This window comes from Pseudopipra pipra, chromosome 6 (genome assembly GCF_036250125.1).
Source record: "Pseudopipra pipra isolate bDixPip1 chromosome 6, bDixPip1.hap1, whole genome shotgun sequence".
NCBI lineage: Eukaryota > Metazoa > Chordata > Aves > Passeriformes > Pipridae > Pseudopipra > Pseudopipra pipra.
The window spans coordinates 57026216-57096350 of record NC_087554.1 but is presented as its reverse complement, the minus strand read 5'-3'; the positions used below and the strand labels follow the sequence as shown (position 1 = coordinate 57096350).

The 70135-nt window shown below is 42.4% G+C and overlaps 4 protein-coding genes and 1 pseudogene across 16 annotated transcripts in view; 4 read left to right on the top strand and 1 right to left on the bottom strand.

The window, feature by feature from the left end:
- The window catches only part of GPR132 (G protein-coupled receptor 132), a 2589-nt gene extending 1936 nt beyond the window's left edge, over nucleotides 1–653 (top strand). The window contains exon 1 of the mRNA XM_064659369.1: nucleotides 1–653. This exon is cut by the window's left edge and continues 1936 nt beyond it. The gene's annotated coding sequence lies outside the window, so the exon portion shown is untranslated.
- Nucleotides 654–13215: 12562 nt separating this feature from the next.
- Nucleotides 13216–14778, top strand: LOC135416745 (SHC SH2 domain-binding protein 1-like; annotated as a pseudogene).
- Nucleotides 14779–16610: 1832 nt separating this feature from the next.
- Nucleotides 16611–28541, top strand: CDCA4 (cell division cycle associated 4). Of its 5 annotated transcripts, XM_064659364.1 has the most exons (5): nucleotides 16611–16760; nucleotides 17426–17598; nucleotides 20211–20291; nucleotides 22242–22418; nucleotides 22562–28541. In XM_064659364.1, the coding sequence occupies exons 4-5, from the start codon at nucleotides 22350–22352 to the stop codon at nucleotides 23315–23317; spliced, it is 825 nt and encodes a 274-aa protein (XP_064515434.1). In that variant the 5' UTR covers nucleotides 16611–16760; nucleotides 17426–17598; nucleotides 20211–20291; nucleotides 22242–22349; the 3' UTR covers nucleotides 23318–28541. The 5 variants fall into 5 exon arrangements, with proteins under 5 accessions (XP_064515434.1, XP_064515438.1, XP_064515436.1 ...); XM_064659366.1 differs by lacking the exon at nucleotides 22242–22418 and having other exon boundaries at nucleotides 16614–16760; XM_064659368.1 differs by lacking the exons at nucleotides 17426–17598; nucleotides 22242–22418 and having other exon boundaries at nucleotides 16613–16764.
- A 3358-nt stretch (nucleotides 28542–31899) lies between these two features.
- Nucleotides 31900–46621, top strand: LOC135416315 (SERTA domain-containing protein 2-like). 9 transcript variants are annotated; one of them, XM_064659356.1, is made up of 5 exons: nucleotides 31910–32033; nucleotides 33483–33589; nucleotides 33917–33999; nucleotides 34889–35017; nucleotides 42976–46621. In XM_064659356.1, the coding sequence occupies exons 4-5, from the start codon at nucleotides 34959–34961 to the stop codon at nucleotides 43829–43831; spliced, it is 915 nt and encodes a 304-aa protein (XP_064515426.1). In that variant the 5' UTR covers nucleotides 31910–32033; nucleotides 33483–33589; nucleotides 33917–33999; nucleotides 34889–34958; the 3' UTR covers nucleotides 43832–46621. The 9 variants fall into 9 exon arrangements, with proteins under 9 accessions (XP_064515425.1, XP_064515428.1, XP_064515426.1 ...); XM_064659355.1 differs by lacking the exon at nucleotides 33483–33589 and having other exon boundaries at nucleotides 31900–32033; XM_064659360.1 differs by lacking the exons at nucleotides 33483–33589; nucleotides 33917–33999 and adding an exon at nucleotides 33785–33883.
- Nucleotides 46622–51398: 4777 nt separating this feature from the next.
- On the bottom strand, nucleotides 51399–61303 carry CLBA1 (clathrin binding box of aftiphilin containing 1). Its single transcript, XM_064659353.1, has 6 exons — nucleotides 61243–61303; nucleotides 59663–60343; nucleotides 56053–56201; nucleotides 54465–54594; nucleotides 53086–53199; nucleotides 51399–52200 (listed from the first exon to the last, which is right to left on the bottom strand). The coding sequence occupies exons 2-6, from the start codon at nucleotides 60119–60121 to the stop codon at nucleotides 52033–52035; spliced, it is 1020 nt and encodes a 339-aa protein (XP_064515423.1). The 5' UTR covers nucleotides 60122–60343; nucleotides 61243–61303; the 3' UTR covers nucleotides 51399–52032.
- Nucleotides 61304–70135: the final 8832 nt, after the last annotated feature.

The following is a 70135-nucleotide window of genomic DNA, read 5'->3' as shown; positions in this document are numbered from 1 at the left end:
TTTACAATTAGTAAATTTTACTTGTTTTGCAGCCAAACCTAGAATGCACTGACACATATAGAAAACTTAGACATTTCCAAGTGGAGCCAGGGACTCTTTTATGCCATCTCTGAACATTTGTTGAGCTTGTGTTTCATTTCTGAATAAGCTAACACTGTCTATAAAAGAGGCAAGTGCCTTACTGGCATGGAAGGGCTGGCAGCCTGGAGAGCACAGCCCTTTCTCCCCATAGCTGGGAACTCCCTTGGACATGCTGGAGGTGCACACAGGAGACCACCCTGCAGCAAATTTCTTATTGATGCTATTAATAACTTACTGATAGTAGTTCCCTGTGCCTCCAAACCAGAATTTAAAAATTAAGAATTGTACAAATATGGCAATAAATGCTTCTTCATATTTTTATGTGATCCAACAGACAAAGATCATGAGTCAATCTGAGTACGAGTTTGTAAAGTGTTTCACAGCATCATTTTGTTTCATCTGTAATTTTGTATTTCTGTGATATTTTAAAACTTATTTGTTCATATTTTTTAATTGAACTAGTATTAGCCAATGTTAATATTAATGTAAATACATTTTTTTAATATATTAAAATTGCCATTGATATTTCTATATATTATGTTTTATTCTTATACTCGTTTGGAAAGAAATATTGTGCCAAAATGAAATTTCTTCAATTCATTATATTTATTACATGTTTCTTTTTTTATTACCATTATTTAATTGCTCCTCTGGTATCTACATATTAAATGTTTTTTCCTCAAAATAGCTCATATAATACTAAATTGGAAAAATGTGAAGTTCTGTTGAGATGCTAATCAACAAATTCTGTGTTTCTATTTTCATACACATCTCAGAAATCAAATTCTCTGAGGTATCAAGAAGAGATCAGAATACCAGAATGTCTGTAACTTTGCTGAAAATCAAACTTTCAGCAGCAGCTGAATACAGCCCCAACACTGGTGACACATTTCTGAAGATGCAAATGGAAACTGCCCCAGCCTCAGGATTTTCACAGTCTAAATGTAAACTCTGATGAATAATATCAGCGAATTTAGAAGAAACCAGAGGAACAGGCTTCTGAACTGATTGAAATGGATGCAAATTAGATATTGACCTCAGTGAATTTAAAAATCTCTCTGATGTTTTTCCTTTGATAAATAGTGAGTGTCTAGAAAGGTGATTGTCCCGCTCTACCCAGCACTTGTGCAGCCTCAGCTCAAGCCCTTTGTTGCAGTTTTCAGATCCACGATACAAAAAGATATAAAGCTATCAGAGTGTCCAAAGGAGGGCTACAGAGACAGTGAAGGGGCTAGAGGGGAAGTTGTAGGAGGAGTGACTGAGGTCACTTGATGTGTTCAGCCCACAGAAGAATGAGATCTCACAATGGGAAGCAGAGGGGCAAGTACTAATATCTTGTCTCTGGTGACCAGTGATAGGACCCAAGACGAAAGCATGAAGTTGTGTCAGGGGAGGTTTAGGCTGGATTTAGAAAAAGGTTCTTCACCCAGAGGGTGGTTGGGCACTGCAACAGGCTCCCCAGGGCAGTGGTCATGGCCCCAAGCCTGACAGAACTCAAGGAGCATTTGGGCAATGCTCTCAGGCATGTGGTGTGACTATTGGGGATGGTCCTGCACAGGGCCAGGAGTTGGACTTAATGATCCTTGTGGGTCCTTTCCCACATGGGATATTCTGTAATTCTATGAACCAACATTAGAGCTCAGTGCCATAGATGCAAGGGACAGGGATTATCAGGATCTGATGCAACAGTTGTAATTCTTTTGCCTCACTGAAGTTACATGCTGTTCTAAATTACTATATCATTATGCATCTTCTCTTAAAGAAAATCACTGGAATTTCTTTGTTCAGACACACTCTGAACCAAAAGCCTCAGAAGTGGCAAAGACCCATGCAGTCTGATCTAACTTGGAAATTTACCCAGATAATCTCCAGAAGTGTTTTCCAAATAATTCTGTGACAGATTACTGAAAGTATTGGGGGCCAGGTATCAAGCAATGTATCCACATGGAAGAACCACCAATCCTGACTTCTTTGGATAAACAGAAAAGCAGCTTTACAGCTGAGAGAGGACATATAGAAATGTTATTTTGTGTTGTTAAAATATCCCATCAGACAAACTTTATGTTTCTTATCCAATAAATTAAAGCATGTGATCTGTTTTGTCAGAAAGTATCTGACTGTGCCACACAGGCAAAGAAAAGGTCTCAGCATTGGGACACATGTAAGAGACTCAGCAAAGGGCACTACCCATGTCAGAGCAGATCTAAGGGGTGGACTGACTGTGTGGGTCTTTCCACCCTTTCCTCTTGCAGAGACATCACCCTGCAGTGGGCCTGCAGGGACTGCTTCGTGCTGTGAAGAAAGGTTCACTTGCTACATCAGATCTGAATCTCAACACAGCTATTCGGATCCGTGCACAACCTACTCACTCAACTCAAGCTACAGGATGACTTGGAGAGTGTACAGAACCAAATCTAGGCTCTGCCTCCCAGTTTGGTCTTTACATGGTCAGGTCTTCACACATAAGGCTCAGAGCAGGTGAGCTGCTCATCGGTGTACGGGGTTGAGATTAGAAAATTTCACTCTCTTTTGTATTCAGCATTTACTAAAGTATAACTTCCATCATTTAAAGAAGAGTGGGCTACTGAATAAATAAAACATTATTTTATTTTTACATGTGTCTTAGACATTCATAATGTGCCTGAGAGATAAGTAGATTGCTGATTATTTTAAGTATGACTGTAAAGCGTGAAGTGAATAATTTCTGGCTATGAACTAGAGCTGGCCAAACTAGTTTTTGCAGACAATACATCTGATCTGTTTGCTTATTCATCAATTTCTGCTGTTTCTAAAGACTGCAATTTTTTATGTAAATGTTTGGGGTAAGTCACTTACAAAATTCTATTTCTGACTAAGAAATACTTTCTGTATTAAATTTTCTGTAAATAATGTTCTGTCTTAAATTTTGCTTCAAGAGGACAGTTACACAAAAGAGGCAAAACCCGATATGAATTAACTCAGATTCTGTGTGTGATACAGTTTCATCTGCAGTTGGTGACCTTGTAGCTGGTCTCATTTAGTTCCTGCTCTCATGTACAACCCCATATCGAATCTTTGTTGGGTACTGAGTGATGAAACCTAATCATAGCCAGTCTTTCAAAAATATCCAAAATCTAATGGCTTTTCTTTGTGAGCATATTGTCATTCTACAGCTCACACTGTGGGACATGTCTTTTAGGAAACTTCCTCTATGTAGTGAAATGATGACAAAGTTCCCTGACAGGTTGGAATACCTGTCTTATTTTCAAACCAGCACAAACCAAAGGCAGCAAAATAAGGGTGGAGGGATTGCATCAGAGAGAGGCAACCCTTTTTTTAACCGCCTTGGTATGCAGGGAAGCATACAGCTGTCAGCATCCCCAAAGTTGGATCTCCCAGTATGTCTTCTGCAACTGATGTATAGAGGATGTAATACCTACCACTCCTCTGCCTTCTGAGGTGGTTTTCACTCCTCTGCACTCCCTCTTTCCCTGCAAAATGAACCTTTGCACAGGAGAGGGCGCTTATATTTGCAGCAGGGGGATGTAGCATGGCCTCATGATTCAATCTTCAAGTGACAAGAATATGAAGCATAAAATGAGAACTCTGTTATCCCAAATGGGACTAACACTAATATCGTGGTAATAGATGTTAGTAGCTGCCATCATGAGCTATTGGTAAGAAAGGGTGGGATGCTCAACTCATTATGTATCATCTGTAATTTGCATCATGGATAACTGCCGGGATTTTACTCTCTTACTCCATCCCGTAAGAAATGCTCTGAGGTAAGGAAGCAAAAAGCAGCCTTACAGACAGACAGAAAGTCTGCTGAAGAGAGATGATAAGGTACGTGGTAAGAATTTTATGAAATATCACATGAATATTGTCTACAAGAGCAAGCTCTCAGTACACCACAAAATGATCCATCCTGTTTGGTAATCTCAATCTGTGACAGGGCCTGTGCATTTCAGCCCTTGATCACAGAGCATCCCCTCTATGTTCAAAGGTCTGTCTCGAGATATTTTGTGGAGGGCAATGAAGAATCAAAGAGAAGAGAGATACTGTGGGAAAAAGGTGCTGTGTGATAAACAAAGTCCTGAAAAGCCTTTTAAACCTGAAGTCGCAGATGTTCTGTTCAAATATGCAAATATCCATGTTCAGAAAGCTACTTAGAAATGCAGCAGCGTGTATCACAGTTCCCCATCTGTAAAATGTGACACTTCTTCCCTTGAGCATTGTCTGGCTTCTCAGTTTAAAATACCAGCCCTTGTAGGAGATACTAGAAAGAGTGAGCAGGTGTGTGGTATGCATATTCAGAGCTTATTGCAATGGAGCAGTGAACAGCATGGAGGCAAATATAAGGTATTAAAGCACAAATTCTAATGAGTCAGCACTTTCAGGGTCAGATTCAAAGTACTTTATTTGCCTCTGTTTATGCTGGGACACCAGAAAAAAAATATGCAGACTTTCATTTTAACTTTGTGTCTCCTTCTGGTAACATGGGCAATCGACCCTTGAGGACTTTGCTGGGATTTTCTTCACTGGGATTTTCTTCTTTGGGATGTTTTGGTGTTTGGAGGTGTTTTGCTGTTTCCAAAATATGAGAGTGAAATTGATCTACAGAGTTGACTTCCAAACTGGAAAGTATCAGGGCCAAGTGCTCTTAAGGCTCATAGTACCTCTGGGTACAGGTAATGAAGACATCAGTAACACTAATGGCATTTGCTATTGCACTACTGTACACAATAGGCCCCCAGCAAAAATCTCCAACATCCTTAGTTCTTGGAGACCTATCCAAGTGGACTCTGCCTCTCTAGCTCTTCCCTTCCTGGCACTATTTTCATAGATTGGGAAGCACTTTCTTAGCACCAGATTTCTGGGATGAGTCTCTGACAATGTGAGTCTGATACACTTGAGACAACAGAACTATTCTTATTTATTTGAGCTTATCTATTTGATTAATTTGGGGGAAGTGGTTGCCTTACTTACATATGGTTGAGAAGACTAGGCTCACACTACCCACTACAGCTAGTTTTTATTATTGTATGCTTGACATTTATAGGTGGCTAGACAATATGTTTGATAAAGGATATTTAACGAGGTGTTATTAAAAAATCCTGCAATTCTCCATTTAGTTGCATGTACAGTTTCTGTCTACCTCTAATTCTTTTGTTCAACTCTGCCCTAAAATAAGGCTTAGGAAAATGGACAGTCCTCAGCTCTCAGTGGAATGGTACAGTTCACTGCACCGCTGGCAGTGACTGCTCTGTCCTAAGGGAACGCACAAGCCTCAAACTAAACTCAGGACTGGACACAGCAATATGCAAAAGGGAAGAAAAATGTACATTAAACAACGAGGGAACTCAGGGATATCACTGACTTCTTGTTGTCTTGACCTGTGGGAATGGCCAATCAACAAAAGTCAGGAGATTCCAGGCAGGTCAAGAACAAATCTCAAGTTTCTATCAGAAACAAAGGGGCGAATGGGGAACTTCCTCTGTGCACAAGGGTGTGAAGCAGATACAGGCAGACTGTAATGTCGTAAAGATTTGATGGGAAACTAAAGGTCAGAAGGCCACTTCAGTATCCACAAAATCAGAATTAAAAGTCATTTTGTAACTCAGCACGGGGCTTTCCCTAATGAGAGGCTGAGTGGACCCTGCTTGCTTTTTTAAAGGATGAGTCATTCCCTCTTCTGACCAGAAATATTCCCCTCTCATGAGAAGGGAGAAGCTGGAAATTATAATAAATATTTTTCTTTTTGTTTTCTTAGAATTCAGTTTCAGATATTAGGACCAGTAAAATTCCAAGATGATAAATAACAATGTACAAGGGAAAATCCAAGAAAATAACTTTTTTTTTTTTTTGTAAACTCTGGAGATACTGAAACTCACTACAAGTAAATCAACCTGAAGTTAAACCAAAGCTGTGAAAACAGACCTCCTCCTCCTCCTCCCTGAAGGCTGTGAAAAATTAAATGTGAATCTGAACTTCTTTTGCTGGACCATAGTTTCAGATCATAATGACTTCAAACCCCCAGAATTTGGAGAATTTGGGGGTTTTTTAAGGTAGAAATGTAGCTTGAGTATATTATACAATGTAAAGCAATATTAATATATAACCCTGACCTGTCCATCCTCCAGTATCATATCTAATTGACCAGCATGAAGAAAAGCTTTTTGAAAGCAACATATCACTGAAATATTCAACATAACAGTCATGTATGGGTTGCAAGTCTACTGCCTCTATTGTGAACCACGCAGAAGTTCCATCTCAGAAATTACACTGAGAGGTTAATTTCCCCTTTCTATATTCCGACTTCTGTTTCGGATAAATTTCTTTGTGTTTTCCAGTGTAATTCAAGTCCTGATCTCTTTTTCAAGTCACGGGATGATGTTTTTCCAGGGGTTTGGTGTAGTCACAAGAGGGCACCAGACTCTACCCTATTTCTCCTGCTGGGCATGGTGGACTTCACAGTAGAAGAAAAAACATGAATAACGCTCATATCTCTTAAGTTCACGTCCTGTAATCATAAGTTTGTAAGACTTCGTGCTGCTCGGTAGAACAGTTCGTACAGATGTGTGTGTGTGTGTGTGTGTGTGTGTGTGTGTGTGCTGTTGATTGCTGCTGAGCCAGACACAAAACGGGGTTATAATATTTATCCAAATATGGCAGAAACACTCAACCTTTTCCAAATGATGGCTACAAACAGGCTGAAAAAAGAAGTAAAAAACCCAAAAAAAAAACCAGAATTGAAAACAAGCAGGAAAGTCATGGGGAGAAAAAGAGAGAGAGAATTCCCTTGCACTAAAATAAAAAATGGAGGATGATGGAAGTTGCCAGGATCTGTCCGTGATTCCCTGGAGAGCATGTAAGTGGCAGAAGGCAAAGAGATCATCTAAGACATTCAGCTGAGGAGCCCCATGCAGTATCTAAACACCCAGCAAATTCTGAACAACTCTTTGATGAGCCCCACTTTGCCTCCCTGCCTCAGCAAACCACTCTCCACATCATCCTGCACCACTGCTCATTGCAGCTCTGGTGACTTTATCCCAAGTCTACTGGCATTTGGTGCTATCTGTAAATAATGCCAATCAAAATATTATTCCATTAACATTAGACATGTTGAAATGATTGCTGGGAAACCACTGGCTACTGACAGACCACTAGAAGACATGAATTAACATTCCTTTATTGCTACAAAAGTCAAAGCTGTCATTCCCATCGAGGTGCAGGATCAGATCAGAGAACAAGACGAGCTCACAGACTGCTATCTGTGTTCATACTCATAGTTCTAATTGAGTTAACCCTTTAACCAGACAAGGCGTACACAGGCTTTAGCAATTATTCTCTTAGGAAAAAATAGTGTTAGAAAAAAAAATCACATTTTTAATATGCTTTTTCAAGTCTTCGTTTACCTAATTCTTATGAACATTTTCTGATACCTTCAATAAATTATAATTGCTATGTTGTTACTATATTTTAGGACATATTTTTTCTTATAGACTATGCAATTCTACTAAGCCAACATCAAATCAACATCAGTAATAATTTGTGGATACAGTACATTTTCCATTTAACCTATGGATTCACCAAACCCTCCAGTAAAATTTGGACACAATCCAAACACTCCAACAAGTCATCACAGCCTTCATCTACTCTTCAAGGAGCACAGAGGGTCATTTTAACTTGCAGATAAAGCTTTAATTTCTATAACTAGCATAATTTTCTTACTGACGCTTAATTTTATTCTCCTTACTATTTGTGATGGATCTAAAGAAAATCACATTTCTGGTTTGGAAAATGTAAAACAACTAATGCTGTCAACAGCTTGTTACTGAAGTCTCAACTACCAGAACTGTTACTGCATATTAACCTCAGTGTTCTTATTCTTCTGCTTTTTCCCCCCTAGATTTCATGGTCCAAATGCTTACCAACTTTAAGGCAAGCTTAAAAATAAACAACCGACCTATATAATCTTAAAAGTTTTGTTAGCTTTAACTGTGCTTTTGAATTATAACTCTCCAGTTTGGCATGACTGCAGTAATTAGTTTCCCATTGGTATTGTAATTTTCAAGGATACGGCTTCTAGGAACAGCACGGTGCCTTCCAAAAGGCTGGTTTCAAGAGCAAAACACTGTAATATCAAAAGATGCAGAACAGCAAAGGTGCAAGCTGCAAATCTGGCCTAAAAGATCTGAAAGCCACTCTCTAATGTATGTTCAAGGATATATGAAAAAAGAATTATTCATTAACTTCTTCAGCTTGCAACTGCTTCAGGCTATTTTGTTCTTACAGTATCTGCAGTTTCAAAGGAAGGTAGAGCTGGTGGGGGAGAAAAGATCTTCACACGCCCAGCACAAACACATTCATCAGAAACAGACTAACTCCCAAGGTGAAAATATGGTACTTAGCTGGCTGCAGAGAAAGGAATACCTTGTATCGTGACAGGCTGCACATGGGTTTTGAGCCTGTGGGTGCTATTTAATAGTAGATGCTTAGTTGCTATAGCAACTGTCATAGCCTATGGTATTTATGCTTAGATATGGAACACATATTTTAAGCAGCACCAGATAACATGGCACTCAAGTGTCCAAAATGTATGTTTAAAAGAAAAGCCCTATTAAGAAGTAGGCGTGTTCCTCTAGTTATTAAAAATCCTTTTAGGGCAGCACTTTTGCAACAACAAAACAATCTCGTCCCTCACAAACACAAACCAGAACTACCATGATGATCCAGGAGAGGGCTTAGAAGCCTTAAAATAAAACCCCAAACATCGTTCAGCACTTTAAAATCCATCTTTGTTGATTGCTGGTACATAATCTGGAAATTTTTGCTGTTTGGTTCAGTGCATGGGGCTCTGTCACTGGAGGTTCCCATTGCCCTTAACTTGGTGTCATCCAGGCTTTCTTCCTCCCGCCCTCTACAACACCAGCTCTTGGCCTCTGCCTGCCAGGGCACGTACACAGTATTTGTGGTGTCACAGATGGAATTTCCCAAGTTTACTTCGTAGCCCTTTTGGTTTTGTAGCTTTGTAGCCCCTTTGTAGCTTTGCATCTCACCCACCATGTAGAATCCCTTCTCTGAACTGTCTGGCAACTCTAAATCTTGCTGAAAACACTTTTTTAATTTTTATTTTGTCACATCCTGCTGGTTTAGGAGCATAAAGAAATAGAGTAACAGGAGGGCACTCTTCCTTTCAGGTTCTTTCCACTGTAAGAGGAAACTGATGGTCAGTGATTTCAACACCTACCTGCACATGAGGGATCTTTAACTCCAACACAATACTTCAGCCAGGCAGGCTAAGAAAGTTTGTGGACTAGAACAAGCTTAACAGCTTCCCTGTGTCCTGTTTCCACTCTATTTCCTGCAGTCAAAACATACTAATACCACTTCTTAGCAATTTATTATGGGTTCCATAAAGTTACTTGCTGGCTTGGGTAAACACAACAGTCCTGCTTTTAGCTCACAGAGTATCTTAGTCTGTACAAGTTCTTACAAAGAACTCTTTTCTTGGTTCATGTCATCCCTAATCCCCCTGGCCTCCTAGTAGATAGATCAGATACCCACAGCCATAAAACCTAAGGCCTGAGGCTGGTGGCCTGAGGCAGACAGATTTCTGCCTAAGAAGGGATTTGCTTTGCCATTGTTGTGCTGACAGCCACACACCCCCTCCCATCACCTGCCTGCTACTGCTCTTTAGCTTCTCGCCAGCACAAACACCCAGCTGAGCCAATACTGCCATATTCAGACATGTATTAGCTGGTGTGTGGATTAGCTGGTGTGATGAGTGCTCTGACTATGCTATTCTCATTTTGTAGGCCACTAACATTTGATGCCAGCATCATTATCATCCAACATCAGGCTACAGTTAGCCCGCAAATGTTCACTCGCTTGCTATGAGCTTTGGTTTGTTTTATAGGCCTGCTGTTCTTTGTCCAACCCCTCCTGGAAGAGCAAGAGCCCTTCCAGGCTCAGAGCAGCAAAGGAGAAGCTTACCCTCACTGAAGGCTGAACAGAACTTCCAGCCACCTCTGTCGATCCACACATTAACACACTGTAACAAGACAAACATGCTTTCTCTTAAATTCAGTGCACTGCGGTTGCAGTGAAGTCGTATCCTGTACCTGGCTTATGGGGCCCAGCTGAGCTGCTACTACAGGCTTATTTCTTAGGAAACAGCGACATTTAATTACCCTCCTTAGCCTTTCTTCCATCTGCCTCTGGATTTTTTAGGCTAGCTCTGCTGCAGGAATGTGCTTGCCTGCAGAAGCACTCAGGACTGTTTCATAATGCTGCCTATCTGAGAGGTAATCAGAATTTGCCAGGTTGGGCTTAAAAAAATAGCACATTTAGGAGTGGGCCTCCTGCCCTACACTGGAGCCAAATTAAAAAGACAAACATATCTTAAATGCTTTAATCAAACAATAATTATGAGAGAAACAATACAGACTCAGAGCAAGTCCACATTGTCTTTAGCAGGCAGAGGCAAGCAAGCTCCGTCCCCGTTCTGAACCAGTGGGATCACAGCCAAAAAACTCTTCCAAACCACAAGCAGTTGTGCCGGTAAAGCACAGAGCTTGAGCTAACACACCTTGTCTCCCAGTTAGAGTCGCCAGCCAGAGCACAGCACTGTGCTGACGACAGCTCACAGCTTCCAGCTCAGGGCTGAGTCATGTCTGGTTCCTTTTTTTTTTTTTTTTTTTTTTTTTTTTGTCTTTCAAAAGCGCAGTTTCAGCCCTGCTCCTGGACACTGAGTTTGTGTTACTTTCTGAGGTTTTATAAACACTATCCAACTCAAAATCGGCCTTCTCGTCACAGCCGATGTGCGAAAGTCTGGCCAGCACAGCAGGGGCTGAGCAGTCCTGAGAAAGGAGCAGCAAAGCTCCCGACGCATCAAACACAGCACAGCACAGACTTGTCCAGAAGGGAAGGAAGGGGGCTGGGACGGAGGGAGGGAGCAGTGGCTGCTTTCCAACGAGCATGGCACGCAGGTCACACCACCCTGTACCAGCCACCGCCGGAGGAAGGGGCTGGCCAGGGCTCCCGGCAGCGCAGGCGGGCTGTGGGATGGGGAGAGCCAGAGCCGGCTGCCAGCACAGCTCCCGCAGCCGCTGATGCTCCGCTCCGAGGAGGCGGCGCGGCTGGAGCTTGTGCACACACGCAGCGCTCACAGATCGGAGCCAGGCCCGTCCTTCATCCCTGCGGAGCACCAGCCAACAGCTGCCCAGCCAAGGGAAGGGGCCGAGGGCAGCAGCTCCACTCGACACAGTCCTCCAGCTCAATGAAGCCCCACCACATGCTGAGGATCTGCTTGGAGAGGTCAAGGCGATGCCTGTTCCTGTTAAACCAGCCCTGTACCTTCTGTTTCAGGCAAAGAAGAGCATCCCATTCATATTTTATACAGGTTGCCAGTGCTTTTAAATCCCTTTAGAACTGTCACTCACTCTGAAGGTTTTACTGGGTGTCAGTGGTGACCCGACTTCGCAGGACAGACCTACTGAGCTGGTTTGCATCATTTTCCCTGTCCCCCGTGTTATTCATTTCATCAGCAGGTAGGCTGCTCTGCAGTGTCTCACTAGGTGCAATGCCTCTCAGTTGTCTAGAAGTTTTGGGTCGATACTCTGAATTACCTTCCCATTTAAAAGTTGCCGGACACTTCTAACCAGTAATTCCCTCCTTTCTTTGCTTTTCTTTGTATGCAGTTATTTTCTTCATTTTTCATTTCCCCTGCCAGGTTGTTTTGTAGACATCTCTGTCCAGCACAGCCCTGCGCTTTGTCTCTCAAACTTTAACTTTGGCATCAGTTTTCCTTTTGCTTGCAGATTATCTTAGCTGCAAAAGTTTCCCCAGATGAGATAGCTTTCTCAATATATAAATATCTCTTTGGAAAATTACCAGGTTTTCATCTGTTCTTTTTAACTGTGGTGTTAAAATTTCATTTACTGAAACCAGTAGGAGAGTGAAAACTTTTAGAGTGTAGCTAAAATTTGATTGTTCTCTTTATTATACTGTGGTTATAATTAAATTAAATTGTTTTTAACTCTAGTTCTATCGGAGATTGTTTGCTCTCTAGTAAATACTTCAGGCTATTTTGTTTTGCATAGGTCTGTCCAGATTTTTCCATTTTGAGTTTTCGAGGTTTTTTTCTCCCATATGTGAGATGTGAGAGTTGTTTTCTCCTGAGAATAATCAAATCTCATCATATCTTGATGAGACATCAATAGTTTCTCAGCTTTTCAAAGAAAATGGAGAGCATTTCACAATTTTTCTTTCACTGGTTTAATCAGAAACATAGATGATGTAGTTCTTAAGCCATAAGACATCCTCTTGTTTCATGAGGTTACTGGGGGGGGAACCCACAAACAAAACAGTCAAGATCCTGTCATTGTAGCTAATCAGAAGAAAAAAAAAAAGGGGGGGGATAAGGAGAGGGGACTTAAGTACCTTACTGTATAGATGATGCTATCACTACAAAGAGCCAAGCAAATGAACTCTTCTAGCAGTGATCCTCCAGGGAACAGCCCTCATACTGCCTCGAGAGGGGCCTCCATGGAGGCTCAAAGGTTCTTGCAGGATTTGTTGTGGGAACACCTATTTGAATTCCTGCCGAGCTAGGGCTGCCAGGGGGCTGTGGGGGGATGGTCAGGCCCTGCTGCTGGCTGTGAGAGGTGGTGGCTTGCCGGAGTGCACTGAGAGGGAGCCCTAGGTCTGCTCCAGGAAGATGCTGAGAGTGTCTGGAGCGATGACTCCTGGAGTGACTGCGGCAGTCCTGACAAACCAGGGACTGTTTTTAGGAAGGACCGTGCCAGACAGGAATGTGCTTTTTCCAGATATTTTTCACACCAATCATCTTTTGCTTCACAAGTGATTTAGATCTTGCCAGGATTACATCTTGGCTGACTGCATGTTGGGGATTAAATTAAGTTTACTTATAGAATTTTAGACATTAGTAGTCTAGGGTTAAGTTTAATTGTAACTTGCTTACAGCTTAGCATGAGTGGGCCCTGGTCAAAGCCTGGGAACTTTAAATGCATTGTTTGTTAGCATGGAGAGCTAAGCAGGGGAGTAAACAGAGAAAGACTATCTTCAGATAAGGTTGAAGCCCTGGAGGGCCCCAAGCTGGAAGAAAAGAACAATTAATGGCCTGCCCACATGGACATGGAGAAAGAATCCAATGAGGTGTTGGAAAACTCCACACTATTAGGCAAGTAAGGAGCATGGGAAGAATCAGGTGCAGAGATTCTGAGGGATAAAGGCCAAGGATTTCTTTGTTCTGGGTCCCTCTCCAGAGGCACCAGCTCAACAAACTCTGCCTCTGCCAACTCAGGGTCCAAAGTCTTCCTTAACACTGTACAGCTTCTGAGGTGAAACAATTCACAGCTGAGTACCTGGAAAAAGTCCTTGAACTGTGTGAATGGTAAGAAATCTGGCATGATTGAGGTTCTTATTGGGGTGTTTGGTGTGGACTACTCAGCTCTTAAAGCAGTTGTGCAACTCGGAGAGCCTGTCCTGTGCAAGTCATAGGACAGCAGCTTTGCCTTGGAGCACATGCAGGAACCCTTGAAGCCGAAGGGATGTCAGGTACCAGTGCAGGAGCTGTGGATTGTGTATGAATCAGGAGAGCTTGACCAGACAGCACAAGCTATAGAGCACGTCAGGTTCTTCTACCAGTGCATCTGGAGGACTGGAATGAGGAGGATGACTTTGATTACTTTGTGTGATGCATTGAGCCTTGACTGAGGTTGCATTGTGACATCCTTGAACACCATGTGCCTTCTGGGCTTGTAGCTGATCGTGGTGAAAACCTAGAAATACAGTTTCACCATGACCTGTTGTCAGCTGTAAATGCTTGTTATGAAGGAGACACAGTCATCATCTGTTCAGGTCACTGTGTTGGTTTAGTTGAACTCAAAGGCTAAGGCCTGCCAGAAAATATTGTGATAGAAAAACAAGGAAAAGCAGACCACTATTTCGACTGTCCAGGAGCCATTGTAAGGATCTCTAGTTTGAAGTTAATGCAACACGATGTCACGGAGGGGATTTTCAATTTCCAACATGGGAAAACCACCCTGGAGAGCTGTGTGTTACAATGTGAAACCAGAGGCATAACAGTGTAAACATCAGCCTAGCTACTGATGAAAAACTCAGATCTGTGTGGTGTCAAGGGCGCTGGTATGGAAATATATCCAGGTAGTGCATGCACTCTGTTAAACAACAGCATGCACTGCTGCAAGGAGGGAATACTTACAAAGAGCTTCTTAGATGAACATTATGATATTCCCAAGGAAACCATGGCCAATAATGTGATCCATAATAACGAAGGATATGGTGTGGTCCTGTTACTATAATGTGACAAATATGTGTTAAGAGTATATATATTGCATGTGGAAACTTCACTTCCTTGCTGCAAGTCTGGGTATCATGGTAGAAAACACCTAAATGTTTGTCACTTAGAGACTTCTAAAGAAATACCTGAGTCGAGTGAAAGCCTAATGCTAAGACTGGTTGTAGTTGAGAATCTTAATCGATTCATCAGATTCAAAGCCATGTTTCATGTTTTGATGTTATGCCTTTATTTCCCAAGTGAAATCCTTATTAAAGGACAGGGGCTAAGAAAAAATAAAATATAAAAAAAACCCCAAAACAAATCACACCACCAACATTAAAAATCAACAGCACCAAACCCACCAGGGTTCAAAAAGCATGTGGACAACACTCTCAGACACATGGTGTGATTCTTCGGGTTGTCCTGCGCAGGGCCAGGAGCTGTCACTTCAAAAATCCTTGTGGATCCCTTCCAACTCAGGACATTCAATGACTAGCTGGGCAGAGCACGAGAATCTCTTTGTGGTATTGTTCCTGCACGGTTTTGATCATGTTTTTGCACCAGGATGCCATAAGCGCGGTGCCAGGAACCGTAAATAAACAAGAGGAAATACTGCGCTTTGAAACTTGTCTCGTCCCAAAGGCAGATCTTGCTTTGCCATGGAAATGCTATTTCCTCCTGCTTTATCATACCAAGCTACAGCTCTGCCGCTTCACAGCCTTTTCTACTAGACCTCAGCTCCAAAGCCTCGCTGATGTCCCCGCTCCCGCTGCCTATCCCACCCTTTCTCCATTTCCCTCTCCTCCCCGCCGCGCCCCGGGGGCGGGAGGCGGCAGCTGCCGCCTCTGCGGCAGCCGCAGGCTGGGCCAGCCCCCCCTCCTTCCCTCTGGCAGCTCTGGAGCAGCCGGCACGTAGCTGCTCTGCCGGGAGAGCGACTGGGAGACGCTGGGGCGGCCTAAGTGGTTGCAGATGTGCAGCTGCACCGGGCTGGGGTCAGAGCGGCGCGCAGGGCTCGGGGAGGGGGGGTTTTTGCTCAGCGGGGCAGCGGCAGCTCTGGGGACAGAATCACAGAAGCGATTAGGTTGGAAAAGACCTCACAGATCCTCGAGACCAACCTATGACCAAACACCACCATGTCAAACAGACCTGGCGCTAAGTGCCGTGTCCAGTATTTCCTTAAACACTTTCAGGGACGTGACTCTCCCTGGGCAGCCTGTTCCGGTGTCTAATCACTCTTGCTGTGAAGAGATTATTCCCAATGTCCAACCGAAACCTCCACTAGCACAGTTTAAGGCTATGTCCTCTCATGCTGTCACTGCTTACACGGGAGAAAAGACCGACCCCTACCCAGGTACAATCTCCTGTCAGGGGGTTGTAGAGTGATAAGATCACCCCAGAGCCTCCTTTTCCGCAGGCTAAACACCCCCCAGCTCCCCCTCCTAAGTCTTGTGCTCCAGACCCTTCAACAGCTCCATTGCCCTTCTCTGGGCCTGCTCCGGTACCTCAATGTCCTTCCTGGACTGAGGGGACCAGAAGCGGACAGGGGGATGAACATTGCCCTTGTCCTGCTGGCCACACTATTTTTGATACAAGCCAGGATGCCACTGGCCTTCTTGGCCACCTGGGCTGGTGTTCGGACAGCAGCTCCCCGCGGTGTGCGAGGCGTCACCCCCTCCCCAAGGACGCGGGTTCCCGGCTTGACTGAGAGACCCGAGGCCGAGCGACGGGACCCGAACAGGAAACGCCGCAGGCCTTGCTGATGGAGTCCTGAGGCCCCCCTGACATCCCGGCGGCGAGCAGCGCCGGGGGCTCCCCAGCCCTGAAGGAAGCGGCGCCTGACGGCGGGGAGCGCAGGGGCCGCCAACGCCCCCCTCCCGCGGCTCCCTGCGGGCTGCAGCACGGCCAGGTCTGAACCTGTTCCCGCCGGAGCCCGTGGCCGAGAGCCCAGACACGCCGCGGGGCCCTGGCCGCCGTTTGAAATCGGGGCGGCACCGCCTCGCCCCCGCCCCCGCCTCCCTCAGCCTCTCAGGGCCGAGGGGCAGGGCCCGGCCGCCATGGCAACCCCACCGCCTCCGGGGGCGGAGCCCGGGGCGGGACAGACGGGCTCGGTGGCCAATCGCAGCGCTGAGCGGCGGCTGCGTAGCTTGGCGGCAGCCAATACCAGCGGTCGCCGCGCACCTGGTGGGCGTGGCCGCCAGGGAAGGCCCGCCCCCGAGGCCGCGGGTCCCTTTGTGGGGTTTGACAATAAGATGGCGGGCGTGGGGAGGCGGGGCTGGGTGGCCCCGCCCGTCCCTCAGGCGCGGAGCGGGCGGTGAGGCGGGAGTGGAGTGAGGGCTCCTGCGCGAGCGGCGGCGACAGCAGCGGCGAGGCGGTGAGTGAGTACGGCGGGCTGGGCTGGGTCGGGCCCTTGGGGGGCTGGTACCGGCGGAGCCCGCGGAGGGGTCAGAGCCGATTCAAAATGGCGGCGGGAGCGCGCGGCGATGAGTAACCGCCGGGCGCGCTGAGGGGCCGGGGCAGGCGGGACAAGAGCCCCGCTCCCCCCTTCCCCCGTTCCCCTCTCCTCCTCCGCTGGGTCCCGTCCCCAGCTGCGCTTCCGCGTCGCCCCCGCCTCCACCCCCGGGCTCCCCGCTGCCCTCCCACCGCCGGGCAGCTCCCCCTCGGCTCCCCGCCCCGGTCCCGCCTCTCCCCCCGGCTCTGCCGAGCTCCCCCCGCTCGGCGCACCCCGGCCCCGTCTGCGTTTCCGCGAGCTCCTGCCCCAGCTGCCCACCCTGCCCTTCCTCGGGAGTTGGAGCCCGTTCGCGAATCCCTCGTGCCCCGAAGAGGTGCCTGCCAGCCAGCCCCCTACGCCCCGGGGGTGGACCAGACCCCAGAGCTTTATAGGGTCCTTTGTCCCGGTCCGAATAGGGATGTTTCTAGCCCTGCTAGCCCTCTGCTGTGTCTGCATCCCACCTTATAACTCGACACCACCATGTGCGCCCACGTGCGTGTCTAAAGAGGAGTAGTAGCTCTTTCTGTCTCTTTTTCACCATTACACAGAGCTTTGGTTTCTTCCCACGGTTCTTAGAAAAGCCAGTGTTGGAGTGGAGAGGATTAGAGTGGTAGAGGGGAGATACAGCCCCTTCTTGTCTTCTCTTGCTAACCATCATCACTGTACTTAAAGCTGTACAGAAGGCAGACTGTGCTTCACTGAACCTCCAGCACTGGCCTAGGTAGGTCTTGTCTGCTTTCTCCTAAAAATGAGCACTGCTAAAATTCCCTATCTTCTCTGTTACCCCAACTAACGGGAAGCAGCTTTTCCCCTTCAGTACTTAACTGTATCTTTGGCAGCATATCACTATATGAGTCTGAATTGAGTGTGAATCTGGAATGCCTTAAGTTGATGCTCCAGTAAGAGTCGGATCAGATTTCAAGCACCTTATTTGTAAAGCAGACTGGGAATTTGTCAATCCTAAAACCAAAACTTGTAATGAATTACATAATACTGTGCTCCCTGCGCTACTATTAAAAACAAAGCAAACACCAAAATTCCTTTTTCCTGGTGTGTTATTCTGCAGCTGGCTGTTGTCTCCTTGACAGCTTTTTTTTTTTTTTTTTATAGCTGTTTCAAACAGAGGTTTAGTTTAACACACCAAGTTTGAGCTCATGACACTGGGATAGCAGTGGAAGATGGGAGATGATGTAACTAGTCCAGACATTGCCTCTTGGGCAGAGGCAGATGCTTGAAATTATTGGGGAATTTTGAACACCTTGATTCTGAAGCAGGAGCAGTCTTTACACAATGCATAATGCCTTTTTGAGTACCTTAATACATAAATCAATAGGAAAACGTACTGAGATTTTAATTAATTAAGTTTTAAATTCAGCATTCTCTTGAGATGAATGCTTGTTGGAGACAGTGCAGAGAAGTCTGCGGGAGGTCATTTATGTGCAAGGTTTTAATTGCATCTGATAATGGCTATGAAGTTAATGTGCTTTTACAGAGAACTTGGGTTCTGGGGCACATATGTATGCCAGTTAACAGAACCTAAAGAAATTATTGCTGTGATGGACATATTCTCATAAGTTTATACTAACAGAGGTCCACGTGGTTCGGCAGTTGCTCTAGGGAAGAACCTGGCATCACATGCCCATTATTATATTGCATGGGAAAACTTTCCTTCTTTAGTATGTAAATAGGTTACAGACTGGACTGGTCTGCCAGCATCCCTTGTCGTTTAGTTTGTCAACGTGGTAATGGCTCTTTTACCAAGAGCTCCTTAAACGGTCCCCTCCTGTATTGGTCCGCTATTCTGGGAGCCAAACGGCCAAAGCCTGTTCCCTGAAAATTGTCAGATAAACCAAATAGCACCAGAAAATATTTCAGTTTGTTTTTCTCGTGACTGCACTGTTTTTACCTGTAGTTATTGTGGGGGGGTTTTTTGTTTGGGTGGTTTTTTTTTAAATTAAGTTTATGCCCATGTCAACTACCCTTCAGGAAAGCAGAAATTTTGGGATTCAAATGGTTACCATATACAGACTCTCAAAGAGATAATTTTTCATTTATAGAGTGTTTTGAAAGTATACCTGGGGAGCAAAAACTTCTGACATTTTATAGTGTCATAAAGTGTTTGCCAGAAATAAAAAATAGTTTATTGTTTTGATACTGTGGTGTCTGACTGAAGTTGTAGTTCAGATGCCTTGAGACACTATTCTGAATGTTGCTGTGGGCTCAGTCCATAAAAGAGAATGAAACTATGAGTTGGTTGAAATACAGTTTCCATGATATAACAGCATTTAATCTGAATATTTGGGGTCAAGTCAAAGGATTTTGGCTTGAGAATGTTTAAAGGTGGGGTTTTTTTTCCATTGTGGTATTTTAATGACTATGCAGCTTCTTGAGGAAAAACATGTTTTCTACACCCCCACCCGCAAGTCCTTTGTCGGCCACCTTCTTCCCTCCCAATATTGAGAGCAAACACCCTTGAAAAATTGTTTGTTACTACCCATAGTAGAAAGCAAGAGGGGATATCCATGTGCATCCTCTTTACTTGTTTCTTTTCTAGGTATGCATTTCAGTTGCAGACACAGAACTGTCTTGTATTGTACAGACATGTCTAGAAAAGTATCTGAATTGTTTTCATAGTTTATCATAAAAGTTTTTGTAGCCTGTTGAAACAGCATTCTTTTCGGATTCAGTAATTAAGGGAATTGTTGCATATGATTGGAAGTTGTGTTTGATATATAAAATCTTATTTTGCCTTAAGTGTGTTTTAAAAACTCAGCCTTTATAGTTAAAACCACTTCATTGCTGTCATTACTTTCATTATTGTCATCTTGCAAAGTGAATCTTAGTCATAAAGTTTCTGTGCTGGTAAAGGAAAATTCTCTCTGGTTTAGCTGTGTTTCAGTTTTGGGTTTGTGCCTGCCTGCTCTTTTTCTCTAGATGCTACAGAGATATGCACGGCTTTGTACAGCAAGGTGAAAAATGTATCATTTTGTAACAAAAGTAACTTGCTTTCAGTAGCTTTTGTGCTCACTTCAATGTTTCAGATGAGCGCTGAAGATTTTGTTTGCTCTTTAAATGGCAAAAGGCATAGGGATAAGGGAGAGGCTGGTCCAAAGGTCAGGGTAATAGCCTAGGACTTGGAATTAAACTGGCAGTTTCCTTCTGCTGCAGATTTTGGGTGTATTGTTGGCCAAATTTGTGTTCTAGCTGTGAATTGGGTTTAATAGTACTATTTAAGTTTGTAGGAACGACATGACGATAGAGATATCGAAGCAAAACTGTTTTGTTCTTCATCTCCTGTCCTTGCCTGACATCCTACTTCCCCATACTTGGTAGGTGGTGCTCTCACTTTTGCTGTATGGACTCTTGCTCAGTAGCATGGGAGAAGAGGAAGGACTACATCAAACACAGTTACTGGTATGTCATTTTTTGTTTCTTAAATTAAACCATAACACAGTATTTTGTGCAGTCGCAAGAACAGGGTGACAAAGAGCTGGCTTTATGGTGTAAGACACTAATTGGAAGCAAGTGTTATAAAAAACCCCCAGTGAATGCTGTGAAAGGTTTACCTGTAAGAATCCATAAACATTTTTCCTCTGCTCCTAAGTGCCCAAGTGTGTGAGTGATGTATTGAGGTTTTCAAGTTTTCTGCTGTGTTCTGTTTTCTGTTGGTGTGCCTTCGAAGGCATTTAAATGCCAAACATTAGGTGTATGTAAACCAGGTTAACATTCAATTGAAGTTTTAATTACTCTTCACAAGAATATAAATTGAAATAAAAGAAACTGCAAACTCTGCACAGTGTTTAATGTTTGATGACATGGTTTGTTAATAGTCCCAAAAGATCTTTCTAGAGGTTGTTTCACATGGAGGGGAGGGTGAGTGGCTGTACATAAATAGGATATCCTCTGATAGGAAGTTTGCAGGAATGTCTAAAAATCTGGAAAAGGCACTGTCAGGCAGAAACACGGGTTATATTTAGTGAGAATTATGCAAATATGTTAGGTTACAGGATAAAATTTTTAAAGTAACTTCTAAGGTGGTTAATATATTGTTATTCCATGGATAACTTTTTAAGAAATAATGAAAAATAACCATAAGACCAAGTTCATGTATTCTATATTGTAGTCTCTGCACATTAAGATTTCTAAAGAGTTTTGTACCTTCAGTGGAAAGGAGTCTTTTAAGAGTCAACAAATCCCAAAAAAGGTTATTTCATGGATATGTACAGCAATGTAAGAAGTGTTGTATGGAGTCAAACCAAGTGTTTATCTCGCTACTGTGCTATCCCCAGGTTTTCACAGTAGATAAGCATGTAATGTATTTTGAAAAGAACAGTGTTGTTGCCCTTTGGTGGATTTTTAGTGACTCTGAAAGAGCTGAGAGAGAGCTCTCAGAAAATACATGGAATATACTGTAGCAACCAGAAAAGCAAGGCAGAGTTTAGGGCTTACCAAGGGAAATGGGAAATTATATAGAAAGACACTGCAATAGTATTTTGGTTTTATCAGCTTTTAGTTGAAAAACTGTGTTTTGTTTGGGTTACTGCATTTAAAAAAAATCCCCAGATATTGGACAAACAGGAATTTTAAGGACAGAAGACTTAGAAGGGAAGTAACGAAGAAGCATAAATGGAAAGATCAGATACCAACTTTCATTTGCAGCCTGATTTTTTTATAAGACTAGAAGAAATTACACCTACTGCATTAAAAAAAAAAAGCTACTTTGTATTCCAAGGATCAGCTGCAATATTTGCATGAGGCACTGTTGTCAAAAATAGTGCAATTCAGAAGAAGAGCTGAGGCTGGTACTTGAGAGGCACACCTTGGAAAGTTCAGCAAGTGACTTTTAGATGTGAATAATGAGAAGCCTGCATGCAGCCTGTGTATTTTTAGCTGGCAAACCTAAACTAGGAATACAGGAATTTTGCTGTCTTAAGTCAACTGGGAAAGGAGTATAGTAGCCCATATGGAGGATGACTGTTACTATCCTTATTGGACTTGCTCAATTCTTATTGGAATTATGCAGTTCACCTCCTCACCTGAGTAAGGGAACCGGAAGGACTGCTTTGGGCACCTCAGCTGAATGTCTCAAGTTACATGGAACAAATCGAGATACTACTCTCTGTGTAGCCAAAATAAGCTAATCTTTTCACAAATGCTACCCATAGTATTTTTTTCATGTTGCTTTGTTAGGCATGTTAATGTTCTGGAGGGGTCAAATCTTTTAAAGATGGTGTGCCAGGTTGTATTTTTATTTCCAAAATTAGAGGTTAAGCATGCCAGTAGAAACTCGGGAGGAGCGAGGAGACACTGCCTCTCCAGTGGGTGAAATACAGCCATTGAGATGTTTGCTTCTGTGCGAAGCAGCGGCTCCTGACTTCCATCAAGTGTGGAGCTTCATGGGAGCCAGGAGCTGGGAGCCCCTGCCTCTCTCCAATGCCATGCCTTGTGGACCTGCTCACCCCTGGTTCCTGAATGCCGTCTTTGGGACCCAGTCCATATGTTCCTGACCTATGTTGTACCACACTGGCTTTCTATAACCTGGTATGACAATTCTGATGTTTCTATCTTTAAAGAATTTGCTTTTTAAATTTAAAATTTGCTGTTCTGTTTTTTAGTCTTTTTTTGTTTCTCCCCTCCCTCCTGAGCTGTTGATGTTGTACAAGATTTGTTTGTTTTTTTAACAGGACACAATGTTTGTTCGAGGACTAAAGAGAAAATGTTTTGATGGTGAAGAAGATATTGAAGGGACTCTGGCTGGTATTAAGGCTATTCCTTCCTATAATCTTCAGAGGCAGTCGCTTTTAGATATGTCCTTGGTTAAACTTCAGTTGTGTCACATGCTGGTTGAACCCAACCTCTGTCGTTCGGTACTTATAGCCAACACGGTACGTCAGATCCAAGAGGAAATGACTCAGGATGGGACTTGGCAGATGATAAATACACAGAGTACAGGGCAGACATCCCTGGATCGTCTTGTTTCAACAGATATCCTCTGTCGTTCATCTAGGGAACAAGCTGAGGGAAAGCATGTTCCAGGCTATGGTACTTTGAGTAAAGACTTTGAGGGTGGCGAGGGACAAGATAGTTCAGAAACTATGTCAACAGCCTCTTCAGTGCAAGCTCCAAGAAACCTGCAGGGCAACGTGTGGGAAATGGAGAATCCACAAGAAAATAAAGGAAACTTTCAGAAATCTTTAGATCAAATATTTGAGACACTGGAGAATAAAAGTCCTAATTCGGTTGAAGATCTGTTTTCAGAAGTTGACAATTCTTACTATGATCTTGATACTATGTTAACAGGCATGATGAGCAACACAAAAATGGGACATTGTGATGGGCTTGAAACATTTTCTTCTCCAACAAATACAGCTTCTAACTCTAATTGTAAATCTGATCTTAATGAGCTTGATCATATTGTGGAAATCCTTGTTGAATCCTGAAACTCCTTGTGCAGGAGGTAAAGATCTGTTAATGCGAAGAAAAGACTTGAGAGTTTAATGTTAATGGGAAGAAAAGACTCCATAGTTTGTTCTATCAAATCTGCACGAGTATTTTACAAATATCTATATATTATATAGATATATATATTAAGAAGCACTTCATATTGCAAAATAGTGTTAACTCTTAAAGTTAACCTGCAACTTGTAGTGTAATAATCTGATTTATCATCCACTGAACTGTAAGTACATACGGTAAATGTTTCTAAGTTTGGGGTCCAAGGCTCTTGAAATTGGGTTCCTTTTACCAATTTGTTTTAGCCTTTGATGGAGGATAAGCTCAGTGAGAGGAACTCTGTCATCTTCTTATACTTCTCCCCATAAAAATGATAATAAACCGAGAGAGAAGTTGGATAACTGGTTTCCTATTTTCCTCCGGTTTCCACTTTGTGGTGTGTTACACCACAAAACTCCTACCATATCTGCTGCTTCTGTTCTAAGTCTCTACATGGCTCTTAAAGAGCAGTATGCAATAGTTCCTGTTACCCTTGCTAGCTTCTTCTGGGTTTTGCTACAATTTTTACTTCACAAATAGTTTTAAAGTGTTTACTGGTGTTTAGATCTTTCCAGGTATTTTCCTAAAATATATTTTTACTACAGATGTTATGTCAGCTGCTAACTTAGTAACTTTTGATCATATCTGCAGTTGATGTATTTTTTGCAAGATTTTCAAAAAGGGATGTTTTTTTACCATGAGCTACCTAATGTAGTTCAGTAAAGTGTATGTAAATGTAAATATACAATTTTATACTTTACATTAAAATGTAAGAGCTGTTTTCATTATTCTGTTTTATAGAGTAGTACTTTACTAAATTGAGAATTGTACATCTATGTTTTTCATACCCCGCATACTTGAGTATCATTATAGGAAGAGCTTTGATCCAGCTAGATACAATTACATTTAATTCATTTCAGACCATACTTTTTGTTAACTACAAACCTAAATTACGTAGGTTTTTATTTATGTGTATTTATATGTAAATGTCATCAAGTGAATTGTTTATCACTGAAGTCTATCATCAAGTATTTGTTTATATGGGATAACTATCTTGCACTAATTACTACAAAAAGTGTTATTAGCGGCCTTTACATCTCACTGGTATGTCACGATGTCTTGTCATAATTAATATGCTCCACTCTTACCAAGGGTTTCCTCTTGGCTTTTTTTTTATAATAACAAAAGATAATACAACATGGGATGGTGGTCTTTTCTTCACATTCAGTTTAGAATGTATATAATTAGACTTCTTCCTATGAGGCTTTTTTAGGGGAAAGGAATAATTCAAGTACAGCCTATGGTTTTGTTACAAAATAACAAATGTTTGCCATCACAAGCTGCTGCTGGGGAAAAAGCCCCAAGCTAGCAGGGAGCAGAGAAGGGGAAAAGATGGACTGGTTTCTGGAATGTGTTAGCACTGGCTCTGCCAGGGGAGACATCTGCCAGTGACTTGGCTGTTTTCTGTAGATCTGAACCAAGCAAGTTGCTGAACATGAAGAGAACACCTTGCTGTGTCTGACAAGTTCTGCCTTCCCACGAGTGACCTTCCCTACTATGCACTGACCTTGGCAGATCCTCAAACCCCTGAAAAGGGGACTGGGGGTGGGAAATACCAAGGGGGTGTTAAGGACCTTTGAGTATCACATCAAGAAAAGGAGACCACTGAGCTTATGTTTTGAACAAGTGCTTTAGAATCATGTGCTTTGAGGAAAAATTAGAGCATTTAGCTAAATTTTTCAAACTCAATAGTTGCATGAATATTGGTTCCATTGCATGAAACCACACACTTGTTGTGAGTCTTCAGTGAATCTGAAAGTGTTTCTTGTATTAAGTTTAGCATAACATAATCTGTAGTGACTGTAGTAGTTAAGCTTTGCTTCCTCAATTAAAGCTTGATTAATAACTTCATATTAAAGGATGAAATACCACATAGGCACTTGCAAGTTCAGTCCATACGATATAGCTGGACCAAAGAAAAGCCAATGCTACATGTCTTAATCAATTGAGATGGGTGTTGCAGTAGTTCATCTTGCTTCAGGAGTCTACAAATGTTGATCAAACTGTCATACCTCCCAATGAAATAACAGTCTGCTTTATTTGGTAGTGTTTGTTGTAGAGATTGCTCCAAAATTATAAACCTGCAGGTAATTTTTGCTTGATGCTTTTCTGCGTGTGAACCACTGAATTGGACATCAGATGCCTTAGGGTAAAGCAGAAAGCCAGGCAGTTTTATAAAGGGAACATCATCGTTAAATCGAATAACTAAATATCTTCTGTTTCTCTGGGAAAGTTCCCCAAAACTGCTCTAAACTGTCTTTAAATAGTCTGAACTGTCTGCATGTTGCAGGTAGGAATTAGAATCATTTATTCATAACTGTTATATATGTCAGATGCACGTGTGTGTATTTCTAACTCTATACCTTTATACTGTACAGTGGATGTAGCTGGGTGCATTCCTTTACTGGGGAAGCTGTGCCTAATTAAAACAATTTGTACAGACTGTGGTTTAACGGGAAAGGTATTGGGTAAATATGCTTTTATGGAGTTAAGCATTTAAACAGAAATATATATCCTGTTTTATTACATTCTTAAAACTTACGCCAAATATGTGCTTTTACAAGCCTGACATCTTGGCTTGGCAGGTATAAGAATTGGTGTTGCTGAAACTTGCACAGTCACTGTACTGATGTGTGCCTTCAACTGGTTTGACTTTGCAGAGACCAGTCAGTGTAAAATCAGCTTGTGCCCCCACTGCTCTAATAACGTGTCTCAGTCTAATTCAGCTGCTTGTGTTTTGCCTCTCCTGGTAGAAAATGAGGAAAAAAAGGAATTAAAAAAAAAGAGCTGTATTTTCTATTTTATTTCATTGTAATTTGTTTGCTAGTCTAAAGAGGTACTGGTTAAATATGCATCACTGAAAGGTTAATACAATGTTTCCCCTCTATTTGTTCCTCTGAGGTACTGAGAGACATCAGAAATGATACAGTGCCTGTAAGATGGTAAATTTTAAATTACTTAGTGAGCCGTTAATACAAATGGTAAGAGGTTATACTTGCTGCTGGGGATTTCCTTAATTTCTACATATAAATGGGAAATAATTTAGCCTCTGTTAAATTAGGAAAGGCTTCTGACAGATTTTGCTGCCATTTTTGTGCTTCTAGGGAAAAGCGTCATGGAGTTTGCATGGCAGTCAATGCCACATGTGAAACAAGGCTGTTAGTTTGCATGATATAACTGGGCTGCACACTTGCACAAAACAAACTTTCAAGCACATAGCTAATATCAAATCTGCTTCTTCCTCAGGTAACCTTGAGTTATCTTCCCTGTCTCCTTCTGCCTCTGTGCCTGTGGTTTTATTTCTCTTTCTCCCTTGCCAGAAAATACCAGGTTCTGTAGCTCTGGCGTTCAGCAAGTGCAAGAAGTGTGAGGATCCAGGCTGCAGTAACGAGGGCTTGTCTGCCTATTGCTTCCCTGTTTGCTTAGTGTTTGTTGTTTTCTTTTAATCTGTGAGCCTGTCTAGCAAAAGATGTCACTGTCTCTATGAAGAGAGCCATATTTGCCTCAAGGACAAATTTGGTCAATGAAGAGGGAATTTCTTTGGATGAAAAGCACCTTTCCTGACCAGACTGCATCGGGAAATCAGCAGTGAGGGGTTCCAGCCTTGAACAAAGTAGGGATTCGCATGTGAGCTGAGCCTTCAGACTAACCAGGAATTACCTGTTTTGAAAGCTGTCCTTAGACTTTTTTTGAAGTCTCAGGTATGTCTGGGCTGCTTTAGTAGGCATCTTAAAAGACATTATTGTAAATTGACTGAGAGTGTAGCTTCATATTGTAATTACCAGACCATTATGGATTTTTTGTGCCTCGGAATATTGATTTGAGTGTATGGCTGCTTTGCAGTCCTGCAAACTATTCCATATTCCCATACAACTAAAGAGCTGTCAAAAGGTAGAATGAAAAAAAATCCATTTATTTGCTGACATCTAGGATAAGACAAATAAAAATGCTTTCAATAGCGACTTCTGTTCAAAGTGTAAGTATGCTTCTGTCTCAGGTCTAGGATGTATAGTCCCATATGCAAAAAAACATGACACGATGACAAATCTTGTTTGCTCATCAACTCTTAAATGAGTGTGATTTCACACTCTGTGACTAATACTAAAAGTACAAAGCCACCAAGTTTCAAAGAAATGAAATAAACATCTTGGGAACATACACATTTTTGTCAATCTGACTTGTTCAGGGTTTTGCAAGGATTGTCTGAACTCCTTTTGGTATCTCTTGCAAAGTTGACAGTTAAGATAAATTTTCCTATTTTTTTCAAGGAAGTTCTGTGAAGAGATGAAATCCCATTGAATAATTTAAGTTGTCAGCAAAGAGACTTACTTTAGATGTTTGTAGTGCCTCTTTTTAAAAAAAAACCCAGTGAAAAATACTAAAATTTCATTATCTGACATGATTTTCATAAGTTTGTATGGCAGCTCTTGTTTAAAAAAACAATTACTCCTTTGCTTAACCAAGATTCCCCCAAAATGAGTGGTTTATGACCTGAAGAATTATTGTGGTATATTCATGCATGACCAACATGTCAACAGGAAAACCTAAAGCTAGAGGCAGCTTTGCATTGCAGGGAAAACATTTGAGTAATTTCAACTGTCATCTTCTTAGGAAGGAGTAATTGAAGATACAGGTGAATACATGATTTCTTTCAAAAACAGAATTAAAAAAAAAATTGTATCCACATGTCTGCTGCATTTGAAAATTCCCTAGGAGCATGTGGAAAGTGCAGGTATGTACTGCAATAGTAAAATGCTGCAACAAAGGATCAGTGTATAATATTTTTCATGTGCCAATTACAGACAAGTTTTGAAGAGGAGATCAAGAAAATGTAATGCAACTTCAAATTGGGATTCTGCAAGCTTCCAAAACAGGACTTCTGAAGGGAAGAACAGGTATGGTTCTAAAAAAAAAGTCAAACCTTCAAACAAAACCCAGAAGAGTTTAATACTTAGAGGGAAAAAAAAACAATACTTGTAACAAACTCACTTTTCTGTATTTGAGATCATTACTGAGGGAAAGGGTAGATATGGAAAGAACTGGGTGTTGGGATTGCTTTGTGTCCAGTGAGCTGTCAAGTTTAAGATAAAATTGTTGAATGTTTTTTGTTTTAATTGAAGCTCAGTAATGTGGTTTGCTTTTGTGTCTCTGTTTGAAAGGTATAGGGAGAAAGTGCTTTTTCTTGTAAATTGTGATTCTTTTGACAGAATAATGGCTGATTTACTACTCTTGAGAAATATTCAGTAAGGTTGTGGTGGTGTTTTAATAACCATCTTGAGTCATGGCTCTTTTTTTAAAAAAGCATGAGTAAGTGCAGGATTAGTTTGTTCACAGAGGCTTTACCACCAAAAAGAGGTGGTAAAGCTAACCAGGCTTTAGTGCAGTATGCTCTGCCTTTCTCACTTCCCTGTGGAAACACGGGATAGGGGATCATTCTGCCCTTCAGCTTTAGAATAACTAATTAATTTCAACCAATTCTGGCAGATCTCACAGTCACTACATTTTTAGAATTCTTCTAAGTGTGGAGATGAGTGATCAGAAGAAAACTGCGTTCTGTACTGATATCCAGTAATCCAGATAAGGGAGAGACATAAGTTTCCAGGCATGAGACCAGCTTCAATTAGAGCTTGTACCTTAGACTCAGAGGTAATTAATCACAGGCATAAATCCATAGGAAAGCAGTCTTCATTTGTTCCTGTGTTCCTGGAACCATGTTTTTGAATAGATGCCTAGTACAAGGGTAAGGAGAAGTAGCAGACCTCCAGTGATCCTTTCAGATGAGTTATATAGAGACCTTGATTGGTTTGGGGGTTGGGTTTTTTTCTGGTTCATGTGAAATCTGCAAAAGCAAAAGTGCTGCTCATGAGAACGGTATCCTGGCCTGCTGCAGTGAGTATAGTCATACTGAAAGGCCATGTTTAAATCATTAAAAAATCATATTAGGCCTCTGTTTGCCTCGAGCCTAGCTTAAGTCAAAATGGGAGAGCACCAGACTCCTAAAACATGATCTCATTTGAGAAAGTAAGGGCCTTTTAATGAAAGTTTTTTGTCAAGAAAGACCTTATACAGGAGCTCAGCCCTCTGAATTCTTCACCCTGTGAGACAAGCATGGCTCCTCTAGTGTAAGGTGCAACTTGCATGGAACATGTCACCAAGATCAACTGGTTTCCAATTCCCTTACATGAATCCCACTGTTGACACAAGCAAAAAAAAAAAAGAACACAACCCTTTGCAAATAATCAGCATATTCTATGTAATTTCTATTAACTTCTCCAAACGTTAAGCCATAAATCCAAAGTTCTAATGTGTGTATTCAAACAACTCCAGGTTCAGTTTTTTCGTAGCTCTTGTCAGAGCACGTTTGAAACACAACTGCCCTTTCTAGAAGCACCCGCTGTAGAAGGCACGTGCACCCTTTTCTGTTGCACAGAACAAAAATTGGTGACAGAACAGCTGACCACATTAGGGTAATCACTTAAGAAAGTGGGGAGAGCAGGGTGTTGGTGTCCTTCTGAGAGGTCTGCTGGACAGGAGGAGAATGGCTGCACCAGAGGCTCAGGCATTGCATTGCTCCCTGGAGCTGTAGAGAGGGAGGAATTGTCCAGGGCTGTGCCAGTGCTGTGAAGCTGCCCCAATGGTGGTCAAGTCTACAAAACCTAGTCTTTGCTCAAGTTATGAGGACACTTTGGTGGTGCTGCTGGTTCATGTGCTGCATTAGACATAAAGATTCCAGATCTGTCCCTTCTGCATCAGCTACCTTTGTATGCCTATCTGTTGTCTATTTCTTGGAGATAATCCCTAGCATATGGCAGGGGTCGGTCCTGGTGCAATACTCCTGCTTGTCCCTGGCTGACTTGAGCAGACAGAAGAATCCTGAACATCTTTGAGTTACTCTTCCACTTAAGCCACAGTGTATGTTGGGAAGGGAAAGGATACGGGGGGGGGGGGGGGGGGCATTTTTGGTCCATTCCTCCCTCTCAGTGCTGACACTGGTCTTGGTGCAGCAGATGGACTGTGGGGGTAGGGGTGTCACCCCTCAGCCATTCGGGGAGGCATCCTCCCGTCCAACACAGCCCCAGCAGCGTGTCAAAAAGGATTCATTAATGCCTCTTGCGGCAGCACTCGCTCCCCTTCTGTGCTCTGTGACCCCCGGCAGTGAGGTCAGAGCACAGCTGTGGCCCGGGAATCGGTGGCACTGCACTGCAGGAGAGAGGTGGCCTGGAGACAGGGTCCCCTCACCCCCAGTGAGGGACTACGGGGTCAGCTCTGGCTTTCTGTGCCTCGCTGCCCTTCAGGTTGGGCCCTGCACCCTCCTACCCTGTCACAAGTGCCCGTCAGGAGACACAAGGGCTAAAATATGTTGGACCTGAGGGTTTTTTTAAAAAAAATCAGTTCTCTTTATCTGAATAATCACAAAAAGCAGCTGATCTTTCATCAAAGTTGTAGTGTATCTCCACCAGCCAACTTCAAGTGTTTCTGTAATATTTATTAGACTGACTTAGAACCTTTGTGTGTTTTGGTCTGTGCTCCCCTTCACTGTAGGAAGGTGTCTGTGTAAACGTGTTTGAGTTTAGTTTGTTTTTACTGTGCTATAGATTGGTCTAAACCCTTCTCTCTGAGAGCTGAGTAGCTTTTTGGGGATGCATCAGGCAACCAACCCATGGCAGGGTTTGACAAAAGTCTCAAAATCTGTCTTTACAAATACTTTGTCAGATTTTGAAATCTGGTTTGTACAAACACTTGTGCCAGTGTAACTTGATTACGCAAATGCCCGGGGAAAGCAAATACGAGGTTTGAGCATGGCCAAACCCACCCCATCTTTGAAGGGAAAAAAAAAAAAATTGAGTGAATATTCATGGGAGGATTGTGCAATGTTTGACGCAGCACGAGGGCTGGTACGTGCCTCGTTTCCCAACAGCCCTGGCACCGGGAGTTGTAGGAACGCTGCTTTACGGAGGCCCTGGGGCGTGCCTTTTGCTGAAATTTTGGCAGTTTTGGTCACAGACGAGCTGTGAGTTCACACAAAAAAAAAATAATAAAAAAAAAATTTAAAAGAAAAAAAAAAGAAAGAGAAGGTGGTTGTGCGCTTGTGTCCGGGCAGGCCAGTGCCCCCGCGGTGGTTTCCAGCCTAAGGCGCGGTTCCGGGCCCGACCCGGCCCGGCCCGGCCGCCCCCGCCGGTGCGGGCGGGGCCGCCCCCGGAGCGCCGCGCCGGGGCCGCGGGACTCGGCGGCGCCCGGCCCCCCATTGGCCGAACCGGGCGCTCGGCCCCGCCCTCCGCGGCTCTCCGCGTGTTCTAATTGGACGGTGCCACGGGCCGAACCGTAGTCCCGCCTCCCCCTGCTCGCCGTCCAGTCAGAAAATGGTTGCCGGGCAGGTTGAATGGGCCGCCGGCCAATGGGAGGGCGGCCAGCTGGCGGGCGCGGCGCACGCACCCCCCCCTCCCCACCCCCCAGCGCCGCGGGCGGAGGGAAGGGCGGAGCGGAGGCTGCCGGGGCCCGGCGGGGGTGGCGCTGCCTCCGCCTCCTCCCGCGCCGAGTCCCAGCCCCGCCGAAGGGAGGGAGCCCGGCCGGCTGCGAACGAACGGGGGGTTCCTCCGCTCCCAGGTGGGGCGCCGGGCACGGCCGGGGCGGGAGGGCGCGGGGCTGCGGGCAGGGGGCAGGGGGAGGGCAGCGGGGGGACGAGCGGGCGGCCGAGGCGGGAGCCCTGACGGGGCGGGGGGGGGCCCCGGCGGGGAGGGGGGTCAGGGCGCGGGGGGACGGGGGGGACAGCGCGGAGGGAGAAGGGGACAGCGGGGACAGGTGGAGGGGTGTCGGGCCCTGGGGAGCCGCGCTGGGCGAGGAGGGCACGGCGGGACCGCGGTGCGGGCACTGCGGCCCCGGGGGAGCCGCGCCGGGCGCGGGGGGAGCGCCCCGAGCGCGGCCGGCGGTGGAAGTTGTTCGCGCAGTTATAATTAGCCCGGCCGGGGTCTGTGCGGGCCGGGAGGAGGAAGGGGGAGGAGTGTAACTTTTCGCAGCTCGGGAAGCCCAAGGTTGTCTCTGGTTACCGCTGCCCACGGCCGCGGGAGGGGCGGGGAGGGGGGGAGGACGGGCGGCCGCAGGAAGCACCGACGCTCCTTCCACAAAGGCCAAATGGTGGCAGGAGCCCGCGGGAGGGCGGCAGGAAAGGGCTTTCCCCTGGATCCCCAGCGTGTCCATCCCGGCACCCCCGATCGCTGCCGCTCGGTAGTTGCGACTCGTGTGTCTGCTGCAGTTACGTTTTTTAATAGCAGGTTTTTGTTTGGCTCAGTAAAACGTGTGTCAGTCCGGGCTGCGAGCAGGTGGATAGGACTGGGGGGGGGGAATAAGCTCGGTCTCCTTTATGCGTTTTGTAGATTAATCTCGCTAGTAGATGCAGTTAATAATTTCTGCGCTAGTTAGGCCTGGAATTTTTCAAACTATGTTGGAACAGCTCGTTTCCAAAAACATAGGTAGTTTTCTGCTTTATTTTTGATGTGGCTAAAATTCTGTAGTTCAGGCATCTGACTGCAGTGTGAAAAATACCATTAACATTGAAATGAACGGTGTAATGTCAAAATTCTAAAGTGACCCCTAAACAGGTACTAGGAAGGGAAGACAGGGAAAAAAAATTCATCTACTAGAGATACAATTCATAGTGATTTACAGCTACTGTGTGTCTTCTATAGTTGTTCTTTTTTGCCTAACAGATTGGAAAAACTAAACCTAATAACCTTACCTCTGTACTTCTTCCTGACACTCATCCCAGTCTGAAATCATACAGGGAAGAAGTCGTAACCTCAACAGTTACTGTTGCGGGAGTCCTTTAAGTATATAATAAAGGAATTAAATTTGATAACTTCTTGACTTCAATTCCTTCTAGCAAAAGATTGGACTTCTAAAATCCAATGAACAGTACTGCTTCGGGCTTTTTTTTTTTTTTTTAGCTAAGGTGCTAAAGTCTGAAACTTTTCAACATTTTAATTTGCTTATTAGCTTTTTTAGGATTCTTTAATGCTAAATGACTTCACATTCTAAAACATGTTCTTTTATATTCAGTGTATAGAAAATGCAGTGACTGCACACCTCTCCCTGTGACCTAACAAGTGCACTTTAATGAACCTCAATAGTGACCTTCTGATGTCCTGCTGTTTCAGAGCAAATAGGTTATGAATCTTCATTTGTCTCTTTGTTCGGGGCTTTTTTAATTTACAAATAGCATGGATTTCTTTATAATGGGAAAGAAGTCAGCTTCTAGGAGGAGGAGGAGGAGGGAGATGTTAATGTGTTTGTTGCTGTGGGTTAGATTTGGCTTTCTTAGGTCACCGGCATTTTACTGCTGTTTTACTGCATCTTTACAGTTCCGAGGTTCTGTAAGCGGAGGAGCCCTTTGGTAGCATCAGGCTATGAGTTGCTATGTAAGATGAACTGTAGGCGTTTACTTGCCCATCTGTCTCAATGTAAGACTACCTTTCACTATGTATTATTTTCAGATTTGTGAAATAATGTATGAACTCTTGATTTTCGATCGTGAAGGACTGTGTTGACCTGGATAGTACTGATCCTTGCTCTTGTGGTACGTTTGTGAAGTGGTTTGCTGTAGATGGGGTCAGGTGTCTGTGTGTGTGTTGTGCACAAACAGGCATGTTAGGTCCAATCCTGGCTCTAGGCTGTTAGCCTATGTAAGGGCTTTAATTCTTGGAATTAGTAACTGTTTAATTCTTTAGGTGGAGGTGAGACCCCAAGAGCATGGATCATGCGATTCCCTCCACATCTCCTAGCCTAGTCCATAGTTTGCTGTCACTTCAGCCCTTTCACATTTCCCAGAATTTCCAACGCCTTGAGCTAATCCATGATTTAATCCATGTGGTCTCCAGCCAAACTGCAGATGTTGCTTTATCAGGGTTTTGATGGAAATGATGCCACACTGAATATTAGATGCAATCATAGGATACCTTGCCAGCTATCTTCTCATACTGGTTTTGTTTATGCTGAAAATGAGGAAAGTTAGGGAATTTAATAAAAATCTAACTGCTTTTGCAGCCTGTAAGTGTTAGGGGGTAATTCTGAAATGTAGTTCTTCACAGTGCATGGTGTTATCTCCTGATTATCTGAATCTGGAGATGATTGCAAATGTAAATTGGTGTTCAGTAACCTGAGGAAGTATCAGTGCAAGATTTTATCCTAAAGCCTAACACTTAGAGGATCAGCATTCTGTAGTACTCATTTATGAAAGATAATTTCCACATTACATGTGTTTATAGGTGAAACTGTTAGGTTCCTCTTATTTCAGTGTATTCATGAACTTCAGTTTTTCTTGTTCACGTTTATATGTTTTAATAGGATTTAGCACAAATCATTTAAAAAGTTGTATTGAATTGTGTGCTCAATGCTTCTTGTTTAAAAAAATAAAACCACCACACAGTAGTGAAACGCTCTGGTTTTGTTTTCTTTTTCCTCTTAAGTCACATCATCCTACCTCGGTGGATGGCTTGGCCTCTTGGGTAGTTCAAGACTCTTGGATGACCACGCTTTATGCAAAATCCAGAATCTTCCTGCCTGGACTCCTTTCCGTTTTCTGAGGGTAACTACTTGTATGTTTTTATGAAATTGTATCTTATGTGCATAGAGCACGTTCTGATAATTGGCTGCAGATGTTGTTTGTGGGTTAGAATGGTAAACTGAAAAATATCTTTTAAAAAAAGGGTATAGAATATAAAGTGCTTAGACTTAGTGAATCATATAAGCTCTCTGGTTTGAGTGTTCTGAATTTGCATTACTGCTTTTTTCTTTTTCCATTATAATGAGGAATTATTATAATTCAGCAAAGCATATTGCCATAAGATCACATTTTTTTTTGGAAATTTGTTAACTAAGGCCTCAATCTCCCAGTGAGATCCACTGTTCAGCTGCTAAAATTGTGTTACAATCGTGTCTTGTGAGAAGGCAGCACTTTGGATGCTGATGTAAAGTTGTGTGTTACAAGAGAAAGTTCAAAGTGATGTCTGAAAATTATGTACCTAAATACCCCATACAGACAGCTAGAGTAAAGGCATGGTCCTCTATCAGGAAAAGAGCCATTTTTTCTTGGTTGCTTTTACTGTTATTGTCCATTTTTTCTGGTATAGTATGGGTATGACAATTTTTATAGTTAATAAGGTTTGACTTCCTTTATTAGTGGATCTTTTAGATCACTGTAACCCTAAAATATATGTCAGTATTACGTAGGTGAATGCATCTAGTATCTTTGTATTTGAAGTAGATACTGTAAACAAAACAGATTGAGAACTGTTCAGTTGACTAGAACAGTTGAAGAGGTATGTCATCACACTTGCAGTTCTGATGATCCTTTGCCTCTCCAGTGGGATGCTTTGGTGGAATGGTGGTGATTCAGTTCTCGTTGCTTCCTCTGTGATTCCTTTATGTTCTCACTTAATTACAGTTTAGTTTTGCTGTGGGAGATTCTAGGTTTGGTAAGTCTTGATCACGTATTAGCTTTTGCCAATGACTATTGCTCCTTAGTTTAAATGATTCCAGGCTCTTCTTCCTCTAAAAAAAAAAGAAATCCACCCAGAATCCCTGGGAAAAAAAGTCTGCTAAACACACAAATGTACACCTGTGACCTTTGTTTGTAGATGTGGAACGAGGTGCAAAAGTGACAGGGAAGAGTGACAGTGATTTAGTTTGGTTTTTTTTAAGGATGGAAGTTTCTCTACCCAACACTGGTAACTCCCTCAGCAGCTCTCTCTCAGCCTCCAGTGTTAGATATCAGCTGCTGAGAATATGGTTCATCTACTGTTGCAAACAGCCTGGATCCACTCGTTTTAGCGTGGAAAGTACACATCCTAACAGAGGAGTTCCTTCTCCAGAGGAAACTTCTATACTCTGAAACTTAGTTGCCACAGTTTGTAAAGCAAAGCTCTTACCAGTGCTTTATGCAATAAAATGGGAGTAAGGAACTTAGGAAGATGTCCTTAAGTGTAGGAATTTTCCAGATCCCATTAGACATAACAAACAGATTGTGGGTTTCAAATAGATTTCAAACAGATTGGGGATTTCAAACCAACTTTGAAATCAAGGTAAAACTTACTCCAAAGTGCTTCATAAACCTCATTTCAGCTCCTAAAACAGTTGTGTATGATACAGGTTTATTCTCTATTTCCACAAATAGTAAGTGACACTGGGAACGTTATGAATTACAAATTAATTCTGTGCTAAACTCGATCTTCTTCTCATTCCTTTCCTATACTTAATGAATGTTATTCAACCTACTCTTATTTTCAAAATGTGGGGAAAATCCTTAGGTGTGGGGGTTTTTCTGTTTTGTTTTCAGGGTTGGTGTGTGTTTGGTTGGTTTTGGGTTTGTATATTGGTTTTGCTGGGATTTCTTAAGTCTGAACAGTAGCATGTCTTGGTTCTGTGTTTCAGTTGCTTTGCTGGTAACAGACACGGGTGTATTATAGGTCAGGATTTGTTGATCAAGAAGTTGACATTAATTCTCCTCTCTTTGAGCAGCTATTTTCTGGTAATTTCTAACTCCTGTGAAGAAGTCGTTGCATAGGAGTTTTGGTATGGAAGTAAGCTGGTAGGACTGCACTCCTCCCTGTATGCACACTTTTAGTCACTTGTGCCTTCTCCAGCAGTTACTCATCCTGGCTAAACTGGGGCAGGGCTGAGGGGGGCGGGGAGGCAGTGGACTTGAATACATTTTTATATGTTTGAAAGTTATCTCCAGGTCCAGATTACTTTTTAGTTTGGGTGTTTTCTAAGGTGTTTAAATCCTCCTTCCCTCACTTCCTCTGAATTTTTGCTGGCAGCCAAGATGTGATGTTGTGGGGACCTCCAGCACTTGCTGAGGACACCAGATCAGATGCACTGTTCTGTGTGGTCTGACAGCTTACTGTGTTACGTAAGTCATGTTCAAGTGATCAGTGCTAAGTCCGGATGGGAGGAAGGGATTTGTGCTCTGTCTGTTCACTGTACCTTCAGCCTTCCCATTTTCTTGTGCAGCTGGATATTCGTGGATATACGTGGATAAATATGGTACACGAGTCAATAGCCAGTCTGCCACTTAATTATATTCACGAAGTTGCGTTGCCTAAGCTGTGTGTCAGGTAGGGGAAGAGTAATCATTAAAAACAGTATGCAGCATACATCAAATAATTCTGGGAAGTAACTGTAACTGTTGGGATGTTTGTCTTCCTTTGCACTTCCTGCAGATAGATGTGTGCTTGTGAGATGTGTCCGTGGAAGAGAGGGGAGAGCAGGACGTCAGGTTATCAGCCAGCCTGGGTCAACCACTAACACAAGTCTACAATCCAGAGACACTTCTGCCTGGGTTTACTGTTACATGGCTTCTACAGTTATGAGACAAAGGAGACTTTGAAAGGGAATTGACCAAATTACAGTAGCAAGGAGTCTCTAATTTTGATTTTAATACATAAGTTGCATTACTAAAAACTGGACAGGCAGCTTTCACTCATGAGGTTCTTACATCTCTGCAGAGCTGGTATTTCTGTCCCACAAGAAAAAGTAATATTTCACTTTGAGACAGTCTTGGGCTGAAAAATGAAACAGTATGGGTGCATGGAAAGGGTCAAGCAAGTCTGAATTTAGTAATGTTCTAAAAAGAAAAGCCAGAAGGGACCACTATCAATTAAATTATTTTTATCTGTGTGGTGAAGGCCAGGTACTTTATTGAAGATCTTGCTATTTGAACATATTATTTAATGGTACAGTAATAACTCCTCTGTAGTTGACTACATGCTTGTTTTGTGCATGAAAAGTTCATGTTCACACAATACTGACCATGGCAGTCATGTTTGATATACTCATTATTTTTGAAGCTTTTCTCTGCTGAAAATTTAAGCTGTGTGAGGTTCTGGGTTCTAAACATTGTTTAACTTGCTCTTCAGTTCTTCCTCATCTTCCAAAAAAGTTTTTAAGTAGTAGTTTGTTCAGATAGAAGTAACTGAAGGTTTTCACATTTCATTATTCCTCGAGACTGTTTCCAGCTGTACTTCCCAACCATGTGCCAGTGGCAGCTGTGCTGCGCTATCGGACCCTGTGACAGATGGAGCTGAAATGGTGGCACGAGCCCTGTATTGTCCACGGCACGTCGCAATGTGAATTTTTCTTGGTAGCCTGGAATGTTTCTTCTGAGAAGCTGCACCCTGGCCAGGCCTGTTTGTTTGGTATTCTGTGTGGATTTGCCAACCAGGGACGTGCCTCTTCCCTCCCAAGTTTTTTCAAACCCCGGTGTGGTGTAGGATTACAGTGCATGGATGCTTCTTCCCATCTTAGCAGGGAGGAGTTTCTATGAAATGTCCTCCGTGGAGGACTGGAAGAAACTGAGGAATATGCTGTCAGGGGCTGAATTTCTACGTACAGACTCCATTGTAGTTCAGTGATGTGAATAGACAGTGTGGTACTCCTAAATATTGAGTTCACTCTGCTTCCTTTTCTCTGTGTCTGTAAGGTAATTTTAATTAAAAAAGCATTCTGCCATAAATGACCTGTGGCTCAGTTTGCATTACTATAATCAGAGAAGATGAGAAAATTCCAGAAAAAAAGTTATTGAGATGTGTTGTTCCTCATTGTTCCTGGTTTTTTTTCACGACAAAAGATTCTAAAATAGATAATCTGAACTCAAAAGAAAATCTGGTTGTGGAACTTTTTCAGGCTAAAAGGGTGACTTGCAGCTTGCTGCTTTTATAATTGAACAGCGATGTACAGACCTCACATTTGAAGTTGGCATAAACTTTTAATTTTTGTTCAGTTTATTTACTTACAAATTACAGAGTTATCAGATTGGCACATTCCAAAATCCTGTTACTTGATCCATTTTTTCTTTTGAGATCAGAGTAGATTCCAGGAATTGGGCTGGAGTAAGGAAGAGTGCAGTTTCTAGAGACTCTTTGTACTTTGGTGTGCCCAGATTGTGCTCCTGTGAACTGGCTGTGCTGTTGTGTCAGCTGATGGAAGGGCTGACACTGTGCAGCAGCCGCTCATGCTCTGGGCATGGCAGTGTAGGGTTGTGTGTGTTTGCTCTCCTTACTGCCCAAAATTGAGGTGGGGTGAGCATTGCATAACTAAATAATGTGATCAGCATCTTCTGTTGCAAAGTAATGCTGTCAAAGAGAGCATTTGAGAGCGTGAATTTTGGGTTTGGGATGTGATGTCTACACAGTGCTAGAAAAGGACAAGCTGCTTAAAAAATACGGAGTAGTTTGTTAAGGATCTGACCCTGTCAGAAATCCTTGTGTCAGAAAGTAAAGCAAAAGGCCTGATAAAATGTAGATTAGCTGGTAACAAAGGGGCTTTGTGTCTTTTGTAGGTCAGCAGCTGAGTGTGTTTGACAAGAACTGAAATTTAATGTCTCCTGTAGCAACGATGGCACTAGTCATTTTTAAATCCACTGTACCAATGGTACTCTGGTTTTTATTAGCCTTTTCCAAATTTTTGTGCAGCCTTTGAAGTCATTTAGCTCCTGGAGGGAGAGTTAGGGATCCTTGCAATTAGGAAAAAATCATGTTAAACAGACAGAAATTTTATACATAAGGTAGTGTCATGTTTGTGTATTTTAAAAAAACATCTTTGACATCTAGAGAGTGGGGAGTATGTTAAGTACTTTTTCTGAAGTTGGAGCAAATTATGTTTCTTGCACTTCATTTTTCTAGTTGAGTGCTGTCAAGCTCAAGCATTGTTACATATTTCTAGAATGCTCTGGGACAAATTTTATGAAGGAAATTTGAGCAATGAAAAGAAGGGTGTCTGCCTATATGAGCATGAAGTATTTAGTCTAACTAGGCTACTGTTTGAATTGAAAAGTCAAACATGTCATTTTAAGTTGTTTTTGTGAAATTATACATCATTGCATATGCTAGTTTGCTTGCTTTTTAACCTTGCTTGCAGAATTTAAATACTAGCACGTTTTTGAGATGTAAGAAATTAACATTATTTGTATAATTCAAATAGATAAGAATAATATGTCCTGTGTGTCTAACAAAGCATAAATATATATTTTTTAAAAATATTAAAAGCAGTAAATTATCAAATCCAAGCATTCTGAATGTATGAAATATCAGAATTACTGTTTCCTATATGGTTGTAATTTCATTCCCTTATGAGTGTGAATTTTGGTTTGCTTTAATTAATGGAGAGGAAAAAAAATAAAAAATAAAACCACCTAGTATGCAGTGTATGTGAACAATGGTACTTAGTGAATAAATAGCCATCTTATAGTAATGTTATGGGGTAGTGCTTTAGGTAGTGCCCAACATTTAAATGCTACTTAAAATGGAGAGTTAACAGTTTTATTGTGAGTTTTCTATGATTTGCAGGCACTGATTCTTTCATGATGAAGGTTGGCATATTTAGCAACAGTTTACTTGTCCTGCATAATTGTGATTTTCCATAGACTGTGTCAAAAATTATCAGTTACTGACAGTGTTGTCAGTAGTTTGAGGATGCCTGACACACACACTGCTTCCCCAGAATACTTTGTTATTATATTTCGTGCCTGAACTTTATATCCAGATTTCTTCTGATTTTGTTTGTCATGGAGTGCTTAGTACTGGCTGGTTCTGTCTGCTCTAAATGGGGTGCTGGAATGAGGGAGCGATACGTGATCAGTGTGGGAAGATGACCTGGGTGAACAGGCACACCACATCCAGACACCTTCTGGTTTTTAAAGATATTCAGCTGGTGCTGTGGCAGTTTAGCAGAAAACTTCAGAAAAAAAACAGACTTCCAAAGTTTAAAAGCACAGCACTGGTAAAATTACGAGTAATTAAAGGTGAGGTTTTGTTGTTGTTTTTGTTTCAAGAGTGTCGGTGTTAGTGAACTTAAAATAGGCCAAACTACTCCCTGTTAAATAGAAATGCAGTCTCAAGAAAAGTTGAATTTCATCCAGGTATGTCCCTTAAAAAAAAAAAAAGAAGTGTACAACTTAGAAGTCTCAAACCTAAACTCCTGTGGCAGCTGTCTGATTTCTCTTGTGTCTTACTGAGGAGGAGGCACTGCTTGCTTGCTTTTCTGTTCCTCCAGAGGAGCTGAGTTCTCCAACAGCCTTGTCGAGGCAGATGGATGCAGCCACGGAGCCCTGCAGTGCTTCCTGCAAATCTGGAGAAATCCTGAAAGTAAAGGAGGCTTTATCCTGCTGCCTTCTCCTTGTCGCCAAAAGTCTAGCAACAGGCTAGCAGCTGGCAGCTGCGGCCATCAGCTGAGCTGTTGCTGGCAGTAGCCAGTGCTCACATGAAAAGGAAGTTGGGAGGCCCTCGGCAGCATGCGGGGTCTGGATCATTGTGTATGAAGGATCTGCCCTTAATCTGCCACTGGGTGTCTAATTTATGATTGCTTAATTTTTTTTAATTGTTTGGCAGCGAGGTGTCAGCATTGTGTGTAACCAAGATTTTACCAGTGTTTCCTGTGCACAGTATACGTCTTTTTCTGTGTTCTATACAAGTCATTGCACAGTGCTTGCTGTCCCTAATGAAACACTTTAGATTTGGAATGGTAATTGCAAAGTACACGAGCAGATATTTGTTTGGATTGCCTGTATTTTAGGGGGGGGTGAGTGTACAGTTTTTTGTACCACAATGTTCTAGACCCACCATATTTCAATGCAAGAGCACACACAGCAGACTGAAAGCAACTGAGTTCTGTTTCTTTTCTTTGGTTTCCCAAAATTGGCAAATTACTTTTAAAATGCCATTCGATAGCCTCCTCCCTAATGTCCTTAGTGTGAAGTCAGTAGCAGGTTGTGAACCAGCAGCCGTGAGCGCTGATTGTCGCTCTGTGAGCTCAGTGGCCCAGCCAGATTCCTCACACCATTTAGCCAAACTACTCAACTATGGCATGGATATAAGGATCCCATGGGAGGCCCTGCTATCGGTCTTGCTGGGTGGTTCAACTACAGTCAAACAACTTTAAGTCACCAAAGAAAAAGAAGAAAAATTAGTTCTGTGGAGAGTTCTCAGAGACACCGAGCAAGACATCACAAATACCTTCATGACATAAAAATGGGTGTTGAAAACCAGCTTTGAAATATTAACTACTATACCTAGGAACAAATGTTAAAATGAAAATGGTGAAATATTCTGTATAGTTGTTATGATGTGTAGTGTAAGCATCTATTTTATTTCACATAGACATTCAGATATTTCTCATTTATGAATTTTTGTACACTATATAATTTAAATGGATAGAAGGCCAAAAAGCTCACCTATTCAAGATTTTAAATAATTAAATTCATATTCTCATAGTGGAGTTAAAAGTAAACCTTAAACACAAAACTTAAGAGGTATATAGCTTTTTAAAAAAAGAATTACTCTACTTCTTCCATATTTTCAGTTTAAAAAGAAAAAGTTGCTCTGAAACAATATAGCTGGAAAGTGCATCTTTTCAGTGGAAGTAGTATTGAGTAGGATTTCGTTCTGTCTCTTGGTGTTGTATAACATCAGAGTCTTAAGTTAACCAATGCAGGGTTTTCAGAATTGTCTGTAGAGGTGATAATCTTGCCCAAGGTTAATTCACAGTTTCTCTCTTCCAGGTTCATGTTGGGGAGAGGTCTAAAGCGCAAGCTGAGTGACTATGAGGAGAACATGGCTGGTCTCTCGAGTGCCTTTGATTCCAGTCGAAGTCTGCCATATCCACTTAAGAGGCAGTTGGTGCTCAACATGTGCCTCACCAAGTTACAGACGTACAAAATGCTGGTGGAACCGAACTTGCACCGCTCTGTCCTCATCGCCAACACCGTGCGGCAAATTCAAGAGGAAATGAGACAAGAGAGTAACCAGCAGCCAGTTAACATCTGCCCTGGCATTACTCCTAGTTCTCACAGCTACCCAGGGATGGAGTCATCTGGGATTTCTCTTCAGTTGCCTTCAGGTATTAGTCAGCAAGAGTCCAACTGTTGCGACTTGCGGTCTGTAGAAGACCCGATTGAAAACAGCCTGCTGATAGTTTCAGATGATGACATGTCGTCTGCCATTTCATCTATTCTGAAGGATTTAGACTTTGTAGAAGATATAAGCCCTCCTACTTGTCTGGTTCCTTCTGGAGATGACCAGCCAAAGTTTCCAGAGAATACTGGTCTGAAACTAGAAGATGATAGGCAGGATTTGAAGGGAGCTGAATGTGTATTTGGTTCCTTTGAGATTTCAAATTCAACTAGTTACTTGAAGGATTTGGCAATAGATGACATTTTCGAAGATATTGACACTTCGATGTATGATTCAGACTTCTGTTGCCCTCCACTAATGCCACCCAGATCACCATCTCTTGCTACAGAAGAACCATTGAAAACCTTTCCATCTTGTAATTCTTCTTCAGCAAGCAACATTCAGATATGTAGAACAGATCTCAGTGAGCTGGACCACATCATGGAAATTCTCGTTGGATCCTGATACTTGTTTTACCCAAAGATACTTTTTAACTGCCACTTTCATTTGGTTTCAGGATAAAAGCCACTGGAAAAGTTGTAAAGAATTCTTTAAGACAAAAACTACATAACAATTTGTCTGTAGTAGGATTTTCTAAATAATTCCAAAACTTAAAAACCAAAAAAGTGGCAGATTTTTTTAAAAAAAGAAATATTTATTTATCAGAACTGTGCAATCATCATTTTCCTTCCAGGGTGTATGTGGAACAATAGGCACATACCCTCATCACCCCTCATGCCTCTTTCAATAAACTTTTTTATGTGCAATTTTTAATTTGACAGAAGAATTTACATGCAAAGCAAATTTCATATGAGATGATCTTTTACAAAGCCTCCACTTTATTTTTAATATCAGAGTCTATGCCAAGTTGGCATCCGTCAAGTTGCAGAGTTAGATCGTGTGGATTGCAGACACATTACTAGAGATGGGTATATTTTAAAAATGAGACACGCTTTGCTTTCTTTTGGTCAGAAAAGCAGATCAAGATACTTACCAACAAAGTCTCTTGCATTTTCTAAAGCATTCAGAACTATTTATTTTTGTAAATTTTATAGTCTTTCTACATTTTACTACGTTATTTCATCATAGTTCAAATATAATGGACTTCTAGTTGGATGTGTTTAGCACTACCTCTGAGCTGAAATGCTTTAACTCTTTCCAGTGCTTCATCTAAGACTGCAGATCTTTTTGTTTCTTCTTTTTTTTTTTTTTTCTGGGGGAAAGTACTTCTAACTCATTAAGCTGATCCTTTGACAGTGACCTAGCTGATTTGTGAAATCAAGGGTATTCAATGTTTAAAAACTTTTAAGTATTTACAAATGTAATTTATATGTAGATTGTGCAATTTAACATTTTTCTGTCAGTATTATGTGCTTAGATTTTGAATAATCTTGGCGTTCTTTAAATTAAAACTTACTATGTACAGGTAGCTTTTTATTCTGTTTTGGAAAACACTGTCCTCCAACCCTGCTTTCACTACAATGTTTTAAGATGATTTTTATGTGCAATATTATTTAAAAAGATACACATTTGTATACCTGGCATTGCGGGAAGGAACGCTTCAAACTTAAAAACCTCTAGCACCTTTGGAGGATACTCAGAGAGTCAACCATTTCTGTGTCCTTTAAGAAACAAAGCTGAGAACACTTGTTGCGACACGAGTGCTCACTGCTCCGAGTGCTCCTGGAACACCCGTGGGTGAGTCAGTGCCGATGACTCAGTCCTGCCGTGCAGCTGCGTCCGGGAGAGCTCCGGGTCTGACCACAGGGATGCGGCGCCGGGGCCACCTGGGCCTTGGAACCATCGTGCTGCTGCCCCAGACCGTGCTGGGGAAGGAGGGGCACATGTGGCAGGTGTGTGAATAAGGATATATAAACACACTCATTAGCTGAAGACGAGATTTGCAGTGAGAACTGTTTTTCCATAAGACAGTTTGGATACTGTGTCTCAGCCTGAACTGAGGTCTATGTCCATCCCTGCTACTGTCTTCTGAATTACACACTTGCACATTACTTTTTGGTTTGTTTTTGGTTTTTTTTTTCTCTTTGGTTTTTTTTAATGATAAAACTTTTACTTCGTTCTTGAAAGCTGCAGCACCTGTCTTGAAAATTTGCAGTTGTAAAAGCTTTGCTTTGGTTTGTTTGTATTTTTGGGGTTTTTGTTGTTCTGCTGAGACTTTTCACGAACTGAGCATCGGCAGAGGAAAAAAATGTTGCCTCTATGTTGCATCTCACAGAAGTTGAAATCCTGGCCCTACTGAAGGGGCCAGGGTGTCACCTGGTATTTCTAGTCTTAACTGATGCTGTGGCACACCTACCTTTTGCAAAGATCTCCATTTTTTACTGTGACTCTCTTGGTTAACAGTTAGCTGCCGATATAATTTGGTATCCCAAGCCAGTGGAGAACCATTTCAGGTCACATCCTTTGCAGCCATCTGGGTTGTTTAGCAACCGAAGGGTATAAATGTATTTATATGCATATATTGTATTGATTCTAATATAAAACTTCTGATCTAAAGTATTTTGAATTGCTGGATAAAGGGATTTGTTTGAAGAGTGTATAAATAGTTCTTGAAGAGGTACAGCTTCAGAATGTACACAGATTGTGCATTGTGTATAGACTACTCTGGCTTTTCCTCAGCCTCTTACTTTTGTATTAAAAATATGACTGAATAAATCCTTGAAATATTAAGGGCCTTCTGCACTGTGATGAAACAGAGTTGTGGTTAAAAAAGTCTTTAAATTCAGTGATGAGGGATAAAATAAAAAGACTGCATCTAATTTCTTTTTGCATTTAAAAATATGGAGTGTTACTATGCAGTAAAGATATTTTGGTATGAAAATCGTGTCATGTAGCAAATAGTGAACACTTAATAAATCCACTTACCTTGCAGCACCTACTGAAACAGAAGAAAACTCACTTTTCAACATTTACATACTAAAGATTTTTGTATACTGCAGAGAAAGATTAAATTGTTGGTAGATGTTTTATCAACAATTCAAAATGCAATTTTTGTTCAAGTCCTTGCTACAAAGCTCTGTTTCTAATTGGTTGCTTGTGTCACAGTGCCAAGACCATGAGCTGGTGTGTAATGCAGTTCGGTTATGTATGGAATTATGTGCAAAGGGAAGTTTAATTTTTAAATATGCACAAACTAATTTTAAAATCCTTCCATGTAAAATGAAGTTAGAGGCTAGTTGTGGTGGACCTATTTATTGTATGTTTGGAAATAAAAGCCACAGTTTTGCAGTTTAACCGTTTATATTTTGAAGACTTTGGTACTTGACTGTTTTAAAAACAAAACAAATGTTGCACCTTGCTATCCTTTCTTTGGTCTCCCAGTCAAACAATGTAACATTTTCCCTAGGGTTTTCTATCTTTTTTGCCTCTGCCTGCCCTTTCTCCCCAGAAATTCTAAACCTCTGTGGAAATCACAGGCACCGTAACAGGGTTCTCCTTGAGGTTTCTACATAACCTGAAGGATAAGGATTCCCTTAGGGAAGCATCACAGCTCAAGCTGGGTGCCTCCAGAGATGGAGCCTGAACACTGAAATTCCTGGGCAGTTATACTTATACAATAATAATGATTCAAACCAATGATAATGTTGAGGTCTGGGGTCTTCATGCTTTTTACTGATTTGGTGGTTTTCGGTGTTTCAGTGCTAAGTGGCCCTTGTCTTGCACAGCATCGCACCCTCCCGGCCTGGTTTGCCCAAGTCTGTGGTTTGGAATTTGTCATGTTCTAATAACATTGTTACAGTAGGCTTTGTGTACTTTAGCTATTAATATTTAAGTCCTGCTTTGTCTGCTCTGGCTGTTATTAGCTCTGAGTTTTGACTAACTCCTTCACCATCGTGTCCTCTTTGTGCGTCCCCACCAAACAAGGGATGGCCCACAGAGTGTTTTTGTGATCAGTGGAGCGGGAGGGGGGATTCTGTTGGGAGCAGATGACATGTTTTTAGCACTTAGCTGTCCCCTGGGCTTTGTCTCCACTGCCCTGTGTAGTCTTCCCAACCCCTGCAGTTCTTAGTGTTCCCTCAGGGGTTGCCAAGCTTGAAAGCAAGTGTCAGATACGAGTGTCCTTGATGCACATACTGTTGACACTTAAGCCTTGTGTGCTTGTCAGGCTGGGACAAAAACCCTGCCACTCTGGGCTACTGAAAGGCTGCGTGTACAAATTAAATCAACAGCTCCAGGTTTAAAGGTTTCCATCCCCTTCCTGTTGTGGAGCTCTACAGTGAGATCCTGACTCTTCTGCAACGAATGTCAAGGTTTAAACTGAGGCAGAATCCCAGTTTTCCCTCATTTTTAAGGGTTTAAATTGAGAGGAACTTATTAATGTGCCACTGTAAGAGTTACGTGAAGGAGGACCTTCCATTTTAAGGGGTAAAAATGTTCATATATGCATTGAGGCATAACAGAGCACTCTCCAGCAACCTGGTCAAGTGGAAAGTGTCCCTGCCCATGGCTCAAAAGCCCCATCCAACCTGGTTATGAACGATCTCATCATTTGATTAATGGGACTGCACTGGCTGCTGCTTACAGACCAGGAGTTCTTCCTGCCTTTTGTCCTGGAGCCTGCTGACCAGAGGGTGAAAAACAGGTCTAGAAGGAACTTCACAGAAACCTGGTTTTGTGACCACCATGCCATTGTGACTGTCTCGTTACTGAGGAAGGCACTGCAGATGCTGCAGCACAGAGCTGAGCTTGTGCCAGTGGCAGCAGAAAACGCTGCCTTATGAGGGGGTGCTGCAGCTCAGCCTTTTAGGAAAATGTTTCTGAAGTATTGCTTTTGGGTCAAGCTGAGATTCTTTTAAGGTAGTGTAGGGTCTCACACGCTTATATCGATTTTAGCCATGCTGAAAAATCTGAGCTTAAAACTGCAGAGCAGCTCAGCTCAGTGCAAAGCTGCTTCAAACACAACTGCCTGGGGACATGTTGGTGCTACCCGGAGTGCTCTGTCCAGCTCTGTGTTCTGTGTGCAGGAAGGGACACTTAAAAAGACTAATTTCCCAGCTCAAACAAGAGTAAAACACACAAAAATAGCCTATCTGTTAGTTCTGCGAGGAAGATGAGTTGCAATTTTGAGTTATTAAAAACCAATATTAGAAGTGAAGAATTAAGCTATCTGAAGTCACAGAAGTGTGTCTGTAGAAGTGTGTGTTATTAAAGCAGATGTTCAGGGAAGCTGGAAGATTTCTGGCATTTCAGGGTTTGCCCAGCATTCACAGCTCGCCTGAATTGAAAAAGAAAAGAATGTTGCAACTTCATTCCATACATTTTTCCTCTCATTAGGACCCCGCTTATCCCAGCAGAGCACTAAGCTACAGTTGCACTGGCTGTGCTCTGGCACCCAGACTGTGCCATGGGATGGCAATTTTGGAGGTTCTCACCCGTTTTTCAGTAGAAGAAGCAGAAACTTCTGGATGTGACTGCAGTGAGCCTGCTGCATCTGCTGGCTGCATTGCTGCTTCTCTTTAAATCTTCCAGAGTGGATCTGGAAAGTTAAACTCATATCCACAAAGAAGTTTGGGGTTTAACAATTAATTTGAATGCAGCTCATTTTTAGCCTAATTCCCTCTACTGTCTTAACTGGAGTAGGAGTACTCCAGGAAGTCCCATTTTTTAAACTATGAAAACTGATCTTTTTAGATGAATCTGATTTTGAAAAAAACTGTTAAGCTTTTACAAGATTTCTTTTGTTTGTTTTTCACTCCATCTTCTCTATATGCAACCAATGTTGCACTTAATGGTATACTTAGAAACCATCCTGGGGGGTCTGAATCTCTCCTCCTTTTTTATCTCTTTTTATTGTTAATTAAATTCCACATTTTAGAACATGCATTGAAAAATTTTCAGTCTTTCACAATTAAGTTGTTTTTTTTGGGTTTTTTTTTGCAAAGCTGTTTACAGCATTCCTTCCACAAAGGAAGCATTTCAGTAATTACATCACTGATTGGAACTTTGTAAAACTTTGTTCTATGGGTATATTTCCCTCTAATCTCAGCAGAGGAGAAAGGCATTCCTGTCTACCCCTGCTGCCCAAAACTCTTGCCTTGCTCTTGTTTTCACCTTTTCAAAATCCCTCAGCAAATGTCAGAAATCTGTGGTATTTGCTTTCCGCAAACACAGAGTACAGTAACATGTCTAGTTCATCAAAACTCAGGATTTCACAGCTGAGAGCTCACAACTAAGATGAGAAATGATGAAATTCATACCTTAAAATGTACTAAGACACAAAGTTTTATTTCCTCCGTGCACCATTTTCACAGCACAGGCCCCTGGTGCCTCTGGGTGCAGCCGTGCATTCCGGGAGCAGGCCCACGGCTGTTGCTGGCACGTTCTGCCGGGTGCTGGGGATGGCAGGAACAAGGAAATGACTAAAGGAAATCAACAGCCACTATTTGTGCAAAACACGCCAGAGGGGTTTCCGGCACCCCTTGTTTCCCAGGATAACCACAGAAGGCAAGGCTGCTGTTTGCTACGCAGTGTGCCTGATAGTGGTTGGCTCCACTTTGGTTTGTGAAAGTGATCTCTTGTCACTTGAGAGAGTCCAGTTTTCTCTTTGTGGGTACCACCACACACACAGATCGTGTCCAAGTTCTGATGAGGGCTGGGGGGCTGCCAGGACTCCACAGCCATGAAGCAGAATTGAATTATTTTGTAATTTCAATTTTGCTGCTCTTTTTTTTAGAAGAGGTGAACTCATTAAACAGGAGTTAAGAGGTCTCTCAGTTCTCTTATGCAGCAGTTAGGGCTCAGGTGGCTCAAAGCATCTGCCCAAAAGAGAAGGACCTTGAAAGGTAGAGCCTCTCACCTTTGGAACCCCAGTAGTTTTTTTATCCCAGTGAATCATAGGGGCTGAACCTTTTTTAATTTCCATTCTGTACCTTGTTCAGAGCTGTAAAACCTGGTACTATGAGGGAGAGATGACATATTCATCCTTTTCCCAGAGTAACAGTGCAAAACATTCTTCAGTACTTTTATCCAATGTTAGCAAAAGCAAAGGCAAACTTGAAAGCCCAGAGGGAAAGAGAGTCTGGGCTCCAGTGCATCAGCGAGTGCTACACACACTACAGGTTGCCCCTTCAAGCCCCTCTGCAGAGCCCCGCTTGTCTGAAAGCACAAAAAGTGGGATTTTACTCTTATAATTGATTTTAATTATGTTTATTACCAACCCCAACTATTCATTCACCCTTTTTTGGCAATCTGTTATTTTTGTGAGCTTATGACTACGACCTATGTAATACATAGTTAGCTGCTCTGAAAGAATACAATTGAAATTGAAAATTAATTCAAATCTACTGTTAACTGAAGAAGTTAACCTTGCTCTTCTATCCACATGGAGTTTCCAGGCTGGCATTGCAGAACTCCCTCCAGGGCCAGGGAAGCTGCAGAGCCACTTTCAAACAGCACTTTTCCAAATGCTCTGCTCCACATACTGAGTAACCAGTGCACAGTTCATCCCATGCTAATAGCACTAAGGTATCATAAGCATTACTAAAGTTATTACAGCAATTATAATGTCACTGATGAACAGTTTACTAGGTTAAGGGTTGAAGTCTGTCAGTGCTTTATAATATTTTTAATTCTAAGAAGAGAATAGGCACATTATTAAATAATTAATTGACTTAGTTTTGGAACACCCAAGTTTGTTCCCTGCTTTTTACACGTAAAACATCACTTGCAGTGCTTACCAGCTCTTTAAAACAAAAAGCCATATAAAATTTTCATACGGCCAAAGCAGCAAATAGATTAGTAACTTGTGTAAAAATTACTACCAATGAATAAATAAAGCTGTTGCAGTTGGCAGGGGAGCACCATGGATTCTCCGAATGACAGTGAAGTGCATCCCCTGTGGCACTCAAGCTGCAGGAAGATGGGCAACAGTCGATAGTTACTATAAAATTTTAAAAGGGCAGCAATTTACAGCATTTCTGTGCAGTGCAAGTCCTGAACTGCAACACTGCTCAGCTTTAACAAGCAGGTTATGCGTGGTGTAAGTGTGGCTGAATGAATCCAACAAGTCCTGTTACAATCAGCTTCAAACAAGGTGATTTATTTCAGTCAGAAACCAACGCCAGGACAAAACATTTCACTGCCCCCACCCCTATCACCACAGCAGGATTTACTAGACAGAAGTTAACACAGTTTTATTTTCCTAAACCCCAGTGGAAGATCCCAGATGTAGAAGGCTCCTCTCATTACATCCAGCAGTGGCAAAGCAGCAGATCTCAGCTGATCCGAACTGGACCAAGTGTGAGCAGAGATGGTGACAAGGCACACATCACAACACACCTGAGCTGGGTGTAGATTTTGGCAGGGAAAGGAAGGTTTTGACTGAAGAGGCATTAAGGCTTGAAAGGTCAGTAGTTCAGGAGACTCCAACAGAGAGTATCTTTAAAGTGTGATAGCAGCTGCAGCATTTACTGTAAGAGACACAATTCTGCAGAAAAACTTAGCAGGACAAAATTACACCTTTAACTTCACAGCTAAAGAGGAGAAATCTCTTTTAATAATGTGACTTTAGGTACCTCGTATACAGCAATACGTCACTTTCCTAAAGAACATCTGTAGTCTATAGTACCAAGTCAGTAACAAAATTAAAGTAAACTGCATTCAGTTCAAAAACAAAACAGAAAAAAAGGCTAAAAAGTGCATTTAGTTCAGCAAACATCACTACTGAAAAATTTCATTTTTAGGTTGTTTGTAGTGAAAAGGTGCTTCTTCCTTGGGATTGTTATATACTGTGTGTTTTCATTTGATGGTGTGGTTTTCAAAAAGAGGTTACAGGTGAAAAGGTGACCATGTCTGGAGTCTGGTGATACAGAAAGCTGAGTGAAAAAGTAAAACAAAGTTAATTTTTTCCATCCTACAGAAAGTTAATCAGCTTGCATATTTCAACTTAACTTTTATAAATGTTCATAAAAATAAAATTAGCATGGGGGGAAAAGGGACACAGCTAGGAATATAAGTGGAAAACATCCCATTATATGATTTTACTTACTTAAAATTAAATGGCAACATATGTTTTGTAATGAATTTTACTTTGAGACCCCAAAATGCAAGTCTATTCCAGAAAAAAATTTTGCCCAGCTACCTTAACTTTGTACCATGATTCCTTTCACTTTTACTTTTTCTTCATCTATTTTAAGCCACTTCTCCTTTCTCTAAACCCCGTCTCTATAGTTTACACTTTCCAAGTGTGATTCAGCCCTCCCTCACGTACTCAATTAAGAAAGCAGAACTGATTTATGAAGGAATAAGCTGGACAGTCTCTTTTAGTTCTTTATCTCTGAAATCTCCAGCCTATCATCTCTTATGTACAAGGTTCCCAGAGCAGTTACACACCTTCACTGTCCATTGCAGTAAATAGAATGAAACAGAGCAATGGAAGTGTGCCTCAGACTGTCTGTGCCCACAGCAACAACAGCTGCTCAAGCTTATTCTCTACTGGGGAAGGGACCTTGGATGAAGAATATTCCTCCAAAACAACACAATTTTCCTTCCTGCTTGCATTGCTTTAGCAAGAAGCAAACAAGTGGCCAGGTACCCTTTCTAAAGCTGTCAGAGAGGTTTCAAAGAGCAAAAAACAAGTCCATGTGCAAATAGTTACACCAGCACCAAACAATTACATGAGGACATATGCTAGAACAGCTGGCTACAGCAGAGAGGAACATGTAAAATACACTCTGTAGTTCTTTCAGAGCAATTCTTACCTTGGTCTGGATCAATGCTTTGCAGTCATTGATACTGAATCCATCAAATCTGAAGTCCTCATTATCTTTGACATTTGATTCCTCAGAAATATCATCCTGGTTCTCTGAAATGTCCTTAAAAAAATTTTATTTAAGAATTTATTTATGCATTTCTGTCTGATCTCAAAGTATATAATCTAAAGAGAAGTTTCCCTCAAATAACAACCACCACTAAATTTTACTTTCTGAAGCTGTGTTTCATCATGTGTTCCCCTTTGCATTAAAACAATTTTATGCTAAAACCAGTTCTACCTACTCACATGAATCTATTTGTGACTCCCATTAATAAAAAAGCAATTTCCAGTTAAAATTAGCCTTAATTAATGCCAAAACATTGATGAGAAATATATCTTTATCAGTATTTTTAAAAGCAACATAATTTTCCTGTAACAGAAAAGAAATAATGATGTAAGTTTAAGCTGCCTGGGCATTGATTTAATGCTGGTGTATCTGTGGTCTAGAAAGGAACAGAAGGGGAGTTTAACTGTGTTGGAGAAATGTCTCCTCTCTCTGTTAAGTCACAATTCTATAAAAGTGACTTACATGTGCAGAATAGGTCTTCTACCTTCAGCACTGTCGTTCTGTTTGTATATAACTTGCATGAAAAGTCAAATATGCCCAAAAAATCAGTAGCTTGCCAACCCCATGCTTCAGCAATCACATATCAACTGAAACAGTTATTTCTGAAAATTACTTGTGACTAATTGATCCCAACTAAATAACTGAATACTTAATCACCTGAGACAATTTTACCTTCTCAAAACAAGAGATTAAACAGAGACATTCTTATTTGAGATCTTTCAACACTGTTGGTTTGGTCTCAATTCAATTTAAAACACATTCTCCCTCAAGCCTTGCAAAAGCAGACAGAGGAATAATCTGAGGAAAAGGGAAGCTGAACACACTTTCGGTTCCTATACAGTAAAAACATCCAGTAATTACTTTAACAGACTCCCCGATTCAAGTCTAATTTTCACTTAACGGAAAGATATTAGAGGCTGACAGTTTTCTCATACTCTGAGCAAAAAAAGTAAACAATCCTACTGCACGCACACCTGAATGCTAATTCTCCTTCTATAACAAAATACCATGTAACAACAGGGCACTATGTAGGGGAGAGTTCAATGTAAAGACAAAGTTTGATCCTGGACAATTTCATGGTTACTTACACATAAATATGAGGAAACACTAAACTATTGCTTTAAAAAGCTCTCTGTAAAAAAAAACTTTTTGACTCACCCAGATCTAGTCCCTCATGCATCTGCATGTATAGCTGAGAGAGAACCAGACTCCTAACCAAGTGTTTGTGCTGCCATACTGGCAAACCACTGTTCAATTACCTTTTGATTTGCATCTATTCCAAGAACACTCAGAAGGTTTTCTTGGCAATGAGATTTACTCCAGGGATGTCTTAAGCTGGGGGTGTTATCAGAGTCTCTAAGTGTTCTCCATAGGTTTCCAGAATTGATCCTAGAAAACAAAACACAGTTTGAGGTTATAAGCTGTATGAGGTTGCCAGTGAATGTAAATCACTGTTTTCCCTACATACAGTTGTCTACTACCCTACCTCAATCTAACAAGCAACTTATCTTAAGACTCCTTCTACATTCAGTCAAACTATCAACCCAATGTACTAATTACCTTGCATGACAATTAGAGGAAACGTAAGTCAACATGACTCTTCAGATAAGAAGGGCATCAGAAGCACATTTCAGAGAGCGTTATATGCCAACAGCTCACATCATTCAATTGCTTCTGTGAAATGTGGGCAGAGTTCAGCCCTATTAGTTCTGCACTTTGCGTTTTCTGTCTCTCAAACCTTTCTCCGTTCCACAGGTCACACTTCTCCTCTGCAGCACCTGCTGCTCAGGTGGGTGACCTCCACCTGCTTTGGACGTGCCTGTGCTACAAACCAAGCCAAAGGCACTCACTGCTGAAATGGTGAGAATTACAGAGCTCTCTCCACATGGTATTTTCGATTCTCACACTGCATTCATCACATATAAAAATCCAATTGGACTTTATTGGGTACAGGATGTAGTTATCATTGACCTGAGTTATTAATCACAACAGGTCAGGGCTTTTTTGTCTGTAGTTGGTACTCTCATATAATACTGTAGTCCCTTTTATATATATATTTCTCCACAATTTGATGTTGATTAAAATATAACGCGTATGCAGAGAACTTGCCAAAAGGATGCCCACATTAAATGTTTTAACTACATTTCTTCTGAGTCCTAGGACCTTTCCCAAGTATGGTCTGACCCAATTTTCTAGATACAAAGCCTCAGAGTTATGCAAAAATAACTACAATACTGTTCAGTAACTACAATACTGCTCAACAGCTGCTGATCCTTCACAAACATGTAACAAATCTAGAAGTGTTCCAGCTGTCGCAAGAGAAATCTTAGTTAATGATGATAATTGCTATTAACACAACCCAGGAAAGAAGCCAGATGCACCACAGATTCTGAAGCACATCTGGTTTAACACGAGAGGAAGTTACCAACTGGGAAAATAGGGGGGGAGGAAAAAAGGCTTGTGGGTTGTTGGTAGAAGCAGCAGCCTCCGATGATGAAGAAATAAGTGGGATGTGCTGTAAAGAAAGGACAAGCAAACAGGAAGAACAGGCTGCCTGTTGGGTTCTGGCATTCCAGAGGCTTAGTCATAAGAAGGCACACCAACAGCAGGAAAAACCCTGAGCAGGAATTTGTAATTTTGATATATTCCCTTCATTGTTTTCCAATGGCTAAACCACCATCCATTTCCTCTAACAATACAGCACAAAATTGCTAAGATGAAGAGTGTAGTGTTAAGAAAGATTTTTGAGTGTACCACTGATTTTTACATTAGGAAATAAACAGTGTAATTGCTGAGATTGCTGAGGAACTTTTTTTTTTTTTTAAACTGTTGATCTGAACTCATTACCAAAGTTGATTCTTCAGAAGTTCAGTTATCCCAACATCTTCATTATTTGTATCAAGCACTTGATCTAAGCTTCTTATGCTTTCTGTGGACTGTGATACAAAGACTTCTGGAAAGCCCACCTTAAATATATCCTCATAGCTGTGGTCTGCCTAGAAAAAAAAAGAGAGTTTTATTACATGTGTTATACAGGTCACCCACACAGTTCACAAAGGACCTAGTCCAAAGACTACAATTTTTCTGGAGATTGTCCTATTGTTTTAAATATTTTTATTAATATTATTGGCACAGAGAGACTGAGCCCACAGTTCAGCATTTTGAGTGTTTACGTAGAATTAGAGGAGGAGAAGCAAGAATCCAAGAGTTTCTGAAGAACCTTAGTCTCCAACTTCCCAGCTTCTAAATCATAGACTGGTTTGCCTATTTAGCACTCAGGACTCCTTCTTCTGCTCAGATAATTCAGGACAAATCTGACACACACATCAACTCCAAAGCTTGTTTTGCTAACTCAGTATTCAAATACTCCTAATTCAGCCAAATGTAACAAAACTGCTAAATGCTACAGCTACCAGTAAATATTTGCACTGTGTAGGTCTGCAGAAAAGCTGGGGTGAGGATGTCTCTATATCTTTGCATTTGCACCAAACTTTTTCCATATTAAAAATCAGAGCCAGATTTGCATACTTGTTCCTCCTCCAGCAGCGATGAGGAGGAAGTTTGAGAGACTGAACACAGCCACAGGAGTGATCCAAACAGGCCTACTGGAAGTAACAGGGTTATCTGATGACTAAGAAATACATATACAAGGGAAAATGTGCATAATTTACACCCTATCCTAAAGGGATATTATCACGCCATCTGGTTCAGAAGCTGTGTCCTTTTATTCCTTCAAAGAAGGAGTTACTGCAATTTTCTAAATAAAAGGAATTAATTGACTTCACCATCCCTCCAAAGGACTGCAATCCAGGAGCAGCAACATTGTGTGAAAACAAGAGAGTGGAACAAGTCAGTTTGTTTTCTTTGCCCAGCAAGCGACCATTTAGTCTGAAAAATATAAGTATGGATACTCCACATTTTGACAGTTTCATTTAATTGTAATTGAAACAGCTGAAATAAACTGAGGTACTTCCACAGTTTTATTATACTGAACTCAGACAAGTGCAGTGAATACTGAGAGACTATGGATTTAATCTAATGATGAGTGGGCAGAATCAACAGAGCTGGTAGAAGGATTCTGTACTTCTGAGCCTGCTTCTAGGAACAGAATTTGTGCCCCACGATGCTTCCTCCTGAAGCAGGGCCTTGCTAAAATGCCTATCCTGATGAGCAGTTCCTGGGACACTCAGAGACTCCCAAGTAAAATCCTTTGAATCTTGCCCAAAGTGTCACAATACTTTCAACCACTTTGTAAATTATTTCAACTTACACCAGAGATGCTACATACAGGATCCTGAAAGATGCCTGAGAAGCAGAATTTTGTGAAAGCAAACTTGCTAAAGCATTGACAGTCAAGGATAAAACACTTCCTAGCAGGTACCAAAACTGCAATGGGATGGAAGTTAAGGAAAAGCCAGGCAGTTGCTCTTGGCTTTGGGATGGGGGCAATTACAGCCACAGAGAGTGTGCATCAAGGGGAGCACAGCTCTACCCCAATTGTAGTATCTTCTCAGAGCCTGTGATGGTTCTCCAACACACATACAAGTCACTGACTTACAGTACAGTCAAACCAGATGAAAAATGCAGGGTTTTTTTATTACCTTTATTACTGTCTACTTCAGCGTGTCTTTCTAAAACCAAATTTGGGTACATTTCCACTTATCTTGTAGCTTTGTACTAATTATAAAAACATGAACGCACACATTTCACAACTGTGCTTTCTGATTAAATCCTCTCTATCCCATTATGTCAGAACACCACAGGGCTTAAACACGTGCACCCATCCCTCTCACAAAGGCCAGTATTTTAAAGAGCACGTGAAAAGTCCTTTAAGTGTTCAGTTATGTAGGCAAAACATCCAGCTACTACAAGGAAATTAGCAATTGTTTCCATCTCAAGATGCATGATTCTGCTCCAGATCAACATAGTTTAATTAACTGAAGCAATAAATATTGAAGGTCAGACCTCTGACCTCAGATGATCCATAGAGGTCCCTCCAACCTAACTGGCATTTTTTCTATTGACCACACGGAAGACAGAGCCCCAGTCCAAAGAGTTTATGATCTCAAAAAAAACAACACAAAAAGCACAGGGATAAAGGACAAGCTACACATATATTCTACACTCAAATTTCTCTCAGCACTGCAGCTGTTTCTCTACCCTCGACAAGAAAAGCCAGTGTGAAACTCTAAGGATGGTTAGCTATTTAGCTCATACTGGACATTTCCTTTTGCCTTTAATAGATGCAAAATAGAGCAAATGCTTCAGTAAGACTAAGATCTATTGCTTTTGGAAAGAAGCCAAGCAACCTGCTATATTCTATTCCAGTTTCAATCATTACAATACTCCCTTTTTTCAACAGAAGACTTCTTGTCCGCCATTTTCAGCATTACAAAAAATTTGAGTTCTTTGTTTATGCATGTATCTTGTGTATCTCCACTCAATCCGTGCGGGCAGCTTATCCCACCTGCATCTTTGTGCTTTCCTGAATAATACCTGTGCAACAAGTAAAATTCCTAGGCAAGGGCAAGAAAACCTGTCTCCAGAAAATCCCTGGTTCCCTACACCTATTAAAACTCATCTAACAGACTACATCCAGTAAGTTATTACTGCTACAGATTAACCCCATGGAAGTCTTTTTTTTTTCAAATGTTGTAATTTAGGATAAAAGTAGTAAGAATGGGGAGGAGCTGCTCTGTATTTTCATGTTCTCTCTTCCTCCTTGTTGCTTTCCTTCCCTTTGGTGATGAATGTTTGGGCCTTATGGAAACACACTCATCGCAACAAGGTCTAACCCTTTACCTGAACCTTTCTTTGTGCTGATAAGGATACATTACATTATTTACTCAGGATATTACCTGTAACATCATAGGAGAGAATGTAACATCCTATGCTATAAAAATAAATTACAATAAAAGATTTTTATTCTTTTGTGTGTGTGCGTGTGTGTGTCATTAACTCCTACCACCATCAGTCTAAAATTCCAGAAAGACTGGCAGTATATTAAATAAAAAAAGTAATTTTGTTTACCAATTTCTAACTCAATGTTATTTTGGTTTTCTTCAATGAGCTTGCAGGCAACTCTTAGAATTTCTGTCCACCCTGCTTTTGTCACCCACCTTCCCAATTTTTTGTTTCCTATGCTCTTTCTTGTCTAGGTTTTAAACTGCATGTGCTTCAGGGCAGGGTTCATGGTTTCTAAGTGCTTACTTTTTCCTAGTGTCTAGAAGCAAAGTAGTACATTACATTCTTTAAGGCTCTCCAGCAGGACAACTTAAGTATTTGTCAAACAGTGTAAAGAAGTTGCTTTTGTTCCACTTGAGTTAGCTGCAAAGCAGCTTGACACTTTCTCTCCCTGTACAACATTACCCTCTGTAGAGAAGACAGATACAAAACTTGAGATGTAGGAAGCCGTAACACAAACATTTCTGGTCCTTGGTTTACTATTAACACATACCTCATTCAGAGAGCCCAAAGCCTCCTGTATCCCACTGCACAGAGATGGCTCAGCACAGAACTGGGCAGCAGAAGGGCTACAGCGTCCGCTGCTTAAGTCCGTGTCAGCTCCAGAAGGTTTTGTTGACTTCACCAAAACTTCAAGACTATGACTGAATCTCTCTGATTTGTCTAGCGACTCCTTGAAGCCTTCAAAATCACCCCAGGAACCACTGGGTTCTGAGGTACTAAGACTGCTCTCAGAAATCCCCTCACAACTTCTCCCTTTGCTGTTCGTTACGGGGAGGCTTTGCTGCATTACTTCGAGATTAATAATTTCTTCATTATTTGTCTTGTCATTCCAGTTACAGTCACTTCCACTGACAGACACACCACCTGCTTCAGATGCCAGGTCTTTTGGAGACCCCTGGTGTGACATGTCTGTATTAGTAAGACTTTCTGCTACTGACAGGTTCTGCATCTTTGTTTGAGAAAAATTAATTTGTTGAAATCTGCGCTGCAAAAAGGTTACTGAAGTTCAGTTGCATTAGAAATCCGAGTGTTTCCAAAACAAAATCAAATTCTTCATTTCACCCCAAAGAATAACAACACTGCTAAATCAAAACAGGATGTCCTTCAGCCTCTCCTCCAGTAATCGGCATGTGCACGTAATTCAGCCTCACTTTCTGTGTAGGATATTTGCCTGCAAAAAAAGGATTAGAAATAAATACTTCTGTGATAAGGGCTGTGTAGGAATAAAGATCGCTGATAAGGTAGGAGAAAGAATGCTTGGGTTAAAATAAACACATTCCAGTATTATCCACTGAAAATTGCTGTAGGCAAAATTATTTAAAATTTATATTCAGCTCTCTGCCCACATCACAAACCATTACATTAGTGAACAATATTCAGCAAATACGTAACAGAAGTTGCTGGATATTAACTCAGTACTGAGTATACAGAAGACAAACCAAAATAACTATAGACAAAATCCAACACTTCAAAAACATTTTCCATAACTGTTTCATCCACCTCGTGCACACCCAAGCAGCACTCTTTCTGTCTGCATGGGCTGCCCCATCTCGACTGTGATCCTATAAAAATACCGTATTTCCAAGTATTTGAGTAATTGAGCCATGTTTAATAAGTTCAGTTTGGCATCTGTAGATGACACGGGCGGTGATCATTTTAGCATTTATCACTAGATTATCATTAGATTAACTAATTATCATTAGACTAACCCCATCTCCTCAAGTACTTTTTCGAGCTGTTGGGGGAGGGGGGCAGGTTAGAACACACACTAAATCCACTTCTGGCCGCTCCTAGGTATTTTCTGTGCTTAACAGAACACATTTTGTGTGGTTTTTTCCCCAGGTTCCCCCCGAAGACGGCCCAGGCATAGTCCAGGGGGGCAGCAGGTCCCTCCCGCTGCCAGGGACACGAAGCACGGTGGGGCCCCCCGGGACAGGGCAGGGCAGGGCAGGGGATGCGCGTCCCGGAGCCGCCGGCGCTTCACCCTGGGGAAGTGGCTCCTCCACCCGCGTCCCCCCGGCGGCTCCTCCAGCCGCGTTTTCCCCCTGTTGGGTGCGGGAACAGCCTTACCGCCGCTCCAGGGCCCGCCGCCGCTGCCCGGCAGGTCGCCAGGGGCGGGCCGAGGTGTGCGGGGCGGTGCGGGGCGGGACGGGACGGGGCCGGACGGGGACAGCGGAGTCCTCCCACCCTCCGCCCGGGAGCAGCGAGGGCAGAGGAGCCCCAGCCCTTCCTCAACCCCGTTCTCTCCCCTTTGCTTTGACAAGCGCCTCCCCGGCTCTCCAGCCTCGCCTCGGGTTGTCCGCACCCGCATCCCTTGGGTTACAGCCGCCCTTCCAACCAGAACCAGCTCCTGCCCGCCGGGAAGAGGCTGGTTTTATAAACCGTGATGTGAAAAACTTCCCCCCCCCTCCCCAACCAGCTTCTTGCTGCGACCTGGCAGGCTAAGGACGTGCAGTTTGATGGTGGTGGTTCCTGTTTGATTTTAATCAGAGAGTAAAATTTAGCTAGAATTCTCACATAGTTACAAAGTTCCAGGATACGAATTTAAAAAAAGTGACAGTCAACCCACCCAGAAATATAACCTCACGGCAAAATGGTAGGAACGGGCCAGCAACAGCCTCTCAGGATCTCCTCTCCCTCCCTCTGTTCTTTTGCCCCCCGAGGTATCAGGCTGTCCCCCCTCTGCTGAGGCTGGGGCTTGATCCACTCGTAATAGGTAAAGCCAGAAGGTGTGGATACAGTGCTGCAGACAGGTCACCCCAGGGCCTGGGTGACCGTCCCATCCCTCCCACCTCCCGAGGACCAGACGCGTGGGCTGGAGGAGCCGTGCCCAAGGCTGGCTGCTCCCAGGGCTGGGGGGCAGAGGGAAGGACGCAGAGAAAACTCCTTAGCTCCCTGTCCTCGGGCTCGGTTAAACATCTGAGTCGTCCCAAGGAACAGGGGACAGTTGTAAAAGCAAGGAAAAAGGTTTCCTGGAGCAAGGCCCAAAGTAGAAAGCTTTTTCTAGGCACTATAGTACATATGTTTTCCAGCCCAGACACAGATAAATGCACTCCTCCCACGCATCTGCCTCTCATTCCAGGCTGTAGTGCTTTATCCAAGGGCGAGAGGCTGGATTTGGGAGCGATGCCCAGACGCAGAGCCAAAAAGATTTTATTGGCAACTGTCTGAAAGTTTTTTTTATTTGTTTTCTTTCTGCTTCGGAGCCGTTTCTTCCCCTCCGTGGCCATCCCGCGGCAGCCTGCAGCTCGGAGGATATCCGACCAGCTCGGCGAGACTCTGATTCAGCCCCAAAGCGTCTGACACTTGCTGGGGTGGCGTCATCGTCCCACGCTGCAGTTTGTGCTGCGGGGACCTCGGGGGTTCCAGCTCTCGCTTCGATTTTGAAGGGAGCTCAGCATTTTTGCAGCGACTGAGGTTGTTTTGCTCAGTTTCACATTTTCGCCCTTGTCTTCTCTAAGGAAAATGCTACAAACGGACCGTCCAGAGGGTGAGGTGCTCCTCTCCTTTAACAGGCTTTGCACACGGAAAGAAAAAGGTGTGTGCGTTTTGCAAACCTGTCTCTGCCCTGCCAAGTTCGAGGTGCCTCTGCAGCAGCACGAGCAAGGTGGTGGGAGAGCTGGGGAGCATCAGAAGCTGGCACAGACCTTAGAAACCACAGTGTAGGAACAGAGGGAAACTGTAGTGCCTCCTTCCCAGAGTAACATGAGTAACTCTGTTAAGGACTGGCCAGGTAACACTGTTGTTTATTTCTCTCCAGCACACCCTATAACCCACCTTGGGAAAACCAGTTGCTAGCCCTGGGTCCCTGCAGAGGAACAATCGGCTGCATCATCTGCTGGATGTTCCCATTGCTGCCTCTGCTCTCAGGCAAACGCTGCTGAAAATCCATAAAATTACAAGAAAAACCAGCACTGGTGTATTTTGTACAGGTTTTCACATCAAATAGGGTCAGTGTGAAGTACAGCCACCCTGCAAAGTGGATTTCACTTGCCCTACTCCAAATTCACTCCTCTGGACTCAGGCCCAGCTGAGCATGAGTGTGACAGCTGCTGCTGAGATCCCCAGCTCCTGTTGAATGACACCTTCTGATAGACTGGTTTAAGTTAAAAGCATCATCACAGTTGGATTAAGAATTTTCCCCTCTGAAGTACAGTGGAATAAAATTCCTGTTATCTGTTTGGGGAAAAAAAAATCTTGCAATTTTGTCTGACCATGCCTCGTGGTTTACACCATAATTACTGTATTAAATCAATAATTTCTTTTGAACTATCGCTGGTTTTTCAGTTTGCTTGTTTGTTTTGAGTTTTTATTTGGTTTTTGTTTCGTTTTGTTTTGTTTTAAATAATCCAGTCTTTATTTGAAAGGTAAATAGGCCAAAAGCTTCAGATTTGGACTATAAGCTTAGATTTAGACACTCACATTTATGTATCTACTAGGAGAGAACATCATTGCTCAAAAATTCGTCAATGCAAACAACTGAACTGACTGAACACTCGTCTGCAACTGTTACTACTGCTTCTACCACCACTCCCACTGGAATACTATTTGCATTTAGTACTCACACTCCAGAATTGCTCTCTTTTTCATTCTATCCTTTGGCAAAATACCAATTTGCAGGGAAAAAATTCAACAGAATAACTGAAAACTGTTTACTTCCAGGTCAAACCAGCACCATGCTGCTGTAATATGAATTTCCATCTGTTTGTGAAAGATGTGGCCTGAAATATTGAATTGTGTGGTTCCCCTGTAAATTACATGGATGATTTTGTCTTCGCTCATTTTTTTCTCCTGGGAGGAGAAAACAAAAAGGCAAGAAAGCAATACCTTTGTATGAAGAATTTTCAGGGGTTTTAGTTTGGTTTGGTTTCGGGATTTTTTTAATGAAGCATTAAACAAGATTAGCTTGCCATTTAAAGGACTGACATATTTTCCTTAATTTGTATTAAATACAAATTTCTTGTAAAAAATAAGAAGTTACTTGTAGCTAAAGTGACTTAAAATGTCATTAAGAAAATAGAAGTAAACATGTTTTCAGAAGTCAATAAATAACTTTGAATGACTCAGAGTGACATTTAAATAAATGAGCTGTCTTTTCAGTCAATGATTAATAATTTTTTTTCAACCCAAGTATCCAGATTTTAGAAGTGTAGGAGACTTCAGCAATTCTTTCATTTCCTTAGTAATAAAGAATGCTCAGCTTATTAAAAACCCACAGAAGATTTCAGGTCTAAATACTGACCTAATTGATTAGCTAAAGCTTACATTTGAAAATGTGGTTGGTTATTCCATTAAACTCCTCCCTGGAGGCACAGTGGGCTTGCCATACCTTCCCACTTCACTTTGCTGCTGGTATGGATGGTTCAAAAGGTCAGCAAATCCATCATCTTTTTCCTGAGTTAGACATGGGAACAGCAGCTCTTCAGGGCAAACTTTACTTCTCCCCAGTGCACAAAGGGTGTGAATCCCCTGCTCCCACTGTGAAATATTTCTCTGGGTGCTAAATCAGTGTGATGGGAGTCACTGGCATCAACGAGCCACCACGGCAGCAGTCAGCAGTGCCTGGGCTAAAGGATGAACCAGGATTTTTCCAACAGCAGATGGCAGCTCTCCCTTGTCTGTCTTTTGTGCACACAACACATCTGTTAGTTCTCCTGAGCAGGGGAAGTAACTCATCCCGTCTACAGTCCGCATTAAAAAGGTATTGGACCACCGGCTTTATGTGCTGACCACAGAAAAGCTATTCCCTTTCACTGATGGGTTGTCAGTGTAGAAAGATCTTCCCATAAAAAAAGGTGACATCCTGTGCCAGGAGGCGTAAGGTATACTTTAGGTCCCTCTCTTCTTCTGTCAGGTGTGGAAGATAAGGGAGCTGTAATCCACCTTTTAAAAAGGCTTAGATGTGCAAGAATTGTCCGTGCCCTGGATTCAGTGGCTGCCTTCAGCACTTTTGTCTGGTCCAGCAGCGTGGCTTCAAAGCAATGCTCACATTTGCTTCAATGGTTAGTCTGGTTCTCAGAGTGATTTTGGGGAGCACAAACTAGATGTCTTCTGGGGAAAGGCAGAGAAATGCCATTCCACTCTGGCACTTCAGGGAAACTTTGTCTTCCAAATCCATATGTGGGCTGCACTACTTTAGGACCCTGCAGCAATTTACACAGCACATGTGCTAAAAGAAGACTTAAACCATTCAGAGCTCCCACAAGATCCTGAAGTGCTCCTTGTGCCTATATATGAAAGGCCAAGTGCCACAGGCACCTTCCTATTTGCCAGCTTTTGCCCGCCTTCAAGTCTGCCACCACTGCATCATCCACTCACACTTCGAGTTTGAGATCCTTTCCTCTCTTCAGCTGCTTTCCCTTCTGTTGCCAGTCCTGCTTGCTGAACCTCTCGTTTCTTTTATCAGACCTTTTTCTTACTATCCATTTGCCAACTGTTCTCTCTTCTGCCTTCAGCCTCCTGAAAACACAGAGAGCTGTGACTTGGGCCCCTGATGGAAGTGGTATTGCTTTTTATTCAATGAGAGTGACATGAGGGACAAAGGTTTTCTGGGTAGCAGAATGATTTGCTGGTAGAAGCAGATTACTAATGTTATGACAGCTCTTAATATGAGAGTATTGGCCAGCAACAGATCTCATGAGAATAAAGGTGATCCTCTTGAAGTGCCATTACACTGCCTTGAGAGCACAGTAGACATGCACCTACTATGTGAGCACAATACAGCAGCAGCTGCTCACATGGACTCTGTCACCATGGTGGAGGATCTGGAGGAATGGCAGTGCTTTGGTGTGGCTCCAAGGTTCCTGTTCCTGTATCCCACAGAAGATCCCCTCAAGATCATACTGTAAAATACCTTTTTCACCTCCTCCCCACCATAGCTGGCATCAGCACCCCTGTATCCATACTCCTATTTCCAACACAGTGAGTGCTGCTTTTCTATACAGGTTGCTTGGCAGGGGAGACAAAGCTTCTGATGGAATTACAGCTCTGGGCTCGGGTCAGCAGGGAAAGTGATAAATATCACCAGGCTGCCCAGGAGTGGTGCCACACCTCTAAAAGCAACTCCACAGGGTCTACAAGCTGCAGCAGAAATCATTCACACAGCAGCTATGTGAAAATATCAACAACATCAGAACTGTCTGCCAAGTCCTGGCCCAGTATGGATGGCTTTGCCTCAAGGCCATGAAACAAACATTTCCATGTTTGTGTAAAACAAATGGTAGAACAGCTCCTTCCTTCACTCAGCAGGGCTGCCAGCTATTCCAGGTGTCAGATTGGCTACTGGAGCCTCTGGAGAGGTGTCACAGCCCCCAAACAGTGTCTCCTTCCAGAGCCACCAAGTTGCTGCACACATATCCTGCAGGAAGGCTTCTTGCAGGAGTTGAAGGAGGGAATTCAGCACCTTCCAGAGATTGATGTGTGAGCCCAGTCCTCAGAGAGACAGACTTACTGCACCAAATTATTCGTTATTTTGGGCATAGCCAATCGACATCCAAAGATCTTGCTTCTTATGATCAATTCAGTCAAGCAAAGGATCCTCAAGGCAGACAATTACACATCTGTTGAGCTCTGAAACCTCCAACTCCTGCTTCTGTTAGTGCTGTATTCTTGTGCTTCAATCTCTCCTTGCCATGGGTGTAGTCAAAGCAGAAAAACAAAGAGCATATCTTCTCCTTATGGTACCTCTTCTGAACACAGGTGAAAGTGGGGCCCACGCTCCCTAAACCCTCTAGAGCTTGTAGAAGGATGCTACATATCCCACATCTTCAGAAAGGTGGTTGTTTAAATGTGTGGCAGTGGGATGTGGTATCAGAGTAGAATTGTATTCAGTGCTTCACAGTCACCTACCTATACCTGCTCCTTGCTCCATTACAATTTCCCATTAAGTTCCTGTTCTGTGTTGTTTTTTGTGCTGATCTTTCAAAATTGCCATATACATATGTTAAATCAAACAGTCTCTGCTGCCCACACAGGTTTTCCAGGTATGCAGACATTAATTTACTGAGAGCATGCTTGGTAATTTTTGCCAGTGCCCTACATGGCCTGTAAATGGAGTCGTGATCACTGTGGTTTGCAGATCACTAATCCTCTGTTTTAACGCCTGATTAGGTCCCAAATCCATCGTTGTTAGTGAGATGTGGGTGTGGGGAGGGCAGGAGGATTTCATCCTCTCAGCTGAGAGTTAAGCTGCTAGAGGTACACCCGGCTGGTGCTGTACCAGTCTATTAATTAGCTTGCCTGGAAGTTTCCTTGGTGCTGCTCAGCGAGGTTGTGGAAAGGTCAGACGCTCCATTAGAAGTGCTGTGCTTCAACTTGAAGTCATTGCATTTAACACTCAACAGATCTCTAGGAAAAAAAAATCAAATAAAGCATTAGCATAAAAATATTTTAAAAACTCAAGTCCCCACTTCAAGCAGCATTTGAAAGAACACCAAATCATGATAATTAGCATCTGCATAGCTCCTTAATTACAAGGAGCTTCTTCATTCTTCAAGTGAGCTTCACAGGGGTTTTCTGAGGTAAGTGCATCAGTGGTCACCACTGCACTTTGCACAGTGGGAAATGGAATTAAAGATGGTTTAAGTTATCTGCCCCTAAAATAAGACACCAAGTCCCTGATGGATGTCTCCATGTCCCAAACCCCATTAAATGATATTGATTATCAGCAAAGGGGTGTCATTTTATTGCTTAAAATGTAACACTGCAGGATGAATGGAAAATACATACCATCCTCTCATGTTGGGAGGAGTGGCTGATACCCTGAGAGCTGTGCAGCCCTTCAGAAGAACCTCAACAGGTTGGAAAGGTGGGCAGAGAAGAACTATCTGAAATTCAACAAAGGCAAATACAGGGTCCTGCACCTGGGGAGGAATAACCCAGGTACCAGTACCCACACAGAAACTGATGCACAGGAAGTTCCACCTGAATATGAGGAAGAACTTTACTGTGCAGGTGACCAAGCACTGGAAGAGATTGGCCAGGGAGGTTGTAGAGTCTCCCTCATTGGAGATATTCAAGAACTGCTTGGATGCAAATCTGTGCAATGTACTCTGGGATGACCCTGCTTGAGCAGGGAGGTGGGACCAGACGACCCATTGTGGTCCCTTCCAACCATTCTGTGATTCTGTGATCCTTGCAAAAAAACCCAAACTTGGAATTAAATGGCAAAAAGGCAGAATTTGCTCGAGTTTTGCATATATATGTAAGACAGCCCTCTGCCTTTCCTGCCAGATGGTGCCAACTCTCCAGTAAAGTAGTGTGGCTCTGGTACAGACAAGAGGCAATAAAACAGGTGACAATCTCTGAAGCTGAGGTGAGCTGTCCCCTGAACTTCCAAACCCTTGCTGTGCCTGCTTATGCCCCGGGAGGTGGGAATGTGCTACCTCGAACCTCTCACTTGGCTTTAAGATAGGACATGTGTGTCTCACAGCCAGGTGAGCTGAGAATGTGTGTCTCAGGGTTAGGGCAGCACAGGAGACAAATGGCAGCTGGTGAAGCTGCAGTAACTCCACTGCACTGAGATGCAGGTGAGCCCGAAGCAGCCAGGCAGGCTGTCATAGAATCAGAATCATACAGTATCCTGAGTTGAAAGGGAACCACAAGGATTACCGAGTCTAACTCCTGGTCCTGCACAGGACAGCCTCAAGGATGTCACCATAAGACTGAGAGCATTGAAAGGACCTGTGGGAACAAGCCCTTATCTCCCACTTCTGCTATGAACATCCTCTGTGCGCTCTCACCTTGTCTATCCCTTCCCATCACAGCTAAAAATTTGGTGTGTACCATACTCAAAATGTTTTAGAACTGTGCATGTGGCATATGGACTGCATTAAAGCCTTATTCAGCCACCTCCTTGAGCCGTGTTTCCAGATGCTCTTTGCAGCAGAAGGCAGGCTTTAACCCCATTTTGTCTGTATTGCAACTGGTAAAACTAAATACAGCTAAATGGACCACAGTGTCGTTGTTTTTGAAAAGAGAAAACTGTTTAAACCTGCGAGGTTGGAGCTGACAGCCAGGAGCTGGCTGGGGAAAGGCGGCTGCTCCCAGCTCCGTGTCAGTAACACCACAAACATACGGCCGGACAATTTACAGCAAAATCAAAAGAGGGCAGACGAGGGAACACAACCAACCCCTCCTGCACTAACAACGCTATCACAGCTCCAGCTGGAAGAGGGCAGCATGTGTTTTATTTAATGGTTTATATTGCTCCATTGCTGAGGTCACATTTCTGAGAACAAAACAAATCAGCCGTAAAACCAGGGAGCCTCTGCTGCAGCAGCTGGGTCTGGCCTGGAAATTCAAAGTTTGGGTCTAGATCCAAACTCTCCCCAAATGCCCAAGGACTTGCATTTTAAGACTTAGATTGTGTTCATTTCTATTTATGCTAAAAAACCCCACCAAAGAGAAAAAGCTTAGCACGAATCTATTAGCAGCTGGCCTAGACTTCTCATGCTATTGTAAATGAGATCAGCAGGACTCTGGAGGATATTGTCATAAGGTTGCAATTAGCAATGAGAATTATGCCACACACATTTTACATTAATGCAGTTGCAGTAAAAAGCTGTTGAATTCAGACATGAAAGCATAGAGTTTGTGTCAACTAATAATACAGCAAAATATAAACTTTAGATGCAAAGTTCTTTTTTTTAAAAAAAAGGCTCTTGTTGAGAAGTTCAGTCACACTTTATATTAATTTTTCATTTTTGAATATAGAGGGCACTAATTTATTATTCACTTGAATACAGACATGATTTATATGGGTGTGAATATGTCAGAGAAAAACATGTCATATGGATAGAATTATGTCAAGGAAAGGCATTTAGTTAACTAAAAGCCTCTTAAAAAGTAAATCTAGAGAGCTATTACATTTTATAAAATACTTAACTATACACTATCCTGTCAGTCTATTCACCAATTGCTCTCTACTTACAAGCTGTTGATGCTTTATATGCTGTTTAGGAGG

What these genes read in the sequence shown, in the direction of transcription:
- CDCA4 (XM_064659364.1), top strand. Translation starts at nt 22,350, where the DNA reads ATGCCGTCTTTGGGACCCAGTCCATATGTTCCTGACCTATGTTGTACC. An exon ending in CACTGGCTTTCTATAACCTG is followed by an intron (nt 22,419 to 22,561) that starts GTATGACAATTC and finishes TTTTTTTAACAG; the next exon opens with GACACAATGTTTGTTCGAGG.
- LOC135416315 (XM_064659355.1), top strand. Translation starts at nt 34,959, where the DNA reads ATGCAAAATCCAGAATCTTCCTGCCTGGACTCCTTTCCGTTTTCTGAG. An exon ending in TTTTCTGAGGGTAACTACTT is followed by an intron (nt 35,018 to 42,975) that starts GTATGTTTTTAT and finishes TCTCTCTTCCAG; the next exon opens with GTTCATGTTGGGGAGAGGTC.
- CLBA1 (XM_064659353.1), bottom strand. Translation starts at nt 60,121, where the DNA reads ATGCAGAACCTGTCAGTAGCAGAAAGTCTTACTAATACAGACATGTCA. An exon ending in CTTCTGAAGAATCAACTTTG is followed by an intron (nt 54,595 to 56,052) that starts GTAATGAGTTCA and finishes TTTGTTTTCTAG; the next exon opens with GATCAATTCTGGAAACCTAT. An exon ending in AAGCATTGATCCAGACCAAG is followed by an intron (nt 52,201 to 53,085) that starts GTAAGAATTGCT and finishes TTTTTCACTCAG; the next exon opens with CTTTCTGTATCACCAGACTC.